The sequence below is a fragment of the Lutjanus erythropterus genome, chromosome 13, assembly GCF_056507025.1.
Source record: "Lutjanus erythropterus isolate fLutEry1 chromosome 13, fLutEry1.hap2, whole genome shotgun sequence".
Lineage (NCBI taxonomy): Eukaryota > Metazoa > Chordata > Actinopteri > Lutjaniformes > Lutjanidae > Lutjanus > Lutjanus erythropterus.
In genome coordinates, this window is record NC_139329.1 from 4,205,159 (window position 1) to 4,277,247 (window position 72,089).

The window sequence follows — 72,089 nt, forward strand, 5'->3', positions numbered from 1 at the left end:
AATTATTCATGTAATAAACAAACAAAATTTGTTGGTTATTTGCTGTTTTCAAAGTCGTTCTATTAAGCTGAGACGGATTCCATAATCTGTTCACGTTCAGAAGCTGCTGCTGCGACTCCAGCAGAAGGCTGGCACCGTGCGCAGCGCTTTGTTGGAAGCAGTCGGCCTAATGAATTTAATGATCGCTCGAAATTAAAAAAGCAAAATTCTAAAAAAGCTCTCACTCACTTGGTGTGAGATTTTGGAGAGATTCTTCTGGAATTTTGGCCGTCTTTCTGCAGTGAGGGGCGCGTTTCGCCGCAGCCAACTGTTGAAGGTAAATCCATCATATGCTGCCATCTCTGCCAGTATTTCACTCAGAAGTGTTTTGGATAAAGTATGAATCTAGTGTCCTTGAAGCTTTGGGCTTTTACTTGGAAATTAGTCTGATATTCCAAATGTCACAGCAAACCTCAGTCCAGCACATTTTATCCCTCATTGTTTAATCTTTTGAAGTATTTCCACACAGAGCTGGTGACAGACATCATGTTGTGTTTTGTCTAATTAAGATGGTAGAGCCACAAGTTACTATAACTGCATTTATGGTCACATGTGTTTGAATTCATGGCGCTTCGTGCTTTTTATTTAACACACAAGACGCGCACTACGCCTCATCATGTAAATTAATATGAATAATACATCATATGCTATGACTTTATTAGTGGTCCTTCCAAATGCCAATAAAATGTATTAGTCTGTGGTAATTTTACAACTGTTTTTTCTTGCTTTGCCTTTAGGATTAGGGGGGTCATTGCTTCCCCATCTTGAACTTTGTTCCATATATGATCAAAAAAGGCAAAATGTGCCACATTTCAGTAAACCCACAGCGAAACTTTTGTTTGTGATTTGAGAGAATACAATCACACTGGACAGCACCACTGATTATGTCATCATATCAGCAAGCAGTTGGCACCAATCACACAGTCTGTGATCTGGGGCTTTTATTTTGACGGGTCAGAACAGAAGGACTTTCTTTCTAATTGAGAGAACGTAGCTCCTGCACGCAAGGTCTGTGGATTATCTTAGGTAGGTATCTTAGGTCATGATTTTTGGAGAGAGCTTTTCAGCGGTGATCAGTGAGACAGAGACACTTTCTTGCGTCCACACAGCAGCCAGTCAGAAACATGTCGCTGAGTGAACACAAAGTACTAGTGACATATGTGAGATCAGCATGGATCACTCAGTGTGTCACTGTGTGCTCACTGTCCTGCAAAACCAGGTTTGTTTTAAGTATTTTAGTGGAGATTTATTTACTATTCATACTGCATGTAATGGATAGACTTCTGAGGTCTTAACATTGTTATAGACAAGGTTCCATGAAGAATCTTATCCAAAGAACCTTTTTTAGAGGAAAGAGTTCTCCAAGGATTGTTGAAATCCTTGAAGAACTTGAAGTACCATAAAATAAAATGGTTCTCAGTAGAACCCCTGAGTGGGTTCTAGATAAAATCCTTGGAATATAAAAATCTGTAGACCCCTCAGTGTGTTCTCAGTAAAATCCTTGGAATGTGAAAATGTTCTCTGTAGAACTCCCTTGGTGGGTTCTAGATAATAACCCTTGGACTATAAAAAGGTTCCCATAGAACCCCTTGAGTATGTTATAGATAAAACCCTCAAAAAAAAAAAACTTAAAAAAAAAGGTTCTCAGTAGAACGTCCTGGGTTGGTTCTGGATAAAACCCTTGGAATATCAAGTAGAACCTCCTGTGTGGGTTCTTGTTGGTACCCTTAGAAGATGGAAATGTTCTGGATAGAAAATTCAGAGAGGGTTCTCAGAAAGGGTTCTCTGTAGAAACTCCCATAGGTGGTTCTGAGTGGAACCTTCCACAGATGGTTCTACTGTTTTGGGTTCTAGCCAGTACTCTCTAAAAGAGTTCAGAGTGGAACCCATATAAAAGGTTCTAACAGGAACCAAAATGTGTCCTCCTTTGGGAACGAGTAAGAGTGTGCCTCCTCATCACTGCTGCAGTCACCTCTGTCATTATGATCCGCCTGCTGTAGTGCTGGTGTGTAACAGCTGCAGGAGACACAGAGGCAGGACGTTCTCTGTTTCTTTGTGCACTGATGCCACTGACACAAACACAGGACAGAGAGCTCTCCTACACACAAAACACGTATACACACACCCCCCACACACTCACTTGTTTCAGTTTCCTCCTCCTTCATTTGAGCTTCCTGCAGCTCTTAAGTCAGGCAGGCTGACAGTTGCTCAACAGTTACAACCCCAGCACACTGTTAAAACAGCAGTGCAGATCAAAATATATTTGTGGACGAGCTCGAAGAAGCAGATGAACAGCTGGAGACAGAGATCACCCACTTGACATGTGACACAAATGGTCTGTAATTGACTGAAAGATTGCTCTAACAATCAAACCTCTGAGCTGAGTTGTTAAAATGAGAAGGTACAACAGGCAGTGAAGAGAAATTGACTCAGTCTTCCTTGTTTTGCAACACGATGGCTGTCATGGAAACTTCAGGTCTCTCAATCAAGTTGACAGACTTTCCTTGATTAACAAACGTCAGCAAATCCAGCGCATGCATGGTGAAAAAAGAGTGTAATATCATATAACCATAACAAAGGTCTGTGCTATATACTCAGAGGGAGATTTTGAAGCTTTTCACCTGGTGTTGATGGTAAATGTAGTCAGTTAAAGCAATAACTCTCTCAGTACTGCTACACTAACTGAGAAAGTGAGTTACCTTGCATGCCATACCAGCAATGCCTGCATGTACCAGAATGCATTGCATGAAACCCCCATGTTGCCATATATCACCAACCTAGCCTATAGCGAGGATTTGTTGGCCAAAATATGTCATTAGGTGATGAAAATGCCCATCAAGCACTAGAAATTTAGTTCTAATGACATCACTGTGACATCACTGGATGCAGGAAGAACAACAGACATTGCAGCAGGAGAACTCAGCTTTCATGGTCATATAGTACACACTAAGGAATTTACTGTGTCAAGTGACTACATTTACCATCAACCAGAGGTGACAAAAGTAAAAGTCTTTACTCAAGTAGAGGTACAGATACAGGTTCTGACATGTACTCAAAGTATTACAGTAAAAAGTTGTCCTCTGAAGGACATTTCTACTGATTGTTTCTGTGTAAAGTTAACTGGACCTCACATTTTCTCTAAGCTCAAGTCTCCCTCTCTTCTGTTTTTACATATTTTACACTGCCATTTTTCGTGGTGTTACATCTTTTACATCATTTTGTCACCTCCTGATTGTCACCTCAATTATTTTGCTTTTGTCTTATTGTTTTCATCTTGTTATATTTTTTTTGTTGTTTTCGTCTTGCCACATATTTTTGTCTTGTTACATCTCTTATGCCATTTTCTTCTCAATACAGTTTTTTATTTTTTCATTTTGTTACATCTTTTACATTGTTTTTATCTTTTTATGTCTTTTACGTTGTTTTCATCTTCAACGTCATTTTCATCTTGTTACGTCTTTTATGCCGTTTTCATCTTGTAATATCTTTTATGTTGTTTTTTTCTCATGTCTATCAGGCATGATATGCACTGATGGATACAACAAGGAATCTTCTTCTCTATGTCTAGGTGTCCCATCCATTTAGGCTGAAATCATCTGAAAAAATGTTGGAAAGGTGGCACACAATGATGCAAGTATTTATTTTAATTCCCCTCAAATGCATTAAAACAAAAGTAACAAGCCCTTTTTTTAAAAAATGTAAGGAGTAGAGAGTACAGATATTTGTATTAAAATGTAGGGAGTAAATTAAAAAGTTGTCAGAAACATAAATTCTCAACTGAAGTACAGATACCTGAAAAATCTACTTAAGTACAGTCACAAAATATTTGCACTTATTTACTTCCCATGTTTGCCATTAACACTGACTGGACATCCACATGAAGAGTGCTAAATTTTCCCTTTAAATTGATAGGAAATTCTTTTTAATACTATTCTTTCTTTCTACACACGCACAAAGGTATCCATCTCTGTATTGGATATATGATCACACATAGGGACAATAAAAGTCCCATTATGTTTTGTTATCTAAATGCTTTTATTGTGAAGCAGCACAAATATGAACTGTTTTCATTCAGTTTTCATCAGCAGTAACTCACCACAACTAAGACAAGCTGAGAGCAAATATGAAACGATAAAATAATGCAGAGACCTGAAGGTACAAACTGTAAAAGAGGAGAGAAACTACATTTCAAAACAAAGATTTTGTTAGAAGATACTAAAACAGAGAGCTGAACATGAGGAGACTTTTAGATACGTCTTTCTCTCTGCTCTCCAAGTTCAGTGTCACAACGCTCACTTGTTCAAGGGGGAGAAGGGAGGCTCACCACGAGTTGGCCGTGGCCAGTGAGACATCACTGCAGCCCGCTTGGTGGCAGGTTGGGCTCACTTTGGCCCCACTCCAGAGTAGATCCATCTCAGGCGCCGCTCGAGGCACTTCAGCACGCTGAAAGTGATAATGAAAAAACCATTCGACGCGGTACGGTTTTGCTCGGCGCAGCCAAGAGCGCCGGTGGAAAAGGCCCAATAGGCCAATATCAGGCTGTGATTTCAACTTACCAGTATGTGTTTGTCTAGTTCAGACAAACACACACACACACCTGCACAGCTGTCTTGGTTTCACACATTCAGATGGTGCTAAAATCAGTCCAGCATGTGGTTGACAGTAAACAGATAATCATTTGCTCAGTTTTGGCTGATGTGTTGCAGAACACATTCATATATATACATTGCTCATTAGTGCCTAATGTACAGTTGTATTAATCATTAGCCTGGATGGTGTGTTGGGACAGAAGTGTGACAATAGGTTTAGTTTATAGCAATATCTAGTTGTGTGATGGAGTGTGTAGGGAATGTAATTCAGCATGTGACTCGAGCCTTCGTATCATTAAAAACAAACACGAAGCCCTCTGAGTTTATGAAAGTTGTTGCTCCACACAGTCTGCGCTCCTCTCTGAACATCCCTGCTGAAAGGCCGTCACTGTTCATTATATTCTGTTCTTTGCTCTGTATTATGTCCATCTGCAACTCCATGTCGAGGTCTCTCACCTGTTACTCCCCCATCACCTCAGCTCATAACCCAAAATCAACACAGTCAAGACTCCGCTTGTGACACTGCAGCCGCACAGAGTGGAGTCCAACATGTCACGTTTGTCCGGTCTCTCTGCTGAATTATATAGTGCCTTCCAGTGTATTCAGTTTGAGTTCAGTGTAGCCACTTTACCTTCAACATGAATATAAGAAGCCACAGTTGGGGGTGATCAGAACTTAAGTATTAAGAGTTTGTGTTACATGTACTCTGATTACAGTTTAATTCAAAAGTATTGATTAGGGCAACTTAAATATTCTGAGTAATTCCAGCTCAGAGTTTTCATTCATCCCTCTCACTGCAATAAGCAAACAGAACTGAATTAATTATTCATATATAGTATCAGTATAAATAGTAAGTATAAAAGCCTGTTATTTTATGTTCATTAAATTCAACAAATATATCTAGATAAATAAATCTTTTTTAAAATTTGTTAAAATGTTTGTGTTTCGGGGAGCTTTTAAGAGACTAAATTTTCCTCATTAATTGAAAATCCATCCATTCCATCCGTTGTCTGTAACTGCTTATCCTTGAAGGGTCATGGGGGGGGGGGGGGGGTTGCTGGAGTCTATCCCAGCTGACACTGGGCAAGAGGCAGGGTTCACCCTGGACAAGCTGCCAGTCCATCGCAGGAATAACACATAGAGACAGACAACCATTCACACTTCTGGACAATGTAGAGTCACATATTAACGCGATTAATGCATGTCTTTGGACTGTGAGGGGAAGCCAGAGTACCCAGAGAGAACCCACACAGACATGATGAGAACATGCAGACTCCACACAGAAAAGTCCTGCCCCAGCAGCCCCCAAGCCAGCTGAGGGATTCAAACTCGGGGCCTCCTTGCTGTGAGGCAGCAGTGCTAACCACTGTGCCACCATGCCGCCCTAACTGAAAACCATGAGTTTAATAAACACACATGCAAGCAAACACCACTGGCATTCAAGATTTTTAAGTTAGTAGAACCTCTAAACAAATGTATATATATAATCCAATATATATATATATCCAGAGAAACAATCTACTCATGACAGTGTCTGTGAGAGGAGATGCACAGTGTTGCACAGTCCCTCTGAGTGTTTGTTAAAACTGTCATGAAGCCACATTGTTTCTTATGAGTTTTGCAATATGCAACAATTTAGATTTATCAAGCATTTTGCTGCAAAAGTAATATTTTGTGGAAGACACAACAGCCCAACATGAGTATAATAGATCATGTCAATCTATTTTGTGTTCTGGAAATGAGTGACATTCATAAACAGTTCTAGAGTTGGAAAGAGATGGATGTGCTGATCATTAACTTGCTTGTCAGATGATTCATACAGAACCATTGTTAACACCGCCAGGCGTAAATCGGGAGCAGATCATGTAATCCAGTGGTTCCCAAACTTTTTTTTTTGGCATACCCCCCTTCAAAAACAGGTTTTGAAACTCTTTTTTTTAATGACTTTTATGCCTTTATGTTTTTATGGCCACAGCCAGTTCAGGTCAGCTCATTCTTGTGAACGCCATATGTCCAAAACAACTTGAGGGAATTTCTTCAAACTTGGCACAAATGTTCACTTGGACTCATAGACGAAGGGATTAGATTTTGGTCAGGGGTCAAAAGCCAAGGTCGCAGTGACCTCACCAAATTAATACATTTTTGACCATAAATGTGCTGATTATGACAAAATTACACACAAATATCTCATCAGATAAAATGGTGAGGTGATGACATTTTATATCCAAAAGGTCAGAGGTCAACTTCACTGTGACATCATAATGTTCAGCATGTTACTTTTAATCACTTTTATTAAATTCCTTCAGGTCAGTTACAGGTCAGTATAGTGGTACGTTCCATATTAAATTCCTTCACAGTCTTCACTACAGACATTATATGAGTGTGGACAGACATGACTATAAACTGTAACCTGACTGGTTGGTGGAGACAAACAACTGTGAGGCAGTAGTTCTATTTTTTGACTGTTCTGTTTTATACGACCATTGACTCTTCTTAACTGGCCACTAGGGGCCACAAGTGATCGACACCTGCTTCAGTTTGAAATCGTGTTTTAGCCAGAGACAACATATGTGAAGGTCATGTTAATGTTGGTGGAACTTTGCAAATCTCTGCTGGTTGCATCTGGAAGCTGTGGTGACACTGCAGCAGGTGCTTCATCATCTGTTGTCTGGTGGGGATCTATAGTCTGCTGAATGAACTCTTCTAGTTTTCCTATGGCACGGCACACCAGGCATGCACTTCTACCACCACACACTGCATTTTTCTAGCAGATTTTAGACATGCGTAAGAGTTAAAATATACTCCCGATTTTTCAGCACATTCACAAAGTCACACTGCATGTCAATGTTATGCTTGGCCCAAGCAACCAATCAAATCAGACAAGAGGTGGACTTTACTTCTCAATTACTGCCTTTCTGTTTTGATGGTGGTACACTGTAAAAACTAAAAAGCTGAGAAAACTCAAAATTTCAAGGCAGCAAACTGCGATACATTTTTGAGTTCACATTAATTAGTGTTTTACTGTTTTAGATGTTGTGTTTTAGTGTCTTGTGTTATACCATATTTGCTTTTGAACCTACAAGCAAGGATTTTAATAATTTATGTCTCTGTCTTTGTGCCTGTACGTGTTGTTTGAGTGACAGGGGGATGAGACAAAGGGGAGGCCTTTAGAGACTGTATGTCAGATGATCTGAAAATGGTTGAGACCAAGCGACCACACATGTGTCTGCATTCATGACCTGAGGAACGGGTGGGTTTGGTCGAGGTCAAAGGTTATCTGTCACTGGGACAACAGAATTGCTGGTCTGGTCTTTTCTCTCCTGTCTAGATGTTGGTCTGACTCGCTCTCCACTGGTCTGTTTGTCTGTCTTCATGCCCATCTGGCTGGACTGAGAGGGCACAGAGGCGAAAGTGTGTATGGCAGCAGGAAGTGTGTGTGTGTGTGTGTGTGTGTGTGTGTGTGTGAGAGAGAGCAAGTGTGTGTGTGCTCTTGGCAACTGTAAATAAGTGTGTGCACATTTCCATAGAGCTGAAAATATAATGCTGCATCAGACCCAACTGTCAGCTTTCTGTTGACATTGAGAGGAGAGGAGAGGAGAGGAGAGGAGAGGAGAGGAGAGGAGAGGAGAGGAGAGGAGAGGAGAGGAGGCAAGTGTTGTACAGTAGAACAGACACTGGTAAGGAGGACATAGGAGAGAACAAACACTACACACACACACAAACACACACACACGCATACTGTGTTTGCTATGCAGTGACCTGCTGCAGACAATTATATCTCCCTCGCTCTGCCACAATCAAATTACCGCTGGAGGACAAGGCCTCTGGACAGACCTGCTGCTGTGAGAGAAATGAACACGCATACACACACACACACACACACACACACACACACACACACACACACACACACACACACACACATCTCATCATACACAGATAGAGTACGCCCACACAGTCGTAGAGGCGATTGAGTTAACAGATTTCTAAAAAAGAAAATGTACTGGCAAGAAAATAAAAATAGCTTGATTATAAAACACCACCAACCCCCTTCTTTATGCAGCACTTGTTTTGGGTTACAAAGAAAAAAAAACTTTTTGTAGATAACAAACAGTTTAAACTAGAACAGGTCACTCAGTGGAGTGCAGACCTCCACCAGACAACAGATGGTGAAGCACCTACTGCAATGCCACCACAACTGCCAGATGCAACCAGCAGAGATTTGTGTAGGGTTTTTGTATTTCAGTTCTTTTTAAGATACATAGAATAGTGTGTTGGTATTGTAACTGAGTGTAGAATCACACCTGGGTACTCACAGGGACCTGGTGGGTGACCCGCAAAAACATTGTGTAATGGGCAAAAATGATATTAATATAAACTCATGGGTGCAAATGAATTAGTTGTGGGCAGGCAGCAGGTGTGAACAATAATATAACACACACAATACAGAAATCACTTCTGGAGAAATCACAAGTGAAAATGATTGTGCAGTATTTTTAACATTTATATTTGCTAACGTAGTATTATCAAGCCTGATTATCGCCAGGGTTTTATTGTGAAAGTCTACAGCAAAACCTTTGACTCCACATCCTGCCAAACAGATGATGAAGGCTCGCTGTCATGATGATGGCTGAAACTGATGACATAAAGCCAAAAATTAACCAGTGGAGGACACCAAATTGTGACAATAGATTGTCAAAGGCCAGGTCAGATGTTTGGGAGAATATTGGTGAGAAGAACACTTTCAGTGGCTTTGCTGCTTATAAAAAGTTTCAAAAAGTATTAGCTTTTCATAGCCTCAAGATAGGCTTGTCTTCACTGTGGAAACACATCGACAGCTGCAGGAGCACAGGCTGGACGCCACTTTAGAGCACAAGTGAGTGACAATTGAATAAACCTGTATGTTTTTAGTCACAGGTGTGGGTCAGGTTACAGGGCTTTATGTTCATGGTTCCGGACATTCACTCTGTGTAGATTTAACTTGGATATAGCTGCAGGTAATGGGTCAGTTCTGGTTCTCAGCTCTGTAGGCGGGGGCAGATTTGCAAACTGGACCCTGTGCAGGACTCTGACTGAGCGTCCGAGGTTCACCTAACTGTATAAACTTAATAAGAAAACAATGCACAAAGCGATAACGCCTTGATCCCGTCCTCCTCAAGCCTTCATGCACCAGAAGTGAAGCATTTTGCCCGGTTGATTTTGTTGACTTCCTTTGATTTTGTTGATTTATTCATTCTTCCTCGAGTTTTGTGCTTCTACCATGCTATGTAGTTAAATTTTTTTGCCTGTTTTTAACGATCCATATTTGCACAGGCTCTTTTATTCTGAAAATTGACCTGATTCTTTATGCAATTCTTGTGTCTGACTTGCACCTGTCAAAAATAGATTTGCTGTGTTTTCTCTGCAGAGCAGAGCGGAGAGCTGCCTCTGGGGCACACTGCCCATTGTCACGTGTTGTCTTGAAAGGCTGCAACCGGCTCCAGCTCCCGCGGTGCAGCCAGAATGATGATGTGATGCAGCCTGGTGGAATTGAGAAGTGAGTCCAAACTTTAAATATTGTTATTTTTTTAGGACAATTTTTTTCATTTATTTTGAATATTACAAGCAATCATGTGGCTTTATGACAATAAAATTGCTGTAGAAACTCCCAAAAGCTGAAATTCTAAATCATTTTTTGCATGTCCTAGTTGTTGTTGTCCCAGAAGTTGTGTCTAGTCAGCATGTTAATGTTTTGGAATAAAGCTGATTAGATCACCGCCAGAAACTGAATTTAATTCCAAGAAATAACAGCTATCATGTTCAATTTCTCATGTTTAATACAAATCAAATTTTATGAAAATTACTTCAGAATTAAGTGAATTACAGTTTATTTTTTGATGAAGTCTGCATCTGTCATTTGTTTACTTGTGGACCATAAACACTCTAATATGGCAGCTGCACAGACGCAGAGCAGAGATCAGAGCAAAGCAAACAAAACAGGGATTTATTCATCTTATATCGTGCCTAACATCAGTACATCATAACATGTCGGGTATAGAATTAATCTGCGGATGCTACAGTTCAACATGTCAGTTTTCGAGCCACAACAAAGGCCAAAATGTGGCCTGAAACAGGCTAGGTAAGCCTTGTTTTTAGCGAAGGAGTTGTTGATGACTGACAGCCTCTACAGGCTGGTCAAGAGGAGTGAGGAGTCAGCAGTCTGTATAAAACAGAGCAGTCAATAAAATAGGTTTCTCAAGATTTTTCAAACATTGTAAAACACTGCAACCACAGTGGTTCAGTACAATAGCTCCAAGCCTTTTGGTCACACACATGCCACCTACTGCAAAGAAGATAGATATGGTGTATTTAGCACCCTGGAAATATTGACATATATCAATAAAAATGAATGAAAGTGATCTAGGTCATACATTTTTGCTGGGACTTGGCTGAGAGACTTGATAGACAACACGTTGTACCCTGATCACTCAAAGATCACTCTGTTTCATAGCCTGTGTGACATATACAGGTGGTTGATAAAAAACAAAAAAAAATCAATAGAATTACTCCACCTTACAGCAATCATGCTCTTCTGAATGGAACATAGCTAAAGTCTACCAGCCATCGTGTTACGGCTGCACCACGTCATAGCTGAATGCAGCAAGTCTACACAATGCTTGTGATTCCAGCAGCAGCGGCTTGGCGCGTCCCAGAAGCGGCTTTCTGCTTCAAATACCCTCGGAGTCTATTTTTGACGGATGCTGCGTCAGTTAGCACAGAGCAGATCGAACAGGCAGGAAGTCAGACACAGAAATGGCAAAGAGAATCCGGTTAATTTTCAAATTAAAAGACCTCATGCAGACTCATGATCATAAAGACAGACAGAAAAGAAACTTTTTAAGCACACTGCCTGCTTATACATGGTAGAAGCACAAAGAGCAAAGAAAGATGACCTAATCAACAAAATCTGAGCAAGTAAACATAATCAGGTGGGCAAAACTCTCCAGTGCTGAAATGCCCCTGAAATGCTGCTGGTGGGGCTTGCAGCCGTGTTGAAGATGGATCAGAATTTTGGTGGAATCAACCATTTAGTCATTTATAGGTGAGGATGGTCTCTCTCTTTTTTCTTCCCCCATCAGTAGAAAGCAGGTATAAAGTGAACAGGTGTCAGTAATTTGGTATAATGCTTCTGACACAAGTGTTAGAGTCAAATTTTTCTAGGTTCATTGACATGAAAGAAAACATGATTACCGTTTTGCTTTTCTCTGCACTCCTCACAGAGCAAATATTTGACGTATTGGTCTTTTTGTCCGGGCGCTTTGAGGCTCCCAGATGCTTTGTGGGTTTTCTTCCACCTATGACAGGATAGAACCAGCTACTGTCACACCCAACGCTCATTTTCATTCCTGATGCCCCTCATCTGCCATTACTGTGTAGTCTGATGTCTGCTTAAGTAATATAAACAGGCCTATAAAATAGGCATTAACAATAGCCACACATGAGTAACAAAAATGTTCTGAATAACAATCAGTCATCAATGAAAGTAGCTACACAAAAAGGAGAAACATCATGTCACCCATTCTTGGGAATTCGGACAAATCATGTCCTACAAAAGAAAACTTTATACATTTTTAATACCAACACTCAACGCCAACGATATATATTTATTAAAGGATTTATATATATATATATATATATGAAGTATATGCAATTTCTCAAAGGTTTTGGTTTGCTTTATCTTTTAAAATTTCTAAACTTGCTCTGTGCCAGAAAACAGCTTTGTCCCAGACAAAAATTCACAACTTCAAGCAATTTAAAAATATGTAAAAAGCCATCAAAATCTAAAACTAACAATACCTACTGATAACCACTAGCACAGCCAGAAAAAAGACCATGGGCGCGCAACATCTACTTTTCACTAAATCAGTGTTAAAGTGGTACAACATTGGCAAAATACAGTGTCCTGTTTAATGTTAATCTTTAATGTCCAGTTGTAAAATGTGTAGTTTATACACCAAATTAATCTTTCTCATAAAAAAAAAAACCAAAACATTTTGTCAACTGAAATGTGTATTGTAGTTTACATCTACATTGCTCGGTGCCTTTTCCTCTCAGTTTTGCCGCTGGCAAGTTGTGAGTCCCCCAAGGCTAGCTATGGATGCCAGATCCAAAAAAAGAAAAGGCTCAGAGGAAAATAGAGAATTTAATAGCTGTGGCTCCAGATAGATTTTCTTTTTCTTTTCTCGCCAAAGATGGCTCTTTTGATAGTTTAGGTTACAGGCCCCTGATTTAGCTGCAGGCAGTGGATCATACTGCCCTGCTGTCTTCCATGATGGTTGCTGGAGTCACAGATCAACAGCCTGCTTCTATCAAAGTCAAATAATGTTTTTCTTTGACCAAAATAATTTAGAATTTATTTTGAAATTAATAAATATTATAAATAAATATGGTAGCCTAAGTTTTCAATATAACATTTTAGCTAGGCTATAACTAAAAATGTGTGTGTGCCAGCTACCTCTTTGGGTGGCAAGCCTGTGGAAATGCCATAGCTGATAACATGGATACTATATATACATATATATATATATATATATATATGTGTGTGTGTGTGTGTGTGTGTGTGTGTTATCATACTTATGTTTTTATGTTTTAAAATATTTTTTATCAAAATGTTGGCCCTTCAAAGTAGTGGTCAAGATTCTCATCCGACCTTTACAAAAACATGATTTAATCAGCATTAAAAAAAGGTTAGCTATACCCTAAGGACTCCTGTCTCACTTCCTGGTTTAAAAAAGGCGGGAATACTGCTCAAACACTGGTAAAAAATAAAATGGCGGGTCACTACCACTATGCTGTGAAATGAAAAAATGTTCACAGCTGATGTCACTTAATGAAATGTATGACAAATGTAATCAGTAGGAGGTTGTTCCGTTACAAGGTTCAATAGCCAAGATTTGAGATAATCTCTTAAAATAGCATGTTGCTCATTAGCTTATGGTTGCCTTTTTAGGGTGGATAAACACCCTTGTGGGAGAAATGCAAATAATGTATAAGAAATAAATATATCAATTCTAAATATATAGCTTTTCAAATAACTTTTAAAGGAAAAAAAAAACATAATACCTGTCTGGTAAAGATAAGGCTATAGCTCACAGCCTTTTAGTTTAACTTAAAATAAACACTAGAGACACATTGAAACAGCTAACAATTCTAGTGTAAAACAAAGAAGAAACAATTTAATAATTAGTAAACTTAGAGGCTAGTAACCACAAACTCGTAGGCTAGCTGTTTCCTTCTGTTTCTAGTCTTAATGCTAAGCTAAGTGCCTGTTAGCTGTAGCCTCATATTTATCATACATATATGAGAGTGGTGTCAAACCTCTCATCTAACTCTCGGGAGGTTAGAGCTCTTTCTCTTCTTTAACCAAGTAGTTTTAGTTGTCTAATCAAAACTATTTTACTGTTTAGTTAGGAGGATTTGCTGATTTGCTGACCTAAAATGGGGGAACAGTCAGAAAGACAGCCTCACAGAGAGAGACAACAACACAAAGAGGACCAGTTTACACCAGGCATTAACATTTGGCTTGGGTTATCACAGTGGACAGCTCTTAATACCCTGGTTGTGGTGTCTCCACATGTGTCTCTTGTGATTGGATCTCACTTACCTGCTCTATCCCTCTTTGTTTTAGCTGAACTTAGACAAAATGGTAGGACAGATGACACCATGTTGTTTACACAAAGAAAGAAACGACATTGACAGTGTTTCACAAAGTGTACAAAGTTTGCAACTCATAAAATTGTGTGATTTGTCAAAGTAAGTCTGAGGTCTTTCTCTATGGGCAACAAAAAAGTAGCCTACATTAGTTACTGTTTACTGTATTTGTGACATGTGACATGTTAACCATTGATAAAATGTTATCTTCCATCACAAATTTTGTGTAAAAAATCAGAGTAGCTGACAGGCTGGTACCCACAACACACCAACACAGTGGGTCCTGTTTGAGTGAGTTATAGTGCATGGCCTAAAGTGTGTTCAGGGTGTGCCTAACTCTACTTTTGTTATACTCAGCAACATTTTTCTTAATAAACACTGTATAGATGCCATAATCCCTTTCATTCATTACTTATGATGGCTGTGGCTGTATCTGCAGACACTCTGCCCTCTGTCTGTATTTAGTTATTTTTTGTCATTGTATTGTGGTGGGTACGCGGTTAGTATTTTATATCCTGATGTGTTTCTTTACTCTAGGTGTGTTTTGGGCATAACATGAATTAAACTAATCAGACGATCATCTTCCACTCCCTTTGAAAGCCAGCGGCGGCTGCATGTGGCACATTATTATTTACCTAATGGATTCAGCAAGTTGGAGAAGCAACAGGGACCCACCTGAAGTGATGCGGAGACTGCAGTTAAAACTGTTAATCTGGTGGTCAGGTCACAGAAATTAGCAATTTAAATAACAGCAGATGCATTGCAGGTTCATGAAATAGGGTGAAGCCCCTCCCCATTAAGAGAGAAGCTGTGCATATATACGTATGAGGCACAGCAGCATAACATCTTTGCATGCACATGGAAATGTTTAAATCACTGAAAGCAGCCTCTGTAATATTTAAAGAAAACACTCAGACATCAAAAATTGTGACTTGGGGCTGCAGCTAATGATAATTTCACTGTCGATTAATCTGTTGATCATTTTCTCAATTAATCAATTAATTTTGCCACAATCTTGACATTTATTTCACATTTATTTTCACTACTGGTTCATCTGTCAGTTATTTTCTTGATTTATTGATTAGATGTTTGGTCCATAAAATGGTAATAAAGCCTTAGTCAGTTTCCCAAAGTCCAAGATGACGTCCTCAAATGTCTTGTTTTGTCCACAACTCACAAGATATTCAGTTTACTGTCAGAGGAGTAAAGAAACCAGAAAATATTCACATTTAAGAAGCTGGAATCTTAGAATCTGGACAGTTTTTTAAAATTAAAAATTACACAAAACAACAAAAAAAGAAGACAATTCTTTTGATGGTCAATTAATAATCAATTAATTGATGCAGTTCTACTCTGACTATGTGTGAAATGTTTTGGATGTGTAAGAGAACACAGAACATTAACATTAGATCCTGGCTGATACTGTACATGTTAGGAGATTTAATCAACCAGTTATGTTAAGCTGCTGTTCCTCGTCCATAAATGCACATGGGGAGACACGTCACTCTATTTTACCTGCCTACCACTATCCACTATTCGTCAGAAATTTTTATGACCCACAGATTAACTGTAGTGTCCTACAGGCAGATTGTGTGTGTGTTGTGTCTGCCTTCCTCGCAGCACATTTCATTATCTGAATGTTGCACCCTTGGTGCAGTTGCTTTCTTCTGCCTCAAGAAAGCAACGTGCCAACGATTTGGGTTGGGTACTGAAATCCGGTGCCATGTTCCCATACAACCAAAACCTACTGGACCAAATCAGAGTGCAGATTACGGTGCCTTATTTCAGTGCCACTCATCAAAGCTGTCTATTTAAATAGTTGCCCTTCACTGCAGACATTTCAGACACATCACCAAATGTGCCTAGTTACCTGCAAGATATAACTGCACCATCCTAGATCCTCCTAAAAAATACTGTACAAAGGACACACTTGTAAGCAGAAGGATGGCTCTCAAGATGAGGAGCATCAATATGAAATACTAGATGAGATGTGTCATAACATGACTTTATAACTATGGTGCATCGGCATTTACTCAGGTTAGAAAATACAACTAACTTTGAAGCTGATTTTTTTTTTTTTTTTTACTTTTATTAGTATTGTAACCATAGTGCTAGTTCATTTGTTTAGTATGTATTTTTATTTATGTATTTAAGTATATTTTAACTGTTTATATATTCTTCAATTTCAAATTTGTTTAAATTCAGTTTGCGCTTAGCAATGCAGAATGCTGCTCTTTCATGTCAGCAACTGTCATTTTGTGCTTCCTTTTTAAAAAAAATGCCAGTTCAGACACTGTTTAGTCACCAGTATCAGAAAAATCCCAATACCCAACCCTACCAACAATGCACCAGACCACATCCCATTTATGTTGATTTTCTCATTTATTTGACTTATTTAACAAATTTTTAAGAAGGCAAAAATTATTAAGAATTGTGTGTAGCTGTTCCACAAAGTTTATTAGGCCTTTTTTGAGAGAGAGAGAGAGAGAGAGAGAGAGAGAGAGAGAGAGAGAGAGAGAGAGAGAGAGAGAGTCTGGAGGTTATCGAGGTTACTGGTAAAATCTGTTGAAACAGAGGGTGTGTTCACATCTGCTGCTGATCTGATCAGGTCACTTAAAATGTAAGTTAATGCTCGGTGTAAACAGGGCCAGAGAGAGACAGAGACAAAGTGCTGAAAGCTATCCTTGGAAAGTAAGACAACTTGAGTTTTTCCAAAGTAATTAAGAGTAAAAATGTCTGATATTTGTGCCAATACAGTATTTGGCAAATGGAAGTTGTAACTGTGTGACGAACTGAAGAGGAAAGCTAAGAAAAAAAGAGAATGTAGAAGAAAGGAAGTACCATTGAGACGGGTCTGAGTAGAGAGGAAGAGGACAGCAAGTTGAGAGATGGCAAACGGAGGGAAAATTGGAAAGAAGAGGAAGAAAAGTCAAGCAGAGGAAAGAGACATAAAGAGAGGAAATGAAGTCAGATGAAGGGTGAAAAGAAGGAAGAGCAGGAGGAAGGAGGGATCTGGAGGAAGAGGGGAGATGATGTTGATGTTTGCTTGTTATTCCAGCTCTAATTTTCCCCCTGGAGCTCATTAGAGTCTGGAGAGAAACGAACCACAAAATCTTAAAAACCAACAGAGTGGAGAGAGAGACACAGAGAGAGCATCCAAAGAAAATAAAAAATAAACAAATGGAAAAGGAGGAATGAAGAGAAAGTTCAGAGGGAGCAGGACAAAGGAAAGAAACATGGAACCCTAAGCAACTGACTTTAGAGAGACAAAGAGCAGGAAAAAAGAGGAATCAAAAGGTAAAGTGATACAGAGTTGAAGCGATTGAGTAGAGATCCACAGAGACATGGAGAAAGGAGGAGACACCACCCACCATTACACACATCAACACACCTGGGGCTGTGGATGTTTCTGCTTGCTTTCAGAAGTCCTGCCAGCTTCAACAAAATAAACTGCCACGCCAGGCTTAAAGTAGGTTTAATAAAAATAAAAGTACCATTTAAATTTTATTGATTTCATCAGAGCAAATAAATAAGAAAACAGTAGATAAATTGATTTGATTGATTGATAATAATAATAATAATAATAATTATATGAACTATAATTATAATAATAATAGTAATAATAATAAAAAATAAAAGTCCTTTTTAGCTGTAGGTTTTTTTCATATAAGTACTAGTCTCAGCTTTTTAGCCACAACTTGGTTTGACCCAAAACAAAAACAAGAAGCATGTTTTTAATCAGAAGAGCAGAACGGCAGCCTCAGATTTCCACACACAATCACTAGTAAGTTTCTCTTAGAATATTTTTTCTTTTATATAACACTGAAGTACGGAAATACAGATATTATAGTCATCAACCAGATTCAGTTTTCAGTATTAGTATTATCATTATTATCATCATAATACCAGTAGATTAGAAATGGTGGCTTAGATTTTGATATATTTATATATCCATTTGTATATATACTGTGTAAATCATATATGTATATATATATGTATATATATATACATATATATATATTATAGAGTTTGTGGTTGTAAGTTGGTTTCAGTGTCCAAAGTCCAACATTGAAGAAAAGCAAGGAAGGATCTGTGCTGGGAGGCAAACAAGTACAGCAGCAGATAAAGTACAGACACGAGGAAGGACAGGGAGATGGACCGCTGAGGAAAGGAAGAGAGGTGAGAGATGAGTGAGGTGCTAACAGAGGTATACAAAAAAAAGGAGAGAGAGAAATCTGCACTTGTGGGTAGTTGAACAGCATAGTCAAAGAGAGAAGAGGATCCTGGTGACGGACGGGTACAAATCTGAAAAACAGCAGCAGTGATGATGATGGAGGGAGAGAGACGGGCTGAGGGAGGGCAGGTGAAAGCGTGGACAAAGGATGGTTGGATAGGATGGAGGTTTGAATGTTCGAGTGGCTGCCAGAGATAATAAAAACACTAAAGGAGCACGGTTTAGCAATACTTTCTGGATGACTGTGTGACATATATCACTGCAGATATATTCAGTTGATTGGATACAGTCACAAGAGAGTCACGGTTAAGTATTGACTACATGACTGGAGACTGGATGAGGTTTTTCTTACATCTACAGTATTTTTTCAGTCTATCATAAATTACTGTTGTGAGAAACCGCCTGTCACCCTACATTTATATTCTACTAATCTGTTTTCCCAATTACATTTTGTACAGAAATGTAGTTGTTGCCTATATGATGCATAGAAAACATCACATGTGCCTACAAAGCACCACACAGCAGGGTTTGTAGTCTGGTCAGATTTAGCTAACAAAAACACCAACAGGGAAGCTGAATGCACAGTTCCTCTGGTATTTGCGTAGCTTTATAGGGAGTTTCAGGTCACTGTTTATCTGTCTGACATGCAGTGTTACTGCTTTCGTTCGCGCTTGCCGCTCTCACAGCATCATTTTAAGACGCAGAGGGCAGCTGTTTTCAGCAAAAAAAAAAAAACCTCTAATAACCCACTGGACACTACCTGCTCAGCTAAAGAGTCAAATATTTCCTGGTGGAGACCAAAATAGGACTTGCTTATATTTATACTTACATTTGACAGGTGGACAGGAACTCTTAGGTAATTGTATTTCTCTGTAACTGCTATATATGTAAATAAGCAAGTTGGTTGTGAACAGTCCAACTCACCAGCTTTAAACAAACAATATGTAATTTCTGGCGCTATGGGTCTTTCTCAAATCAAAAATATGACAAAAGACAAAGACTTCCCTCCTCACTCTCTGATGTATCCAGTACTGCAAAAGGCAACCAAATGAAACACGCTGTTACCTTGAATAGATTATGGATTTCTTTCTTTGAACATTGTTGGAAACAATGGGGACAATGGGACAATGTAGATACACAACTCAACAAAATATATAATATACGTCTAGTCATTTTAGACATTTTAATGCAGAATCACGACAAATTATGTTAAAGCGACAATATGTCAATGCTATGCTCACAACTTGTTTCAGCTGCTCCCAAGTGGCATGAAAAAGCTGTAAGTGCTGGTTTAACTAAGATCACTTCCTAACAGTCCACCTCATCAACTTTAAACAAACAATATGTCATTTGCAGTGGTATGGGTCTCTCTCACGTTAAACTTATACGTCGTGAACAGGGTGCAAAATTAACTTTTTTGATCGCTAGCCAAATGGCTACTGATTGCTGAAATTTTTACCACTCCCTCAATAGATTACAATCAGTTTTTGGCTGGTGAGGGATCCAAATCTACTAGCCACCTTTGTATTTTACCAGCATTTGGCTTGTGGTGCTAATTTTGGTTGCTGGTCGTGAAGCAGTGTAAGATCATGGGAATTGTCTTTGTTGTCAAACACCCATTACCAATGAAAATCGGACATAATTTATGCCGAAATCATGTCCATGGAAGAGGTAATATTTTGAAATTTTATTCATGCTCTCTTATGTCATGTTCTCCCTCACTCTCTGATGAATTCTATATCGCAACAGGCAACCAAATGAAGCATAGCATTACCCTGAATAAATCTGTTGGAAACATTTGGGATACTGTAGGTACACAGCTCAACAAAAAAAGCTGTAAGTGCTGGTTTAACCAAGATCACTTCCTAACTTTAAGGGTGCAGCAAGTGTTTCTGGGAAAAGACAGTTGATTGTTGAGTCTCATTCCTACTTAGACAAATACCAATACTTTAGATGGAGAGCTGAAAACCCAAAGCATCTGTATTTGATGACCTGGGAATGAGACTCAGCAATCGACCATCTAACTGACCTGTGACTGACCAAAGTCTCTGGTCACAGGCCAAGAGGAGGAGCAGACGATGAGTTTTCTCTCAAACCACTTCAATTTTCAGTATGGATTATGGAAGAATATACTGCCTACCTCAGCTTTAAACAAGTGTTGCAACAGCCTAAACATAACCATAAAAAAGTTAATTAACACTTTGTGCAGATAATGTAAGGTTACGTTCAGTATTAACATTGTGTGATGCATTTATTATGTTGATTAAAAAAACATTTCGGGCAGCATTACCTTTTTTCAAAATGTATTTGATGTTGCAGACAGTTAGTCTAAAACTTTCATTTGAAGGAGACACTTTGAAATATATTATTTGGTTTATTTGTTTCTTATTTGCAGATGTCATTTGCTTTATTTGTTGTGTCAGCCATTGTGTAAGATTTCCATTTTTAAGCATCCAGCTTTGTTACTGTCACAGGCGGGTGCTAGGGTTGACTGTCACAGACGAGGAGTAATGTTTGATGCTCATAGCAGGAGAGCATGTATTTAGCATTAGCTTGTTATACGAAATCCAGTCATCTGATTTGACGACAAGGAATAGGAGAAGACTGTGGTGTGGATGCAGGGGGAGAGAGCAGAGAGAAGGAGAAATGGGTGGGAGAGGAGGAGAGAAACAGATGTGTCTTTCACAAAGAAGTTTTTTAAAAGCCAATAATTAGCATGACTATAAAACACAGCTGTACAGGGAATGTAAATGGAGCATGTCTGGAGCACCTGATTTTGTGATCAGAGTTTAATGTTTCCCCTATAAAAATTATAGTTTGGCTTTGGGGTAGAAGCTGATCCAAAATCAGTGCAATTTATGTCAAGCATGGAAAAAAATCCAATAAATATGGCCACAGTGAATGGGAAATGTGAGGAGCAGTTCTTCAAGAAACATTCTTCAAAGCTTATGTTGATCGAGATTGATGAATTAATGATTGAATGAATGAATGTGGAGGAAGGGAGGGGGGTTTACACTCGGGCTTTAGAACACTCTGGAACATATAAATGATCAATTGCGTCTTTCAGCAGAGAATAAAAAAAGTTTTGGCTGTCCAAAGCTGCAGTCAAGCCACAGAGAAAACAGAGGGAGGAAAGGATGGATGAAAGGATGGATGAAAGGAGGAAGGGAAGTGAAGAAGCTGGCCATACACTGGCTTCATAATTCTTCTCGTATTTTACCCTCATATAATCGTTCTCTGTCATGCTCTTACATCTGTCTAACATCTCTCATCCTTCCTCTTCCCTTCTCCCTCTGCAGCGTCCCAGAGTCTGTTGTCACATCCCCTCTTCTTTCTTTTTCTTCTTTTCCATCTTCGTCTTATTTGCATCATATTCTCACTCCTATGCCCCTCTTCTTCCTCCATCTGCCTTTTCTCCACCACCATACTTTTCATCCTCCACCAGCTCCTCCTCCTTCGTTTCCACCCCATGCTCCTCCTCCTCCTCTTCCTCCTCCTCTTCCTCTACATGGGGAACACCAGGAAGCCGGAGAAGGTGGAGTATTTCCATCCTCCCATTAGGTTTCCTCGTTCCAGTTTGAGGTAGGCCCGGTCTCCCTTCTCCATCTGGATCAGAACACCATTGCTGGCCGCCTCGCGCGTCACGTCCTGGTCACCGGCAAACGCTGAAATCACCGGCCACCCATTGTGCATCAGGCTCACCTGCATGAGGCAGAAGAGGACAGACAGTTTACAGAATGAAAAGGGGTAGTAATGCAGATTGATAACAACTGGAAACAATGTCTGTACATTATCATCACTCCCAGCATTAGTTACAGCTAAGATACCTCTTCTGTTCTACTTTAATAGTCTGGTCCCAGTTTAGACCAAACTTTCATCTGAGAGATTTTTTTAATCTAAGGTTCAATATATAACAACCACTCCTCCTCCCTGTCAAACTAGATTCCACCGTTATGTACTGGAAAAAGCTGGGTCTTCAGACGTTCAGCAGTGTATATATTGCTGGAATCCTTACAGAATCCTAAAGCATATTTTTAGTCTAATTGCACTGAATCCTGAAGTTTACCCCCTTGTTGCAGTTCGTTTGAATTGGTGTGAACACCAGACTGGAACTCTGGTGCAGACCAAACAACTGCTCTCTTCAAGGTCTCAGATCACTCTGCAGCAGTTCATTTCTGGTGTGAACACCATTCAAGTGTAACAGTAGCATACCATTGCATGTGTCGTTTCATCGTTTTAAAAAAATCTCCTATCCCTGCTTTGGTGACTGGAGAACAAGCTGCATCTTTGCTACCAAAACTGGCAAACTGGCAGGGGACAAACCTGGACTGAATAAAGTGAGAACTGTCTGCATTATTAATAATTAATTAATATAGAGTGAAACAAAGTTCACTGAATAGACTAAACAAAAAGCTGAGAAAACTCATAACTTCAAGGCAGCTACCTTCACAAGACTTTTTAGTTCTGAATCAAACCCAAAATCATTTTGAAGTGTTGAGATAAACTAAATAAAGCTTTGCCAATCTAAAATATATTGTTGAGATTTACTTTCCTTGTTTAGATTTACTTAAACCTTTTAACTTTTTGTTTTTTTTTAAAAAAAAACAGCATTCTGCATTTCAAAATTGTTTACAGTGAGCTGTGAATGTTATTTGTCATTATTTGGGTGCTTGAAAATTGAACTAACTTAACTGAAATGATTAAATTATTAACAATTATTCACTTTTACTTCAATGAGTACTCAACAATTTTTGAAATATCTACATATTTTTTGCATTTTTAAAACTTAAGTTTATCTAAAGAAGAAAGTTATTTCAGTTATTTCCCCAGTTATTGTTATAATAATATGACTGACGGTAACTGTACTATGAGTATGTGTGAACTTTTCTCAGCTTGCCATAAAAAGTTTGGGAACCACTGCTCTAAAGTCTGATTTTATGTGCACATCAACACCAACATGAACAGTACATGATGAGCTCCATGATGAACAATATCTTGGTAGAAATTTGTTTGTGGTCTTGTTAACCACCAGCTGTATGACCAATAATCAAATGACATTTCAACCACATGTCCTGTGTTTACTATTTCTGAATCATTTGAGTTTTGTCTTTGTGAATACAAACAGGACCAGTTGGAAAAATGAAACAATGTACCATCTCCACATTGGTTTGATTCAGGAATCAGACCTGTAGGTCAACCCCCGAGGCAATGCATTCCAAAACTGAGCCCCACATTTCCAAATCTACCAAGAACAGTGTTGGATACCATTATGAAATATAACCACATCCAACAGGGTGTCATTTCCTATCTGTTTGGTGTCATTTCATGCCTTAGAAATATAACACTAGATAAAATGGAGGCAGACTGGGGAGTCAAAGGATTCGAAACACTGAAGTAGACCTGGGGCAGTACTCTAGATTAGTGTTCCCCAAACTTTTTCCTTGGAGACCCACTTTTTAAAAGTGACAAACCATCACAAACCACATCACAACAGGCCTTATCAATAAATTCTGGCCAGAGTTCATTTGAGCAGAAATAAAAGTTCCTGACCCTTTTTACTGCCACTTCCACCCCACCTTCTTTTATCTTGAATGTTCTTGAAAACAACTAATCTTATTGCTTAAATTTACTCTTATCAGGAAAAAAACATAGGACATTTTAACCTACTTAATGACATAAAATAAATCCATTTAGACAGAATTAACAGGCTTTCATTTTTTCTTTCTTTTTCATTTTTCCTCCTGTCAGTAAAATAATATGCACAATTTAAATGCTTTCTAAAAGGTGTACTGCAGATATAAATCTTAAATTTGCAGAATTTCTTCCATAGTCTTTTTTTTTGGTGACCCAGATAAAATCTCCTGTGACCCACCTGTGGTTCCCAACCCAGTCTTTGAGAATGACTGCTCTACATAGCCTGAATGGCACAGGTGCATGTGTATTTCTAAACCTAATACAGTTGAAAGTCCTATACAGTATCCATTTCTGTGACCAATGATACACTGCAAAGCCAGATTTGACTCACATGTTCTGGTACTGCTTTAAACTAGCAGGGGTCTACAGTGTTTGGCACCCTGTCTGAGTGTTTGATATTGATTTACAACCTAAAGCTGAGACAGCCATCTGTGGGGTACCAAGAATTGACATAACAATTTTTCTATTTTTTTTTTCCTTTGCTTTCTTTTTTTGTTTGTTTGTTTTTCTTCTCCCACATACCCTATTCAATATTATGTAAACTGGATGTATTTTTCTCTGTTCTGGTTCTGTAGAAAACTCAATTACCATGCTATGATGCACATAGTTGCTCTATGTGTTTACATGCAGCTTGTCTTATGGGTCCTATGATGTGCATGGAAAAAAGGGGGAAAAGGTGGAAAAGTGTAGCATCTTTTTGTTATATCTGCCCATTGCTATGCTAATCTCTTGTGAAAAGAATTATCAAATAAGAAAAGAAAAAGTGAGAAAAAACTGACACACTCTCCTGCACAAGCAGGGAAATGTAGGTATGACACACCCAAAGTACTCAATATCATGATGATGCTTTCATGTGGATTCAGGGAGTCAGGTTTTTTAGACGTTCTAGTTGAGATGCAAGATTTCAAAACTTCTTATGTGATTTCACAGAGAAATATATGCAGAAATACATGTGGTTATGATAATACAACAGAATATTATATTTGCATGGGGCAGCTCTGTGCTGTGCCGTCAGCACATTATCAGTACATATATCGTGTGTACTTCTTTTTTCTTTTTCAATCACCACATGGGGAAGTTTTTACAATGACTTAGAGAGGCATTCACACACACAAAGACACAACAGGCCCACACAGTGTCTGACTCAACAAATGTTTCAATGGGGAATAACATCTTCTTCTTACAAAGAGAAGTAGCTGTCAGAGACGCGTCCCCTTCCTTCCCAGGCCAGAAGACGTACACACCAGACAGCGGCTTTCATCACTTCTCTTTTGAGCAACAGCAGAAATACAAGTGCTGCCTGGGTTTGTTTCCCCCGTATGCTTCACTAAGAAATTGTTTTATGCTACCCTTGGCAGCGATGCAGCACTAAAACAAGCTGAAATGAATTTTGGAGAAATGTCTGTTTATGCGGGATCACACTTCATAAAAACCTGTGAGATTACAGCCTCCCTGTGAGCAAACTCACTGTACCTTGATAAGGAAAAAGACACAACACTGGGTTTGTGTTCGACAAGAGTATGACTACATGATGACTGTTCAGCATCAGGCAGGACGGCGAAAATATGCACCATTTGTGAGTCAGTTATGTCATCCTCCTTTGTAAATTGAGTCTCCTATGTCAGTTTATTTTAAGATATCATAAAAGATGATTTAAGAGTGGCAAACAGCAAAAACTACTCATGATGAGATCACTGATCTGACAAAAGAATACGTGATTCAGATTTCCAAACAATGGATATCACATATTAGTGTGTCAGTTTTTCAGAGTTATATTTCAGCAGCATCATTTCTATACTGCACACAAAAGTAGTAAATAAAATACTTTTTGAGAAAAAAGAAATAGTAAATAAAATAATGAATAAAATAATGAATAATGAACATCCTTCACATATAAAATTTAACTTTGAATTTCGAGTTTGAGTTTTGACCCTTAAAGGCTGCTGTAGCTGGTCAGTGTGAAGTGTTAAAGTCAGACTAACAGAGTAATTCATATGAAGTCAGTTGCCTTTGTTTGTTTCAGTTGCCTTAAAGTTTAATCATACATGTTGTGTTTACTGTTCCGTTTGTTAGGCAGTTCCAGTTTTTTTAAGATTATAATACCACAATTAAAATGCTAATTTTAATTTGCGCATTAATGGGATTTACAATTTTTTTGTCAGCATCAAGCTAATAGACTAAGTGCTGGTTAATTATATGTATAAAAGAATCAATTCAGCAATTAAAACATCAATTCAGGAATTGTCAAAAAAAAAAAAAAAAAAATCATGATACTTTTTTTTTCTCCCGGCCCTAAAATATAGATCTAAATTATTGATCTAAAAATATCTTTATATTATCTATTGCCTATTTAACAAGTCCTCCAAAATTAAATGATAAAATACATTGTTTATCCATGGGTCACTGATTTCATGGTCATGTTAAATAAAATGTTAACTTGCAGTTGGAAATAAGACATGGACAGTATTTGAATGATCAAAAAAATCACTAACTATATAAATTTAGGTCTCAAAATCATGAGAAACTGAGCAGTTATCTCTGCTCTGAAACGCTGGGGGTGTGTCCGCTCTGCTGTCACAATGTCAAACACCACTAAGACCTGAAAACAACCTGAAACATGGACGGTCAATCTATCAGCTTTATTGGACATGTCCAGATATATTTGATCCACCAGAACCAGAGGACGGTGACAGGATAATGATTGTATTTCTTCTGTGTCAGGTTGTTGGAAGTGAAGTGAGCTCAAGTGAACTGCTGGGCTGATTTGGACTGAAGGGGTGGGAAGGGTGAGTGGAGGTGGAGGCAGTGTTTATATGGCATTGGGGGACCACGGCTCCGGCACGTCACAGAGCCATATTTCAGGTTTGCCCCAAAAATCATGAACACAGAAATCATGAACAATAGTCTTAACGCCACAGTTCAATTTTACATAGTTCTCTGTCTTTTCACATGTTCTCAGGAACTATTTTTAACATGTATAATGTGTTAAGAAGAAAAAAAAAACTTCCTTTACAAGATTTTTAACAAATCCATCCACACTCACCTCCTCCCTATGCAGACTTAATACTAAAAACAATACGTTACCTGACTTCCCACTTTGCTCTGGTCATAATTACTACAGCGTCCAGGGCTTTGTCACTTTAACATAAACAGATGTGTTTTTGCTGAAACAACAAGTGCTGCTCTTGGGATGACAGTCTCATTGTATTCGTATTGGTTTTGATTGCTTGCATGGATGGATTGCAATAGGCAGTATTGTGTCCACTACCTGTAATCCTTCCAGTTTACTGTTTAAACATATACAGGTGGGCCATGTATGCCAGAATTAATATTAGGGATGGCACAGCAAACAACCTCCATCTCCCCTACAAAGATATAACCATTAAAAAAAACTCTGAAAATGTACCTTACCAACGCCCACCTTAAACATTCTCAGAGAACTGCCTCAAAACAAAGTGTTTTCTAACACTTCTCATCATATTTTCTTGGTTCAGTAGTGTGTTTTTTTATCGTTTTATAAAAGACAACAAGTAAACTGTGATTTTCGCAGCCCACACACAGTGTATGCGAGCAATGCATTTGTTTCTTTACATTATTTACACAGCATGCAGGGTTTTCAAGATTCATCATCTGACAGAAAGTCTCACCTGAACTCTAAATACATCAAAAATATTTCTGTGCACCCTGGAAGTAAGTAATTGTAAAAGTGTTGCTAACTGATGGAACACAGACATAAACATCCCATAATTATACACTTATCCACCTCATTCTACATGATGGTCAGGAGAGAGAGGATGTGCGTGTGCATGTGTGTGTGCAGCAGATGGAGAGCCTGTCAGAGTCAAGAGCTCTCTTGGCCAGGTACTCCTCTTAATAGCAAGCTGAATGCAGCGACTCAGACTGTGTGTGTGTGTGAGTGTGTGCGTGAATGTGTGTGTTGCCCTGAACAGCCAGCCAGTAACTGTGATGAAAACACTTCGACTGTACTTAAACTATTTTTTTAAATTATCAGGTTGGAAACAGCACAGGTCATGGCAAAATTCAAATTTCACAATGTTGAAAATTTAGTTTGGTAAAGCCGCAACAATTTGAATAAAAGAGACTGTGTGGTATTTTTTTTATAGTAATGTATACTTACGTTTTAGGGCTGACCAGAATGCTTTGAAGCTTCTACCGTTGCTATGGCAATCAACATCTTAATCAGCGTTTCAATGCTGGGGGATTTTTGGGAGATTTTTTTTTTTGAAGAGGAGAAGGAGACATTGTGTTGGCTGCACTGAAAAGAGGCAAAGTACTGATAAAACCTGAGAAATGGAGCTCCTCTATGGCATTTAATTAGTCTCAAAACTAAAACAGGCACATTCAATTGAAACAAGCACATAGAACGAGGGGGACAATGGATCACATAACTTACAAAATATCTATTTCACTTATTCCATTATTTAATGTATCAGAAATGTTATCAAATTTTTGCAGTTAGCGTGATTTTGTGCCCTGTCCTCTTCCAGGTCTCCATGGTGGAGAGGAAGTTATATGTCGGGTCCTGAAGGCAACACCTGAGGTCTCCATGACGGAGAGTGGGTCATATGGCTCAGGTCCTACAGGCAACACTTGAGTTTTGTTCCCTTTTTTTCCCTGTTAAAAGGTTTTTGGGGGACTTTTTCTTACTCTTTAGAGGTTCTACAGGACAGGGGGTGTCACACACTGTATAGATTGTAAAGCCCCCCAAGGGGAATTGTGATTTGTGATTTTGAGCTACATTCATAAAATTTCATTGATTAATTGATCGATTGTTGTTGGATCACGGATCAGATCATTTTTCAGATCAGCAAAAAAGAAGGGACTGTTTGAAATAGTCTTGGCTCTGATGTAGCAGCCTCTCTGTCTGAGGTCGTCACCATAGTAATGGCATTATAATAATAGGCTAATAAAGATAATACACTGTGTAATAATACAACTACACACATATGCAAACAAACTAGAACTAACAGACAGCATCACCCCAACATCCATATAGCCCAAAAAATGCACCCAAGAGTACTGCACAGTGCCCTAAATCCATGTAGTTACACAAAAGTCCTATACAGAAAATTTTGCACAAATGCCCTACACCAAAATATTGCACATTTCCCTTCCCTCACCCTCATACCCATACAAATAGTTTGATTGATCGGGGGACTACCAAATATTTATACCTGTTCAGCTTACAGGTTGGTAACCTGTTTGGGTCAGTACTGATTTTAAGACCCCGCTCCCCCACAGTCTCCTCAAATATTTCCTGGAGATATTTCCTTGATGACAGCACGCTCATCAGCAAGTTACATCCTACGTGATTTCACTCAATGGAGGCAAAATTGATGGCTTTTAAATCCATCACTTGTCCTGTTTTGTTGGGACTCTGCAGCCCACAGAGCTGCACTTCACAGTAAAACACAGCGCATCTGTCTCTGCACTGAGACTTATTAGTTGTTACTTTAAAAAGTAACATCAGAAGCAAAAACTGCTGCACTATGATGGTTACATTTAATCCACGGTTCACGTACATGCTGAACCATGGGGGGGAGGGGCTCTGTACAGCTCAAGGACCAACTGCTTTCTGTTGTACCACTTCACAGAAGAGTATTTGTGAGTGGAAGAGCATCCTTGTGAAGGAACACTCCTGCTCCCCATGCACAAATGTGGTTCCGCGAGCTGGACCCTTCCTAGACGACTTTGGAGACTTTGGAGGCAAAGATGGAATGGACCGTGGTTGATGTGTCCACTTCTGCCCTTGTCTCCAAAAGCTTAAAGAAAGTATGACTGCTTTAAAGCATTGAAGATTTGTGGCTGATTTCTTACTGAAGTTTCAAAGCCCCCAAAACAGTGTTCAAGACAGCCCTCCTACATTTACGTACAGTATTTTGGTTTATGTACAGTAGCAATTGGAGACTAACACAGAGGAGGTCAAGGAGGTGTCACTCAGTATGAGATGAGAGAACATTGTTCTGGCTGTCTGACCTGAACTTGGCTCCTGCTGAACACATCTTTTACTGTGGGGAAAAGAATTCTCCTCCTGGTCTATGTTTATTCAACTCAAACTTCTCACTTTGACAGTTTCTTACTCCCTCTTCTGATCCATATTGGTCCTCTCTCTCTGCAGTCAAGAGCAGGCTGCAGTCTTTAAAACAGTGACAGAACAACTACTCGTGGACGAGGAGAGGTCACCCAAGTCACCAAGTTTCAAACTGTAGCAACCGTATTGTAAATGTAAAGAACTATACTGAAGGAATATCTTCACTGAACATGACAGTGTGTGGAAAATCTCATTGATGAAGCAGCTGTCATGTGAAATTCTGTAATTTTTTGTTATATCATCTGTTTAAATGTATTGCTGGGATGGCCATTGTTGTCATTTTTGCGCATGCATTTCTCTGGACAGTTCAACCAATAATGATAGCACTACGACCAGCAATACCACCATGTGTCTAGTTACACCAGCAGAGCACACTGGTTTTACTGGAACTGCAGTAATTAGCAGTAAAAACACCATGTCTATCTTGATCAGAGTCTATGCTAGGATTTTGGTGGCTAATGTAGCTGTTAATAATCCAGAATCTGGCCATACAAAACAACTAGTAGGCATATGTTTTAAATAGCTGCATAATAACAGAAGTGTAGTAAGTACTGGAGCGCACCTATGATGTACGCATGCACACATAAATTGTGTCACCCACTGTTACTATGGTGGCAAATCTTGATACATCACTCAGCTGTAAAAGACCCCACAATCAAATGTTAGATTGATTTAGTTGCAAGTCTGCATCACACTTTTCTCATCAATTCAATGTCAGTATGACAACAAAGCATTCCACTCATTTTTATTGGCTCTTTTATCTCATCCAAAATGTGAGGCGCCCAGGCCACATTAACAGCACAAAACACTTACTGCTAAAAGAAAACACCTCGTAAAACACTACTCTTCCCTCTCGCAACTGTTCCGTCTGATTGGGGCCATATGATTTAGAGCTGATTCAATCTTCAAGCCCTTTAAAAAAGAGATAATGCAAACTGAGAATATTATAGAAAAAGATGTCAGAGTGCTGTTCTTGTACGCTCTGGCAGCACAACACCAATTATGTCAACACTGAATAGAAAATAAGTAAGAGATAATCAACAAGTAGTTTGCAAACCTACAAGTTGATTATCCCCCTTATACCATGGTCATTTGTCAGATTTTTACATGAAAGTTTTGGACTCAAAATCGAAAGTTATGAAGCAAGAGCTTACTGTTGTCATGACAAGGAATAATTCTAGTCCCCTTTACAACTAAACTCAGCTGGCTTGCCGCAGTTGATCACACGTAACATATATGAGCGATGTTGCAGTGGCGCACTTGAGATTCCTCCCTCTGTAGATTAGTAAATGAGGTGTTAGGTGAGTTGTTTATTCATAACTAACCTAATTTGCTTAAATCAGTCTTGTTTCTATATACTTAGGCGAAAGTTTACTTATTTGTTACTCCTAAAAGTTCTCTTTTTTCCTAGCAAACCCCATCCTTTTTAAGGATATTCCTATAAAAAGGCCACTGTGGTTCATATAAAAGATGCTGCTTCTTCTCAACAATTTTAATTAGCCTCTCGTCCTCTCTTTTGACTGCTTTGATGAAAGGAGACAGAAACATCAAGGATGTCACATCAATGTTTACCAGATAAAATAGGTCGGAGGTGTGTGAAACTTTGCTGAAATAGAGCTAGGGTGAGTGATTTTTCAAGCAAGTGACACATCGCTCATCCTGTTGGCTGACGCACGGAGCAGGTTAGGACGTCCTCATTTAGGAAAACTAAAGCAATCAGCTGTTCACTCGCTCACTCAGTCGCATCGCTTTGACAGTTGTATAATAAAAAGTAGTCAAAAGTAATTCACTTGGACTTTTCTAATGTTATTTTTATTTTTAGGTTTTTTATATGGTCTATAATGGCCGTTGATTTTTTATCTGCCAGAGAACTACACATGATGTCTGCAAAAAGCTGGCAAATGCCGGTTAACATAAACCCTGATCTTGATTGATTACAAACTGTTTATGAGAATCTTCAATCAGTGAAGGAGATGAGCACAAATCAACTCAACTCAAATGTAGAAACACAACATTTGGATATCGTCCTGCAGCCAACTCAGAATTTTGTCAGTTGAATCAGATTTGGCTGTTCAATTTGAAGATTCAACAAGTCATTTCCTTTTTTCATCTCAGCACCACATTAAATTCCAATGTTTAACCAGTAAGATTCACATTTTGAAGCCTTGCTGCATCATCTTCGATGTGAAAACATCAGATTTACACACAGACAAAATAAAAGTGTGCGTTCTTCTCTCAGGGCACTGCAAAGTGTGCAGCGCAGGTGATGCGCTGTAGTGGCTGACAGCATTATCACCTGCCTTCTGTTTTTATCATCCATCTCTGCTTCCATCACATCAGTTTTGTGGTTTGTGGTCATTTTGAGAGTTTGTAAAGTTTACAGCCTGCCTTGCTGTTGCAGTGCTCTGTATGCCCTAGGTAAAAGACAGATTCCAACATAAATGTAAAATAAATGACATTCACCTCTTTCTTGCAACAAATCATGCAGAAAGACTGAAAGGAGGCCAGTCTAAAAATATCATGTACTTCCTCCCCTACCCAAAATGTCAATCTGAGCCCAATATTCTTCAATTACAGAGGAAGGCTAAAAAGAAGATTGTATGTGGGGAGGTGCAACCAAAAGCTTCATGTTAGTCTCATTAACCTCCAGATCATCATGTGAGATTGACATGAAAGGAGGAGGGTAGAGACGAGGGAAACAGGAAAAACACTACAATAGATAGATAGATAGATAGATAGATAGATAGATAGATAGATAGATAGATAGATAGATAGATAGATAGATAGATAGGAGAGACAATGAAAAGTGGAACAAGAGGGAGAGAAAGGCAGACAGAGGAGGGAGACGGGGAGGAGGGAAGGGGAGACATGGTTCCTGTCCAGTGTGCATGTAATGCTTCCAAACAGAGACAGAGATGGCAGACAAAGAAAAGCCAGCATCACTACATCACTCTGTTACCCTCTGATACACACACACACACACACACACACACACACAAATCATGCAGACAAAATCCAGCCTTCTACCCAACCATCCCGCCAAGTCACTCATGTGGAACTCACACTTACAAAGCTAAAAAAAAATCCCTCCGTACACACACACACGCACACACGCACAAACACACACACACACACACACACACACACACACACACAATCTCTGTTCTTTCAGTCAATTATTTAAACAAGTTCCCCTGTTGTCTTGCTTATTTAAGCGTCTGTCAGACCTGGAATGTGTAACATTGCTGGACTCATCTATCAGTTAAAATAATGGCTTTTTGGCTTCCACACAGAGGTTTCTGTGGTGGAGGACTGCCACACTGATGCTGTTTAAACAAGATGGAACTGTTAACAGACAGCCACTGTGCTCGTGTGGTTTTTGGCTTTTGGCATGTGAAGCAAGTCAGGGCTTTATGTATTATATAAAAGACAAAAGATTGTTTTCTGCAGTATCCCACTTTGCTTTTAACTATGCAGTGTTGCTCAGAGTTCTCTTAATGCTATACATTTTTGATCATTTAGTTTTATTTAGCTTTGATTTTAGAAGAGCTACAGAGTTGAGACATGTCTGATAGCAATATAATTTCTTGAATTTGCCAAAAAAATTACTAGTGCTTGAGCAGTATGCCCACCTTTTTTCCACCAGGAAGTGAGACAGGGGTCATTAAAGTGTAGCTAACCCTTTTTATGCCTGATTAAATCATGTTTTTATAGAAATCTAACAGAGTTGACAAAAATCTGGGACACAAATTTAAAGGACATTTTCATATATATATATATACAGTAGCAGATTTTGAAGGCTTTTAACACATTTTTTTAAATTGTTAGATGTTGTGAATTCTTGTCTGGGACAAGAGCACAAGTTTTCTTGCACAGAGCAAGTTTAGAAATTAATAAAATTAAGGAAGACCAAAACATTTCATAAATTACATATTTCTCATATATATAAATCGTTAAAAAATAAATTTTCATTTATTATTATTATTATTCATTTTTCCCACTGACCACCTCAGTGTCGCTCATGCTGCCTTGTTTTGTTGGTGTGCACCGGCCTCAGAAACGTTTCTCCCCCATCATCTCTGAGAAAGAGACAGCAGCTTCAGCATGAGCTGAACGTAGAACAACAAACACGGGCAGCACGAGTGAGCAGAAGGCAGCCAGTGGGTCAGAGGAGAGGAGAACGCACAATCACCTTGATCCCCTGTGCCCCCTGATGGGTGCTTTGTGTGTACCGATTACTAATCCATAATCTTATGTGTTTTTAATGTGACAGCTTGTATTCATTACTACGTTTTCTAGAAAACTGCCAGAATGAATTTTAAGGCAAAAGACATTATTTCCAAACATGACATCAAAATGTAAAATTGGCAGAGCATTTACAGAAAACAGTGTCAGGTAGGACTCAGATCCCTCTCTGTGTGTCTCTCTCTTTCTCACTCTCTCTTGCAGACACACACGCACACACACACACACACACACACACACACACACACACACACACACACACACACACAGCCACATTGGGTCAGTGTGTGGTGGCTGCCAGTGATGTATAGCTCTAATAAAGCTGTGACAGTGGCTTTGAAAGGATGAGACTGTGGTCAGCACACACACAAATACACACAAACACACACCTGTAAAAAAAAAAAAGAACATGTTTTGGTTGTGCCTGTGTGTGGCTGTCTGCCACCCCCTCACCCAAACACACCCACACACTCACGCACACGCTGTCAACTACACCCTTACAATTACCAGCCATAAATATAAAAGCATGATAATAGGGCTGCACATCGTGTCAGGCCTCAATCGATCTGCATTCATTAATGCATAAGCACCAATTAACTGGCTGAGTAACGGAGGGAGAGCCAGAATAACAGAGAGAAGGAGAGAGAGAGAATGGAGAGGACACATAAAAAGAGGTAAAGCGGTGAAATGGCAGGAGAAGGTTGGAGAAAGAAACACTGTCTCTGGATATGTAAATAGAAGTTGTCTGACGTCTTCGTGCAGCACTTAATGCCAACCACATGATGACATCCTGTTATTGCATCATCAATTCCTGTCCAGTCCACTGTCTTGACATGACAATGATACTCCTCTGTTTTTTTGTCCCAGCTGTTTTCTCTTTTTGGCTTATTCTCTTTCTCCACATCTAATTTTTTCCTGTTTCTTTATCATTTCTCTTTTATTTTCTCTCCCTTCTCTCATCTATAACTTCCCCCTTTGCTTTCTGCACTTCTTGTCTCTTTTTTCTCTGCCATCTCTGTCTTAGACTGATGCAGATGGACATGGTGAACAATATGTCCATAATGGTGTGTCTGTCTGGGCCTGTGACACCCTGTCTTTAAAATGGCCGAGTTTCCTATAATGGAAGTTTTCTGAAGTTTGTAACAAAGTTACTCCAGGGTCATTCAGGAGACGGGTACACAGAAAAAAAAGCAAACAGGGGAAAATCAAGACTTACATCACTGGATATAAGACAGGGTGCATAGATTAGATCTAAGTAGTCTTATTCCATATGGAGACACCCGTGTCAAAGTGACATGGGCCTCATCTAACAAAAACTCACTATGTTTGTACAGATTGTGGACCTCTACAGCCTCATCTCTTATAGCACTGTCAGCACTTCCTTTTGTTGTGTCAAAATAAACCTTTACTGCTTCCTTAAAGGGCTAGTTTGGATTATTTGAAGTGGGCTTGTATGAGGTACTTATCAACAGTCAGTGCATTATCTGCAGTAGATGGACGTCGACACACCCCCAGTTTGAAGAAGCAGCAGAAGTACTGGTGTTGGGAGCTAACCTGACACAGCAGATAGCTTGTTACACAGAACCATCTGGGAAGTCATCCTTAGAAACTGTTTGGAAAAGGGCAGGCACTTTCAAAAAATACTTGGCACATAGTTGGATGAACCATCTGTCAATCATGTCTAATATAAGCTTACTTCAACCAATCAGATCAAACTCTTGCCAGGAGAATAGTGAAAACATCCTTACATTCAGTATGAACATTTTTGCAATTAGCTAGGAACATGAATAAACAATGTTTCCACATTATATTCATAGAAAACATATTTTGGTTGGCATTATATTTGTCGCATAATATATTTCATACTGTTGCGAATTAGTTGTATGTAATTTAGATAGAAAATGTATGTATGGAATTTCCAGGAGACAGGGCTGACCCTGAAGCTTTGCACAGTAGTAGTTGCAGCTAGTTGGAGAATGAGATTAGTACAGTAGTATACAGCAGTACAGTATTTTCAGGATGTTTCTGCTGGTATAGTTTTACTGCTGTCTTGGGGATCAAAATTTGAATTTTCTTCTGTACAGTTGTGTTTGGGTCCAGAAACTCAATAGTAGACTAATAGTAAAGCACTTGTCAATGTGCATATTCATTCAATCTGATCATTTCTCTCAAATAAACACAATGCTGTTTCTTTCTGCTCCTTCTTATTCTTTCTCATGGAAGAGCAATTTTAAAAACTGTAATGGTGAATCATTTTTGTTTCTTTATTGTCCCAGGCTAAATAAAGTTTGTATGAATTGAAATATATTGACATGGTAGTATGTATGTATGCACATGCATGTGTATAGTACCCTCCCACTACCCAGCATCGAAGGGCTCCCCTCAAAGCCATGGCGTGATTTGAACCCTGGCAGTGGTAGACCAGAGAGTGTTATTTGGCTTATATAACAGCAGTTTCTTGTCGGTGAAGGATGTCTGACAACAAAGAAAAGCGATGAAAATATACTGAATAAACTTAAACAGATTTTTTAGGTGCTTAAAATACATTTTGCTGCTGACCCTGTCCACAGCAGTAGATTGCTTAGCTTCCTACACCAGTACTCCTGCTGCTTCTCCAAACTGGGGGCATGCCAACTACATACAAGTACAAGTACCTCATACAACCCCACGTCAAAAAAGTCTGGAATGTCCTTTTAATATTAAACCATTTATTAATTGCAGGATCTTTACTCATCAGCATTAGTGTACTGCAGCAAATGAACACAGCAAAAAGAGTAGGGTTCCTGCTGAAACAATGCTGTTTCACCGACAGGACTGCTGCCAAATTGTGATCAATAAAGCAATATTACGCACAGAGGATTATCGTGGTGCTCCTTCTTATTGAATGCTGTGGAAACTGTGTAAATCTGGTGAAGCTGATTCAAAATCTTAATGACCTGCAGACAGTCACCTGCTGCCAGCAGTTTCAAGGAGGAAACTAGTTTCCAGTAACATGTTTTGCATTTTGGGGAAAAATCTTTTCCTGCTGAACAGACTCTCTCATTATTTTGAATCTAGAACATCTGTGCTGGCCAGGAGACTTTATGTAGGTCAACTCTGTGTGTTTATTTTGCCGGTTTTAACTAGCTTTTTGATTTCCAGATGTCGAATCTTTGTTGATGCACATTTTTAGCAGATATTGTGCTTATTTAGAGTCAGTGCTTTCTAGAAATACAATCCAGAAATGAATTAATCACCCTGCTTGTATTTTTTCACAGACGTTTTAGTTCTGAGACTTTAATTTGGAAGATTTATTTTGAAAGTATGTGTTACAGCTTCCTGTCGCTCCACTCTGTGCAATACTTACTGTTTTTTTGTGGTACAGCATTGTTTACATAGCACAATAACTTGACTCTCTCTCAGTTGTTCATGATGTAGCTCTGTTTTGTTGATGTTAAGTGTGTTTATTGTAACGCTATGATGTTGGCAAAAACTCATTTTACTAATTTTTAACCTCACCAAGTGTAATGCTAACTGACTAGCCCAGCTAGCTCTCTGTGTTACTGTGAACTCACAGTTAAATGTGGTCACTGCAACAGTTGTCAAGTATTAAAAGAGCAACCAAAAAGTATGCTGATCTCATTTTAGTCCTTAAATGTGTTCAGTAAATAAAGGCAGAAAATGGAGAAAAATGTCAAGCGGGGTTTCCCAAACTCAAGGTCCTCAAATGTCATATTTGGTCCACAACCCAAAGATATTCAGTTTACTGTCAGAGAGGAATAAAGAAAGCAGAAAATATTCACGTTTTAAGAAGCTAAAATCAGAGAATTTGACTTGTTTTCATTAAAAAACGATCAACCGGTTATTGATTATCAAAATAGAGGCTGATAAATGTAATAGTCGGTTAATAATAGATTAATTGTTGGAGCTCCAAGTATTTTATATTTGTAGTTAGTTTCATTAGTTTGTCGAGCTGTTCCTTCCTTTGTTGAGTGCATTTTATTTATTGATTGACTGATTGATTTAAAGACAAAAAATGTTGAAATTTTCACCCAGTGTATGTAGAATACCATGGTAGAATACCATTCTTTATTTTCAAATTGTTCAAATTCACTCAATGAAAGTTTAGGGAAAAAAAGAAGAAAGTGGCATCTGAACACAAACTGCTCATATAACTCAGATCAGACTGTCAACCTAGTGCTGACAAAATATGGATCAAAGTTATGTTACTACATTGCTTATTTCTCACTTAATGTTTTCAGAATCACGTTGTAGTGCACACTAAAACATGATTAAAACATACAAGAACAAAAGTGAGCAGGCAGCCGCCATTTTGGGTCCAGTTTCAAACAAAGCCTCCCGAAACTCAGATCAAAGTGTCAAACTAAGCAGTGCTTAGGATGCCATTACTCCACTATTTCTTTCCATGGCAAAAAGTTGTATTTTGACATCTAGTGAGGCTGGGTGTTGTGAATTGCACCTTTCAGCACCTTTGAGTGTGTTCAAAATGGTCTAATGTGAGGGTTTAATCCAGTTTAAAAAGATGGGAGGCAACTTGAAGGGAAAAAAGACGTAATGACGTTCACCTTTATCAAAGTGTCATTTTCTGCTATATTACAATAATGACAATAGGACTGTCCATCAACAAGCCATTTTGTCATCTGGTTTTGTTTTTTGTAGAAACTGAATTGGATGTGAATTTGCTGTTCTCTTGGCCTTCTCCACACTTGCACTGGTCATCAGTGATTTATTGTTTAAGTGTGTATACAAAGTGCACTGTCATTTGGATGGATTTTTAGAAATCTAATTTAGTAAGCAGCCCATCTCCTGTTCTGTTGTTCTCTGTTTAAAGGGCTATGAAAAGACTGCAACTGTAGCTTAAAGTTAGGAAGAATATTTGCTTTGTTCCTGTGTAAACACAGAATTAGATGTTACTGTGCAGGAGGTGTGTTGTTCTAAACTGTAGTAATTCTGGTGAGTTTCAAAGGAAGCAGTCTGTGAGCGAGTAATTAAAACCAAGCAGAAATTATGCAAAGAGATAACAGCAGCCAGAGCAAAGGACCGGAGTTTACTCAGCTATTTAGGCTACATTATAGACCGGGACACAAAAACACATCTCACAAACATCAAATTGTCATATCTCCACCAGTCTTCATCGATATTGCCTCAGGGAGCAACATCATTAATTTGAGGAGAGCAGTGGGCATTCGCCTTCACCCATCATGTTTCTTCTTTAGTGAAAGCAAAACACGCAACTATGAATCAGTTGTGAAATGTCAAACCACACCAAAAGAGAAAAATTAATTAAGATAAGTCAGTTGAGAACTTCAGTGAGAGCAGATGGTCCTATGATTTTTAATAGCATTTACATCAAATACCAAAAAACCTAGATCAATCAATTATTTGATACTAAAGAAAATAAGCTTATCATGAGATAAAATAAAAGACTTCATATTACTCTTTCAGCTTCATAAAATCAATCAAATAGATCTGCCTTAGTTTTATCACTGCTGTATAACTTATGAAAGACCAGGGCTGAAGTAATACCATAATGCTTAAACAAGTCGTGTCAGTCCTTCATGTTGTGGACTCACAAACTGCTCTCTGCCCTCTGCAGCTCTAACACAAGTTTCCCTTTATAAACACACACAATTCTCAAAATTTTCAAAAATCAAAAATACATTTCATTCTGGTCTGTAGTGCTATTTATCTATCTAGATAGTCGGCACTTGTGGTGCACATAGCACTAAAAGGCACTAAAAGAAAAATTCAGCAGCAGTTTTTTTTCTTTCCAGAAATCTTGACCTGCTACCTGTGACCTACTCAAGATAATCCACAGACCTTGTTCTGAGCTGGAACTACTTTCTTTATACCATAGAGAAAAGTAGTTCCTACATGAACCTGACAAATGTGCGCTCATGTTTTTAAGTTTTTTATGGTATTTGTGTGCCTTTTTGTTAATTTTAGCCCTGGCGCAGGTGCTGCTTTTATTTTAGCAGTTGACTGCAAGCATGTAGTATTTTTTTCGTTTTTTAGTTTAGTAGTTGTCAGGCCAGTCATTGAAGTTGTTGTTTTTACTTCTAACACTGGCACTTGTTCTGTCTGCACATAATTGCCTCTTGAGTAAAACACCCACCAGCCACTCTAAATGTATAGACAGAAGGCAGATATCGTGTATCCACCACTAGAGCTGCAACATTTAATTGACTGTAAAATTAATCACCAACTATTTTGATTATAGTTTATAGATTTCTACTATTATAGGTTTGTGTCATTTTTTAAAGAAAAGTGTCCAAATTCTCATATTTCACCTTCTTAAATGTGAGTATTTTCTGGTTTCTGTACTCCTCTCTGACAGTAAACTGAATGTCTTTGAGTTGTGGACAAAACGAGACATCTGAGGATGTCATCTTGGGTTTTGAGAAACATTGATCAACATTTTCAACATTTTATGGACCAAACAATCAAAATTAAAAAATAATTGTGAGTGGGCTGAGGATGACATAGGTTGAAATTGCAGCTACTTTGACAGTCACTAATTGGGCAGCCTGAACAACTAAAGTCCATGTTCCCTAGACCCAAAATCCACAACTGTTGTTTTTAGGTGCACTACTAACCAGACAGGATATGGCAAACCTTATACCCTGCACTGGTGGAAATATAATAAGAAATACTTTTAACAGCAGCAGGTTTCCTCTAGTTTCCAGAAGCAATAAAACATTCACATTTTGAAGAAGAGGAACCACATCTTCTGTAGATATAAAGGACTCATTTTAAGGTAACAAAAGGACAATGATTCAGAGGATTATCCGCTAAGGAAACATCTATTTCTTAGTATTATATTCCATTTCTGCCATATTTTGAAAATAGAGCACTGTAAGTCTTACTCTTACACTAATTCAAAAAAGGCCAATCAGAACTGAAGACACAATCTGATGAAATGTGATTTTTATAAATCTTTCTCCTCTACATATCACTGATTGACAAGGTCTCTTCAGTAAAACTGCACATGTTCGGCAGATGTTCTTGCTCTGCCATACCAAGCCAACTACACACTGGGAGTGGACATATGGAGATATGGATGGATGATTTGTGTGACTAACAAACTGAAAGATGCTTTAATGCTTCATACACTTAATGCACATTTTTGAAGGAGGATGTCTGCATGTTAATGCACTGCTAAGCTTTCGAAAAGGCTGGATTCAGCACCATGTTTTTACTTTCATTCCAAAAACTGAAATTAGGTTCCCTCTGACTTCTAGAAGCAATAAAATATTCACATTTTTGTAATTATTGATCTAAGAATGCAGATAAATTCGAAGTGATTAAGTAAAAACATTGCTTCAGGCCTAAAGAGCAGTTGGCAAGAAATGTAAATGTTCTTTCTTTTGGACCATGTCTACAGTTCTAATGACTCACTTTTATGAGGTTTTTGTAATAATCTTGTTCAATTTGAAAACAATGAATATTCAAAGAATACTTTCTCTCACACCTCCTCTCTTTCACACATGAGCGCAAACCAGCGCAACTTTCTATAATGTTCTGCCAAACTGAAAGAGACGGAGCACAGGTTGATTGGATAAAAATGAAACCAAGCATCTGGCTTGCAGACTCTGTGTTATTGTGCGCATGTGTTGTATGTGTGTGTATGTGTGTGTGTGCAGACAGTGATATAAACTGTAAAAACAAAAGACGGAAGGCTTCATCTCAGTTACCACTCAACCATACAAGACACAAACAATGCACAAGCACACTCTCCATCGTATAAATGCATCCATAATTTATATTCATACGATATTGGAATAAATATGCTTTAACAAGTATATTTAGTATTTTTCTTTGCCTTTTCATCCTTCACTTAGGAAGGGATCAGATCCTTCCACTTCTGACTGGATGGATGATGTTAATGGACGAGTCACCACTACAGTCACCACCATAATTCCCCTCTAACTAAATCCATTAAAGTGTCACATCAGACAAGACGAGCAGTCGCATAATATGAGCTGAAAGGTGGGCTTTTATATTTTTGGAATATTATTTTTAAAAGGAACCAAAAGGAATTCTTAATGACGTTGGCTGACCATCAATGAATATCACTTAAATGATGAATTGTATATATGTTCACCACATTTTAATTTCCATAGGTGGTGAATCCAGATTACAATATGTGATGTTACACTCGTGCTTCTGCGTATTAATTTAATTAAGGTTTCATTGAGGACTTTATGCTTAAAGCATCTTCTTGAATGCATTCTCATGGCCAACATGGCCTGCCTCTATTATCCTTCAGGCTCAAAAAGGACAACAACACGCTAACCTAAATCTAAAACTATAATTTTTTTCAAAATTGCAGTTATGTGAGTTGTGCTGTAACTAGTGTTGTAGTACTCAAGAGCACCTTCTGAAGCCCCATGTCTTGTCTAAGAATTGACTGCATTTTTATTTGGTCACAGACAAAGACAACTCTGGACTTTATTTCATGACCACAACTGCAGGGATATCACTAAACTACCTGTGAATTGTCTGATTTATTTAACATCATTGCTGTGATTTAATGTAAACCTTCTTGCTTCAAACACAACCAGTAACTAGATTCATTTCTACTTTAAAATTGTAGTTAGAGTTAATAGCTGTCACCCCTTCCAGCCCCACTTTAAACTAGGGCTGTGCAATATATTGATATTATATTAATATTGTGATATGAGACAAGACATCATCTTAGATTTTGGATATACTTATATGGTGATAAGTGTTTTTTCCTAGTTTTAAAGGCTGCATTACAATAAAGTGATGTCATTTGAATTAATTCTAGCTGTTCTGTTATGTTAGTCATTTTGTCCACATTACTTATGACTATTATAAAATCTAAATTTGTTAATATTTTGTGAAAGCAGCAATATGTATCACTACAATATGCATGCAATATTGATTTCAGGGTATTTGGTCAAAAAATTTGTGATATCTGATTTTGTCCATATCACCAAGCCCTACTTCAAACACACTCTAAGAGAGTGAACATGGCAATGTGGCTGTCTGGGAGACAAATCTTCTGTAATAAAATTCCACCCTTAAGACCCAAGGGTTCATCTGCAAAACAGCATCCAAAAGAAAACACACAGCTGTGTGTAAATTCTGCAATGCAACACTTAGTGAGACAGCTGGAACTATATCAAGCTTTTATCAGCACTTAGAAAGGAAGCATGCAGAAAGGTAAGCTCAGTGTAAACAATGCTAGTAGAGCTGCAACGATGATTCAAATAACAGATCACTAATCAATGATTATTATAATTAATTACCAACTATTTTGATAATTGATTTATCGGTTTGAGTCTTTTTTTTATGCCAAAAAAGTCAAAATTCCCTGATTTCAGCTTCTTAAATGTTAATTCTGTCTAGTTTCTTTACTCCTCTCTGAAAGCAAACTGAACATCTTTGGGTTGTGGACAAAATAAGACATTGGCAGACATCATCTTGAGTTTTGGGAGACACTGATCAACAATCCCAACAAGATCAAACTATTAATCCCTTAATCAAAAAAATAATTGGCAGATTAATCAAATATGAAAATATTAATCAGTTGCAGCCTTAGATGCTAGCAAAGCTAGCTAGCTGTAATGTTTTTGCTTATGATAAACAATGATGAGACACTATGTAATGTCAGCTTTGACAGAAACGCTACACACGGCGGTACCATTTCCTCACTTGGGTGAGAGAGCTAAAAATGTGACAGAACTGTCTCGACTCGGCGTTTTGTCTTGCAGTAGACACTCTAGTCTTGGTCCTGACTTGGTCTCTTTGTCAGTTGTTTTGACAACAGCAACAGCTGTAACTTTACATGTGCTCTTAATGCTGCATTCCAGACATCTCTGAACTTGAGCATTTCCAGCCTGCTTTAGAAAAAGTACGATGAGATACAACTTGAAGTTGGAATTCCAACTTATAAACTCATGGCAAATCCATCTACCCTGATTTCATGAAAAAACATCCGTCTGATGGCACATAATAATGTCATCAGCCACAGAAGTGAACACTGTAAATGGTACACCATCAAGTAAAAGGACACGTAAATTATATTTGTCTGTATTGAATTAAAATAATACACATTATCATATTGTCAAACCTGTTCAACACGTAAATTAATGACAAAATAAGTCACTAATCTTATTAGATAGCTGTTCATGGTTTCCTTCACTATTTCATTTATGTATGCAAGGAGGCCGCACTGCTGAGAGTTCAATTGTGTGTTCATTCGCCAAAGAAATTTGTCACGGTAAGCCATGTTTTTCGCACCTGGAACACTCGGAGGTCAGAAGAAATTTCAGCTGGGAAATTCTGACCTCAAACTTTGACTGGAATACAGCATAAAACTAAATATCAAATACTGAGTTAAAATACAAGGGACTATAGGAAAACAATTACTGGCTAAGAGTTTATGTTAAGCAGGTATGTTTACCGCATAAACCATTTTAATTCAGCATCTACCTGATAGTTGTTTTTATCTAACTAATTAGCGCAAAACTCAAAGTATGTGTGAGGCTGATTAGAATGTTATTCATTTTGCAGGTATTTGGTCATAAAAGAAGTAAAGGACAAATTGAAATTTTGATGCTGGATGAAAGAATCACCAAAGTGATAATTCATCCTGAGGAGTATGTGAATGTGTGCACCAAATTTCATGCCAAACCATTCAACAGCTGTTGTAACATTTCACCACATTTCACAGGCTTGCCAACCCTCCCTATTTCCCCAGGAGAATTTATTGCCCTTTCCTTGTTTCCTCCCAGGATCACAGTTCTCCTGTACGTCTCCTGATTCTCACACCTTTTTTTCTCCTTTTCATCATCACAACCTGTCTCTGACACTGTACAGAGTGTATAAGCCTTGTACAACTCTAAACGACTCCCTAAAAAGAATACGTTTCTTAAGGAAAGTTTTAAATGCATTTTGTAAAATCTGCTACATCAGTTTTCTTTTGGGGATAATAACCTGACACACCAGTGGGTTTGTTACACGCAACTATCTGCAAAGTCTTCCTTAGAAACTGTTTGGAAAAGGGCAGGCACTTTCAAAACAACACTTGGCAGGTGATTGGATGAACCTATCACATCTAGCTTCAACCAATCAGATCAAACTCTTGACAAAGCCAGTTGGTAGAAGAGCGAAAACATCCTTTCCATTAAGAAAAGCTTTCAAAAGTTTTCAATAAAAAATTACTCTCCAGTTCTGATATAACTGATGCTCTCACAGTATCTATGCTAACCTCTTCAGGAGTTGCCATTGTTTGTTCAAGAGAAGTTGCTTCTATGGACGCTTCTCACTATCATCACACCTAAAACCACACCTGTAGCAGGTGGATTATCACGTTATCTTGCAAACCCAGCTGCCTCACAGCATAGGGGGAAAAACTAAATGAATGAAAGAAAACTGAATCAATATTAGTTTGTCAGAGATTTACACAAGTTTAGGAAAGACTGACAAATATGTCTGTATTTTTTTCCTGAGAATTGAAACAAAATATCAAAATCCTCCAAATATTTTGAAGAATCAGTGTTGGTAAGTCTGCATATATCAGCTGGAGCTAAAAACCAGTGTTGACATATTTCAGTCTGGACCAAAGTGGTGGATTGACTGACTAGTGTTGTCATCCCAAGAGCCATGCTGTTGACTATCCTGCTCTACCTCAGTACAGCAGAGCTGCTCATACCCGCCACTGCAACAAGCTCCCAAACAAGCACCTAAAATACATCGTCTGTGTGTGTGAGGTCTGACAACTCCCAAAATATATCGTCTCTTTGGCCAGTCGCAGACAAGCCAACTCCATTATTCTGTCTTTTCCTCCCGCTTTCTCCTTCCACCATTTCAAAGGCAAAAAAGCACAGGAACAGATAAGGTGTTTATTTATGAGGCTTTGACTTGCCTCTCATTTCCCTGCGTCTCCACTGTAGAAAATGAACATTGTCTAAGCCAGCAGCAGACAACTAGTGTACTTCTATTTTTTCTTTGTCACGGCACAATTCATGCTGCTCATTTTGTTCACACTTCTTCATGCGCAACACATCAACGCACTGCTGGCCACTCAGTTCCCTCAGACACAGCAGTGGTACACTGGGAGTGCAATGACACATCTTGGTATTTCTTACATTCTCACTTTACACTTAGGTCTTAAACACCATATTAGTATTGTAGAAGTGGTCACAGATAGATGCCCACGTTTCTATATGAATGATGGAAATCTTTTGTCGCTGGAGATATAATGGAGATGACCATTATATTTTTTGAAGTCATGCAGAAAATAACAGATGGTAAACTAGATTAGAAATTAATCTACAGACCACTAAAAAAAATTATCACTTAGTAGAACAGATCATTTACAGGATCTCACTGTCATGCCAGAGTCTGAGAGACAGTCCACCCCATGATCAAAAATACATATTTTTCCCCTGGCATGTAGTGCTGTTTATCCATCTAGATTTTTTTTGGTGTGAGTTGTAGAGTTTTGGAGATATCAGCCAAGCGATGTCTGCCTTCTCTCCAACATAATGGGACTAAATGGCACTCAGCACAGACCTTGTTGTGAGCAGCTTTATATAGGAACTACTTTCTTTCTATAGAGGAATCTACCAGAACTACTTTCTCTCTACGTTCTACTGCTCACAACAAGGAGTGTGAATTATCTTGAGTATCCAGGTAATGATTTGATCATTTGTGGTGAACTGTCCCTTTCTGTCTATCAAAACATATAATAATTTCTAATGATCTTTTTCATAAAAAACAGAACTGCTTTATTTTGAATTTAACCCCTTTATTTCTAAACCGACGCAGGTAATAGACTTAATAGAGTTTTGTTTTTTTGGTTTTTTTTTAAGCGCTACACTGGCGGGCTGATCTGTCCTTATTATGAACAATTTCCTCAGCATCTGCACTCATTTTCTCTCTGCACACTGTTTCTGTTGTTGTGTTACATGTTGATGGTGCAGCCAGATAACACACCAGTTAAATGTTTGCATGTCACTCCTAGTGCGATCCATCATCAAGGGAAAGGACAGGCTGTTTGTGAGCCAGGGCGTATTTGTTAATGTGCTTTCATAACAGTTTGCATTTAAACTATTCAACATTCTTTTGAACAATTTTCTTTTTGCTATGGATAACGTGTCTATTGCTGACATATATCACTACTGTTTTATTGCCCAGGCCAAAATCAGTCACTTTATCACACATTATCAAATGACCCTCGTCTCAATCTTTAATTTTCTTTGCAGCATTAGTTGTTTGCCTTTTTATGTAGCAAATTCATGAATTCTGTCCTCTAGACCTCACAAAAAAAATCAGCTCATTCCCATCGTCAGGGTAATTCCATATCCTTATCCTCACCCTTATTGTTATTGCTACCATTAGTAGTAGTTAGAATATTTGGGGCAAATTTACATCCTCCTTCATTCTCCCCTGCTCTGCTGCATCTGCTGTGCTAAACAAAAGAGGTTCAGATTGCTCTGTGCCACCATCTTGACCACCAGGCAAGGTCATTCATGGAGAATGGAGTCACATTTATGTCTTTCCAGATTGTGCAAATGAGAGTTGAGCCTTTACTCGCAGTGTTGAGGAGGCTGTGTTGTGTGTATGGTATCTATGGTTCTAAGAATTATATTTCAACCTCAGGTGTATTATCAGGCATTACCACAGCTCCTTTTTTTTCCTCAGATGACCCAATCAGGAGGCAGATACACACCTCAATAAACCAGGTTATTTGCCCAGTTAGCTAAGTATGACCTAATAGGCATTAGGCTTCCATGGATTTTAAAGTTTTTTAATACAAAAAATATGTGCACAATTTTAATATTAAATCAATTTCTTAAAAAAAAAACAGTCATATTATAATGTGCATAATAAATAAATTGTAAAAAGCTATCAAAATATAAAAATAAAAGCAAAGTGATAAAATAACAAAACCAAATGAATATAAATAATAAAATATCTTAAGTCTCACAGAACTTTTTCTAATCCTATCCATAATCTACACACATTTTTAATACATTCACACTTTTCTACTCATTATTTCAGGCTGCTGCCACAATAGTATAGATATATTAGAAGGTGAATGGGGTTAATCTCATGTTATTCCATTGTGTAATGAGTTTGAGATCAGAGAACCCACATGCATGCCCACACAGCCTCTGACTGGCCAACAAGTCTGGAGGACAACCTTTGATTAGTCAACAGACTCAAACAAAGGCATCATGGGATTGCTAACAACACTGCTAACAACAGCAAATATGGTTTTCAACACATATTTATCATTATGGAAAGGAAGGAATTAATTTACACTGAACTCAACCAGGCATTCACACACTTTTTTTTTCAGGTAACAAAGAGATCAGTGTTATTGTCACATTTCTGCCATTCAACAAAAACATAATCATTAGTGGTTCTAGAACTTGAAATCTGATATTTTTTTTCTCACATTAACTTTAACTGTCACTTGAATTCATATGAAGAGCAATTTCACACCAGTCAACTTCTGTTTTTTTCTCAGCTTTCAGAAAATGATACATTTTTACAACATTTCTAACCAGTCAGTATAATATAATAATAATAATAATAATAATAATAATAATAATAATAATAGTTTAATGGTTTAACACAGTAGAAACAATTTATCTGTCAGACTGACGTAAAGATACATAATATAAGGGCAGTGTTATTAAGTTGAATCATAGTAATATTCATATTATCAAATCATTATGATCAATAAAAGCACTGTGCACTCTCAGAACAATCAGACTTTGCATTGTGTGTGTATAAATGTGTGTGTTCCCAACATAAAGGCCCACTATTTTTGCGTTTAACTGGTGTTTTGCAGTCTGTAGTGCAAAGCTGCGTGGGGAATCAGACTATATTAAATAAACTGTTTGATGATATTTAAGGATGCCTAGAAGGGATGTGGCTTTTTCTGAGGTTTCATCTCAGGGCTTGTATACACGTATCAATCTTTAAAAAGTGTTTTCAAAACAGAATTGGACAACACTTTAATGAAGTGGTGCTACTGTATATAAGCACTTTGTATATGAGCACTTTCTGACTAATAACAGACTGGCCTCATATAACAGTCATTGTGGATTATATAAATTATGTTATATTGTAAAAATAAATAAATAAATAAAGTTTGCAAATACACTAATGGTATGCCTGCAGAATACACAGGACATGTCACAATAAGCATCTGCCTGCTTATTTCATTAAATTCATTTCTGGGTCTTTATGTTTTTTGTATGTTGTGAAAAATATATCCAACAAAAACAATTATCTATGCTCCATTTTATGAGCATAGACATTCTGCCATCAGAATGATAACTGGTGACGAGCAGAACTAATTAGGCAGCTAATAACAAACTACAGCAGCAACAGTGGATCACTGACTCTGGTTTCTTGTTCTCCACCGCCCACATGTTGATAAGTCTATTTTAAGTTCTGCTTAAAAATGCTCTGATTATTTATTTCCCCTTTAAACCACTAGTTTATGTACATTATAAAATTTAATTAGATAAATCAGAAGCCCTGTGATGCAATAATTATAAAACACCTAACAACAAAACTGATGAAAAACACACATTTGGATTCCAGCATGCCATAATTCTATAAAACTAAAATGACATTGGACCATTTTGTATTACTAACAGTCTTTTCACTCTACAGTTAACAAGGATAGAATTTGCTGTTCTGAATTAATGGCATGCTATTTGAAAATGCAGCATGTTTCATTTTCCTCTGGAGTGGAATATCTCACTGAAACATGGGATGACCCTGGTGACCCAGGTCAGTGAATAAAAACGTGCATGTGGGAAATCAAAGTACAAACATGGGCTGGTAGTGAAAGAGTTGGAATGTTTCCGCGTTGAGTCAGATGCAGCTACTCTGAGTTAAAATGTAAAATAAGTTCTTATAGCCCAAAGAGCAGTGCGTCAAAGGTAAAATCTTTTATTATCAGAGTGGTGTGCTATCAACAGCTTGAAGCAATGCCTCAAGGTTTTCTTCTCTCAATAGGAAAAATGAAAGACTTAATACACACACAGCAGGAGGCATTGTAAATGTGTTCCTTGTGTAGCTTTCACCCCCACAGAGCTGCTGTGACCCGAGGCTTCATGAATGCCATTTCTGAATGCTCAAAAATACTGTTGTAAAACACCACTTATTAGACTGCACAGTACAAAATCACAATAAGCAGCACTATAATATTCCATTCTATGCTTTACAGCCTCTGTCCAAGAAAGTTTTTATTTCAATTATCTTTTCTGAATTTCAGATCCACTGTTCTGTGGAAGGCCATTTTTGAAAATAATGCCAAGCTCAACTTAACACTGAAAGGCTTATTGGTAATAATAGGAATGCTAACTTAATTTTTACTTTGTTTAAAGGGATAGCTCGGATTATTTGAAGTGGGGTTGTACAAGATACTCATCCATAATCAGTGTTTTACCTGCATGGTGGCCGACATGCCCCCAGTTTGGAGATGCAGCAGAAGTACTGGTATTGGAAGCTAAACAATGTACTGCTGTGGACAGGGTCAGTAGAAAATATATCTTCTATATCTATATATATCTATACCTAAAAAATCATTAGCACTTAAGTGCACGCTATATCTAGAATATTTTCACCACTTTGCCTTGTTGTCAGACATGTTCTTGTGCTAGAAAACTGCTGTTATATAAGCTAAATATCACTCTTTCCAGTGCAATCGAACTCCATTGGCAAAATCAGTCATTTTACCTTGCAGATCACCGTGGCACTGAGCATGTTCTGATGCCACCCAGGGATGTAGATCATGATCTGTTATGTAAAAGAAGGGAAGCTTTCTGGATATTCATGTTCAAACCCTGACTCCAAAGAGGCTCGATGATGAATGTCTACTTAATGTAATGTTAGAAATTGTCTGATGTAAAAATATATATTTTATATCTTCTCTACAAAGGCTAGTCATATGGAAGGCTTGATTTATTAGATATATACCCACTCCAGTTGGTGCATTCTGGAGTTGGGTATCCAATAAAATATCTTGAATTAAGTTTTCTTTTTCTGCAACAGCCTTGATTAAATGTTTATACTTGACATTTAAAAAAAAAAGATTTTCACCCATTTTTCATTGTATTTGTTGAAAAATATGTTTGGACTTAACAAGTCATTAGACTTTCTTCTTAGCCTTTAAATTTTCCTCCTACTATTTAATTGATATGGGTGTGAACCTACCTATTGACACTGATTGTGTTTATCCTGATATGCATGTCTGATGACCATTTAATTGATGTTTTTGGGATAGATAAGATATGTTGACACTTGCTTTTTTCATTTTTTTGACTTGTGGGATATATAAGATAAAATGCATATTTAAGATTTCTTGTGATTTTGTGAGGGTTTTTTTTTTCAGCTCTGTTGTCTGGCTGATGACATATTAATCAGTTTCATGTGCTGATCAATCTCATGTTTGTATATATGTGGAAATGTTTGGGTGCTGCCAGTAAACCTGAGGAAGGTCATTAAGACTGGAACGCCAATATTTAACAAATATATCAGCAGAGAGTGAGACAGTGTGCCTTTGAGTTGAATCTTCCTCCGATGCACCTGTCACACATTCAGGTGTGCTGAGATCTTTTTCAACCTTGCAGATCACAGAAATTGCTGGTCATTGCTGCCTCAGTTGGTTAGTTTGTCTGTGTTACTGTGTGACTTGGGTGAATCAAAACTAAGCTTTAAAAACACTCAAGTCACATAACAAACTAACCAATCGAAGCAGCAGGAGACTAGCATCTCCCATGTTCTGCAAGGTAAAATTACTGTTTTCGCTAATAGAGTCTGTTTGGTTTGGAGAGAGTGATATTTGGCTCCAATTGGAAAAGGCTGTCTGATGGTAAGGTGAAAATATTCTAAATATAAAGTACAATTAAACTCTAGGTAATACAGTGAGTATGGGTAAGTACCTCATACAACCCCACTTAATCTGAACTATCCCTTTAACCCCAGTCTAATACCTTAAATTAGTTCCAATATACAGCACTGTGGTCTTCAACACACAGTGAAAAAGAAATTTGTGATTTAACAGCTAGAGTGTGTCACATTGTTGAGTATTGATATCCTACCAGCACCTCCTCTGTTTGCCTTTCTGATCTGCAAGCTCTCTGTTCCAAGCTGCAGGTACAAGATGTTCGCTGAGGGAGATGGAATTCGTTTGTTTCTATTTCATTTCAAATAGTGAGCAGTGGCACGTGTGGGAAATGTAAAAGGTTGCACATGAATGAAAGTGTTTGATATGTATACGGTAAGTGATTTTAATAAATAATGTAAGTAAGCTCTCCATTAGTGGGCGCATAGGCACGGCGGATGGACAGCGTTTTGGGTGGAGTTGAGGAGTTCTCTTCAGATCAGAGAATCTACTGTATTCATTTGCAATACTTGTTTTTAATTGCAATGCAAAAAACAAAGAGAGACAGGTTTGTGTCGGCTTCTTGACTCCAACATCACTTCTCTCACCCCTCACAGAGAGATAGACAGATCCATTCACAGGAAGGGACTGATGAGAGATGGAACAAACTGTTTATCCTTCTCTTTGTTCATCTACCCAGCATCCACTGATCAATAGTTACTCATGATGTCTGGCTTTCTTCCTATCTCTCGCTTTGCTGCCTGAACCTTCTCTTTCTCTTTACTTCCTGTCCATCTTTTCTTCTTTTGACTTTTTCTTTCCTCTTCTTTTTCTTTACCTCTCTTGTCCCTCCCTTATTTTGAGTTCCTCCATTTTTTCCATTCCCCATTTCCTCTTTGCTTTCTTTTTCTCCTTCTGTTTTTACCTGGTCCCTCTTGCTGTTTTGCATTTACTGTCATCCTTTCCTCTCTTTCCCATCCCCTTCATCCCATCCGCCCTCCTTTCCCTGCTGTCTCTCATCTCTTGCATGCACCACAGTAGCTGCCTCTAAGGCAATCAAACAGTGGGAGTTTTCAACACAGCAGATGTGCAGGATGGATGGGAGGATGAGTGGAAGAGGTTGAAGGTGAGCAGAGCGCAGGCTGGACACTCGGGGGAGAGAGGACAACCTACACCTGTCTGTTTCATGTCAGAAACGTGACAGAACACAGCTTTGTCTAACTTCATTCAAACTAAGGCCCATCCGATACTGGATGTTTGTAACTGCTGCTGATAACTTGGGTTGAAACAATTACTGGTTTCATGATAAACCACAATAAAATTCTCAATAATTATTTTTACTGTTAAAATTTTAATTAACATTAAAATTGTATTAACAGTAAATACAGTTTGGCATCAACCAAAGTTAGCAGCAGTCTCCCAGACACAGGCGCAGCAGCAACGTGGGTTTGTTTTGCATCAATAAAACATCACAAAGAACATGATGCCATTTCAGATTGTTTAGGTTTTCAATATCAAACATGGTGAAATGATTTCAGGGTATTTGTCAGTACTTTCTAAGCCTTTTCATCACATTTTAACAATACCACAATAATCATTTTGATCATTTTAGTCACTATAATTCTGATATGAAATTTTCATACAGTTGATATTAATAATTTTGGGGTGTAAAAAAGTTCCTATATCAGCCAATATTGTAGTGATCTCTCAGTTGTGCTTACCAAACACTTGTGACAAAGATATGTAATGGAGGCAAATAGACTTTTTTTCCCCAAAATGACATAAGGTCACTGGAACTTTCACGTCTTTCTAATAATTATAAATTGAAGTATACATTTTTAAAAAACTAACAAAAACAATATGTTGGACAACATATACACCAATACTGATATAGAGTGATATTGCAGTGATAGGCCAATATTAGCCGTTAATATCGGCTGACTGATACATCTGTCTGGCTCTAATTTAAGCCTAAAATTCAACTAAAATTCAGTTTTGAAATGTTATTATTTAAAATTGTTTGGGACATTAGAGGATTTAACCTAACGGGACTTTTCCTGTAAGTGAGGCCATTATCATAGTGACTGTTTTAGTCCCTTTACGACTAACATTTCTTAGCAATACTGTAGTTTAATACTGAGAAAACAGTAAATGTATATAGCACAAATAACAGTGCTAATGCTGATGTGACAGCCATTATCACCATTGTGTTCTGCATGGTATGGCAGACTTAATTACCTCCCTTCCATGATTCAAGTGTTTGCCATCCACGGCCTATTTGCGCTCAGTCACACAAAGATGACTGGGAGTATGCGGCGAGCTTGACGTAGCTTTGCCCCCCCTTCGCATATCGCCCGCCTTCCTCGTTGTTATTGTTGCTACTGCTGCTGCCATGCTAATTAATTCAAGACTCCAATAATAAAGTATAAGTAGCAAAACATAATGCCAAAGCCCCGGGGAGCCAACAGCATAATTACACAACAATTTAATTTGCAAGAGATACGTTGTAATTAACGCTGTGTGGCTTGTAAAGCGCCGTCACGTGCATGTTAAATGCTGGAAATGGGCTTAAAAGACTGCTCAAGTGATTCTTATCGCTTGACACATCAAAAAGAATAATATTGGAGACTGCATCTAAGGCGTGGTGAAAAGGAGTTGTTAGTAGGATGAAAGGAGAGTGTGATGGGGCATACTGCAGGCAGTGTGTGTGAGGGAGTGTGTGAGAAACAAATAAGTGGAAAACATGTTATCTCTACAGAAAACCCTTGTGAGAATGTGTGTGCGCGCGTGTGTAGGAGTGTTTGTGTGTAAGAGGGAAAATTAAAAATGCCTGTGTCTGTTTGCTCTGTTCAAAACGCGCTTAATGTTTTAATCTTCTAAATAATCAAAAATCTGAGTCAGCCTGCTGCCTCTTCTCATGAGCAGAGACAGAGAGGAGGGAGCGTCGCTGTCCGTGGTGCTGAAGGGAAAGCTGAAGGGAAAGCTGCTGGAGCCACGCGCCCCTCCTCATGCTCTCCACAGCACCCCGTCCTCCTGCCGGCAGCACGCGCTTCATTTGGCTCAGTCCTCCCTGCATGTATTGATTAATTATGATTGGGCCTGCGGGTGGCGAGTGACTAGCTTTCATCTGTTAACGCCCGCCTCCGTCGTTGTCTCCTGGGAATGACATCTCAAACATCTACAAACTGACTTGCAGTGCGGGTGGTATTCAACTTTTATAAAGGGGGAAAAAAAACAGCGTGGGAGTCCGCGTACGCAAAGACACATAAAAGAACACACACACACATAAAAGACAAGCACATGAAAACGTGCTACCTGTATAGTTTGGCGGTTGTAGACTTTCACTACGTGGAAGTTAAAACTGTAAATCCCTTTGCGCGGCGCGATGAAATTACTTCTCTCTTCGTCAAAATTCCTTCCAACGTTTACTAGCACCTGAAAGAAAGAAAGACAGAAAAAAAAATGATAAAATTGCTTTATTCCACTTATGTCTTCTTCAGTGTTTGCACTCAGAAGTTAGATCACATGGGTGCATAAAACATTTATTATCAGGACATCACAAACAAACAGAGCCTTTGGTTGCTAATGTTAGATTTGAAACTAAGAACTGTCTGATTTTAGGGCTCTTATAAGTACAATAGTGAATGAATGAGTTGGTATCTGTCACTGTATTTATGTTGACTTGTTAGTATATATCTTATATGTTTTTATTGTGGTTGTTGTCTGTAACCTTTTTGGTGTTGCTGTTTTGATCAGTTCTCCCTTGAAAAAGAGATCTCAACAGGATTTGCTTGGCTAACTATGGGTTAAATAAAATTAATATAAAAAGCCTGCATCTTATTAAAAGATGATGTCAAATGTTTTCTTTTAACAAACTCCAAACAGACATACAGTATGCCCTGGAATTTTATCATCCTTTATTTTATACTGACTAATTTCTAGGAGAGAATAAAATGTATTTGAGTCACATTTTTTTCTCAGAATCATTTCTAGGATAGCCTCTTGAAATTCATATCACACTTATTTTTCTGATAGACGACTCTAAAGGGCCCTTCTGGCCCCCCGGACCACACACTCACATGCACTGATGTAGAGGAAAAGCTCTGCTTTTATCTCGGCTTTCTTTTCCCTGTCAGAACTTCCAAACTTTATGCGGAATGAAAGGGAACTTAATCAATCTTTTAGAATGAAATTTTCAATTATGCATCTCCGCAGCCAAATGTCTGATTTTATGGAAGGAGGCGAACTGTGGCGTGTAATTGAACGGCAGTTTGAGGGGGAATTAACCTTTATCGGCAGGCGGGTAGGACTTCGCCCTCGCGACCTGCCGTTACTAAATTATTTGGCGAGATGTCAGGTCTCATACCGGATATTGTCACTTGGAAAAAAAAAGTTGGAATATTCAAAAGGCGTTGCCTACCAGGTTATACTTACCCGACCACTCTGGAAATGTATCAGCCTACCTATAAAACGAATCAGATTCATCTCCGCTCCATTTTCACTTATCTCGAGCTGCTCTCTGCTGTCCACGAGACCATTACCTGAGGTGCACGAGACGCATATATACAGCCATTAATCCCATATCCCTTTTCTTTTTTAAATGGAGTTTTTCACACAATGTCCTCATAGACTAACTTCAACCACACGACTCGTTCCGTGTTTCGAGGTTTTTATTTTCCGTTTTTTTTTGTTGTTTTTTTTTTTTTTTTTAAAGCTGTATGAATAAGACCAAATGAAGCAGTCCTCGCGGGGTCATAATGGCTTATGGCGCAGAGAAATAACGTATTTTGCTTCTGGTGTTTCTATTAAATACGTGACATTTTACTCTTCCATCCACTGATACTTCAAGTTTTCTTCACTCTCTGGGCTACATGACAACTGTCATACGGACGCCACACAAAACACACGAAAACACACACACCATTTGAAACTTCATATGTGCGCTTATTCATCACTCTTCCATCAGGTGGTGTTCATTTGAAATAAAACATGTAAAACTGACCAAAAACAATTATAAACTTACTTTTATTGTTATTTTTATCGTACAATAGAATGATTGAATATTTTTTTCTCCCTACCCGGTCGAAGTAGATGACCATGGTCCGGTTGCTCATCTCGGAGGGCTCATGGTTGGTGTTCCGGACTGCGGAGAACGCCACCTTGGCGCTGCCCGAGCGCACCGAGATCCCGAGCGCCGTGCCCGTGGGGTCCGAGGTCGGGTTGGAGTCGCACACCACGAGGCACTTCCCCTCCAGGACGATTGGTTCCGTCTCGTTCTGAGCGCGGGCCGGGCTCGCCGCGAGCCACACGGCACTCAGCAGGCAAAACGCCAACATACCGGACCGGAACGACGAACTGAACTTCTTCGGTCGTCTTCACGCCTCAAACGGTGGGTCTATTCCCCTTTAAAAAAGTAAGTTTCCCGGCGTTCCCCCGGTGAACCGTGCAGAGGCTTGTTTTACAACTAGACGCCACTCCGTTTCCTTGGATCTAACGAGCCGACAGCAAACACTTCTTTCTCCCTCGCGGAGTCTCTTGGAGGGAAAATCAGACGGTTTATTTTTAGGCTTCTCTCGTTTTTTTCCCCAAAATCACTTTATTAGCCCCGTTATCTCCGCCAGTTTCCACCTGTTCTCTCCTCTTCTTCTTCTCTTTTCTCACTTCTTCGGCAGCTTCTCTGTCACTTGGAAACACAATAAGCGGGAGTCGCGCGCGGTGCGGAGGGGCCCTGGACGAGTGACGCGGCAGCAGAACTCATAGCGCGCGGGGGGAGCTCCGTCTGCTCTCTCTCTCGCGCGCGCTTGAATTATTGATATGTGAGATATGAGAGTTTCAAACACAAAAGGCTCGCGAGGAGGGGACGCGGCGCGCGAGCGCAAGATGCTCCCGCCCTGGTCCTAATCTTTTTTTTTTTTTTTTTTTTTTTTTTTACAGACACCTCCCTCCCTCCCTCTCCTCCTCCCGGTAACGGAGACCCATCATCGGATTAGCGCGTGCGCGTCTTCGATATTTTCCAATCACTGCGTGCTGACCGCCCCCTCCCCCTCCCCACCCCACCACTTTATACCTCTCTCACTCTCTCTCTCCTTCCTTGCTTTCCCCCTCCTCTTGTGTCTTACATCTATCTATCTATCTATCTATCTATCTATCTATCTATCTATCTATCTATCTATCTATCTATCTATCTGTCTGTCTGTATTCTTTTTTCAAAAGTCTGTTTTCCTTCAGCTCACACACTCTTGCTGTCTTTCCTTTTACTCTCTCACTCATCTACACTCTTAGAAATAAAGGTGCTAACTAGAACCATAGAGGGTTCTTTGACTTTTCCTGCAGGAGAGCCATTTGTGGTTCCTCTTAGAGTGGTGGAACCATTTCAGAGTCCTTCCTAGAACCAAACATAAAGGGTTATTCCTAGAACCATCTGTGAAAGGTTTACCCAGAACGCCCCTATGAGATGTTCCACAGAGGACTCTTCTATGGTTTAATGATTATATCCAGAACCAGTGGCGGCTGGTCAATAGAGGACGCCAGGGCGCCACCCCACCTCTTCCCATATCCTAAAACCTCAGTGCAGAAGACTTAATTACCTATACACTGTAGATTTCTTTAAATGAGCAACGTCAGTATTGTGCAGTTAGTGAGTAAAGTGTATAATCTGGACTAAACTGTTGTTAAAAATGTTTTAAGATGTCCAAAGTTACTGATAGGTCTTGTGTTTCCTGCTTGGAATGCAATTTTTTCATCCATTTACTCTCACTATAAGTTGTACATGCACAGTCTGATCCTCTTAATACAAAAGATAGGATCAGCATTCATCTGAATGCTGCTGGTTTATACATCGTCAACCTCTGGGTGGCAGCAGAGAGCGAGAGGCTCAATGTACATCGATAATTACTACAGTACCGAGTGAGATCTCAGACGTGTTGATAGTTGGAAGAGTTTAGCGCATTAGAATGGAGTCATGAAATCCACGAAGTCACTTTAAACAACGTGTTTTGAGAGAAGAACAAAGAAAAGCTGAGAGTCAAAGAACCTGATCAGCCGACATCAACAATCAGAGAAAGATAAACTCTCTGTGGAGAACATAGTAACAGTGGAACTCAGCCTCAGTCTGAGACCAGGTGATCTTCAGACAGGTGAGCTGTGTTATAAAACATGGTCATTTAGTCCTGCAAGTACAAATAAATGTCCTTTTTTCATATTAAAATACACTGGTGCGATACCTTACAATGTTTGTCTGATTTTCCCTATAGCCCCCCTGGAGAAAAAATCACCAGTCCAGAACCCTCTAGTTCTGTCCAGAACCTTTCCACCTTCTAAGGGTCCTAACAAGAACCCACCCAGGGGGTTCTAGTGAGAACTTTTTTATATTACAGTGTTTTATCTAGAACTGATTCACAAAGTGAAAGTATGGCAGGCCATAAGGCCCTGCAGGTGGGTCTTCAAAGGTCATGAAAAATAAATAAGACATTATGAATTTTTTTTGAGTTTGAAATGACCATACAATAGTTGTAATTAATTTTTTAAAAAGAATCAGAACTACCAGCCATGGGATTTAAATTCTTGTTGTTGCTGTTGTTCTTTATTTTATCTGATCTAGTTTTATTTTCCAAGGGTTTTTTTTCTGGAACACTTTCAGGGGGTTCTACCGAGAACCTTTTTATATTCCAAGCATTTTATCTAGAGCACACTCGGGGTTCTCCTGAGAACCGTTTTATATTCCAAGGGTTTTATATAGAACAAACCCAGGGGGTTCTACTGAGAACCTATTTATATTATTGTTCAAAGAACCCTTCACTCCCCGTTGATCAAACAGTTCCTCGAGAATTTGAACAATCCTTGAGCGTTGCGTGGATGAAAAGGTTCTTCATCTTTACAAAGAACCCATGACAAGTTCTTCAGAAACAGATGGGTTTTGGTATAACCTCAGCCCTTCAGGAAGAACCCTTTTGCAACCCTCATTTCTTAGAGTGTACCCAAACACACAGAGCGTTCTGAGCAGCTCACAGGTGAAGCACAGAGAGCAGCAGCAGTCCTTATGAAGGAAGAACCGAGTGGAACAGTTCACACCAGGATGTGTTTAGCTCATCATCATCACTAGAGCTGCAATGATTAATCGCTTAATCAATTATTAAATTGATCACCAACTATTTTGATAATTGATTAATCAGTTTGAGCATTTTTTTAAAGAAGAAAAAGTCAAGATTCTCTGATTGTGGACTGTGGACAAAACAAGACATTTGAGGACGTCACTTTGGACTTTGGGAAACACTGATCAACATTTTTCGCCATTTTTTTGACATTTTATAGACCTAGAATGAATCGATTAATCAAGAAAATAATCAGCAGTGAATCAATGATGAAAATAATCAACATTTTTCTAACCAGCATCCTCACCATTAAAGCAAAGGTTTTTCTGTTAAACTCCTCTGCACCCAGCAAGAAGTCATGTGTAGAAATGTGTGGCTAAACACCTCCTGAAGCTAGGTAAAATCTCAAATCTAAACGAGGGATTTAATTAAAGTTGCAAACGAGTGCAAGACACGGTTTTAGGATAATGATTTAAAAAAAAAAAAAAACCCAAATTTCAGAGAAAATGAGGCATCTTTGATAACATGGCAGCCGTAAAAGACACCATGGGAAGGTGCAGCAATGCAGAAAGTGTGCCAAATGAGCACCGCAGGGAGCCAAACCAACAGGGAAACACACAACAGGTATTATTTACAGACAGTTATTCTGATTTACAATGAAAAAAGTTACATTTGATGCAATAGAAGGCAGGATATCTGGACTTTAAGTTTCTTGGGTCAAGCTCCAAAAACACTGTATCCTGTTCTTCCCATAATGCAACTCGATCACATCTTTTAGCAGCTTCAGCACCATTGTTTTTCTACACTTCTCATTTGGCCTTCAATGGAAAATTTTGATTATGAAGCCCAAAGTGAGTTTCCTGAAATGATATAACTTGAGTTATTTTCTCAGACTTAAGAAGCTCCCTGCAGAGCCAAAATGGATATTATGCAACTGTTTTCACACGCACTGTTGTACACTCTGTTAATAGCAAATTGACTTTGAACATGTAAAGTCAGAAGTTTCAGCAGCTTCATGTAAGCCAAGAATGATCCCTTTTTCTAAAATTAAAGGGATAGTTTGGATTATTTGAAGTGAGGTTAGCACTGGTGTAGGAAGCTAAGCATTGTACTGCTGTGGACAGGGTCGGCAGCAAAATGTATTTCACACACCTAAAAAACATCAATATCAGTTGAACAGAAATGGGCAGCATTTCAATTAAATATATTTAAAATATATATTTAATTAATTTGTATTATTTTGTGATTTGTATTTTGCTGGGCAGAAAAACCTCTTAAATAAGACAAATTTTTGTCCCCAGGTTTAAACCTAAAAAATAAACTGTGCAAGTTAGCTTCTTCACAATCTTTGGCTAAATGTAAGTGAATCATGTGACATATTATTTCATTTATGTTCCTTTTGACCAGCAGCTTTAGTGTTTGGTGAAAATTTAACCCACATATAAAGGCATGCAATCAAAATATGATCAGATCTGCAGCTAAGACAAGCTTAACAAATGACACAAAAATACAACAGAAGAAAAGATCAACTAGCAAACACGTGCTCTGGAAAAATATACTTTCTGCATTAGATAGAAACCATCCAGCATCTTGGAAAAATTGGGAAGTTAGCAGAGCACTTCTCAATGTAGGGCCCCGAGGAACACTACATGATGCACTGCAGCCCAAAAAGACTTTTTCCCCATAAGCTTACATTGTGAGCAAGACGAGTATTTTGAGTATCACAAGAAAATGTCAGGATTAGATCCACTTGACCCAATAACATTTGGAAAGTCTAGAAGAGCCACACAATTAAAACATTTTATTCCCATCCAGGTTAGCGGAGGGCTAAACCTGAAGTTAGCAGCTCAGCCAGCGGGGGTTTTTAGTGCACTTGGGTCACACAATGTTCAGTTACTTCATGGGCTGCTGAGCAGCTTCCATAGGAATGAACGGAGGCCCGCCTCCGACGCTGTCTCTAGTTCTCCTTTATACATACATAGTGTTTTCGCACAAGTTACATCAACTAGCTGCTAGCAAGGAAGCACACCGTTACCCATACTTGCCATCCCGCCCAGTTTTCCAAGTACTCACATTTTTCATTGCCTTCTCTCGCATTCCTCCCAAGATCACAAATTTCACCAGTATTTCTCCTGATTCATGACTCATTTTCACATCTTTTTTCCTTTTCATTATCACAATCTGACACTCTGCAGCGTGTGTAAGCCCTACAACTCTAAAAGTGTGCTGTTTACACCTGGACAACAACACCCTATTCACACCATTCAGCATTTTTTCCTGAAAATTAAAAGTAATATTAAAATTATTTAACAGAAAAATGCTGTAGCAATGTAATTATTGTGTCATGTTCATTGTTTAAAAATCACCAAAAACACAGGAAACAAAGTCTCTGAAACTTTCTGGGTTTTGAAATCCTCCCTATTATGGAGGTCTCAAAGTTGGCAGACACGCCATTACCTTATACAGATTTCTCATGGTTTGACCATTGCTGGAAACATTTGGGCTAATGTAAGTACACAACTCAATAAAATATATAACACAGACCTAGTGCTTTTAGACATTTTAATACAGAAATATTAGATATTATAGCTTTTAACTTGATATTGATTTTTTCAGGTGACTAAAATACCATTTGCTGTTGACCTTGTCCACAGCAGTGCATTACTTAGCTTCCTTGTCCAAACTGGGGACGTGCCAACCACCATAGTCTAGGTAATATGTTGACTATGAATAAGTACCTCATAGAGCCCCACTTCAAATCATCCAAACTGTGCCTTTAAGATCAGTGAAGAAGTGCGAGGAAAGTCTGATGTTATTGACCATCTGTTTTCAGATATCATCCCGGCTTTTAATGATCTCATAGACCAGAAGTAGGCTAAAAAAATATAATAAGTTTGATAAAGTAAATCTTGATTTTACAGTGATGTGCCTGGGCCTTTCACTGGACCTTAAAAAAGTCAATGGACAAACAGAAAGTTTTAATTTGTGCCTGTCCTTCTTTTTTACAGCCATACTGCCATTTCCTATTTCCTCCTTTTCTTGATCTGTATAACCGTTTCTTTATTTTTCACTGTTCCTTCCCTTCTCTCTCCCCCCTCCCTCCTTCTCCCCGTTTCTCCCCCGTTCTGTCCCCTCCCTCTGTCTCTGTACAGGATCTTTCTCTCAGGGCTTTCGTCTTTGTCTTTTCTCTGTTTCTCCTCCTCCCTCCCCTCCGTCGCTCCTGCAGTTTTCCTCCCTGTCTCTCCGCCGATGTTTCTCTCTCCCAGGGGTTTCCTCCAGCCTCTAATACAAGCTGACGCTGAATGACAGGCCAAAAGGACTGCTCTCAGATGCAGGTTGCAGGGGACGAGCCACATCTACTCTCTGTATCTCTCTCTTACACATATACACCCACACACACTATCCCTCTCTCTGTCATACACTCAAATATAGATGTTGCCACACACTCAAATCTCCATTTCCTCTCTCTTTCTCCTGACTACATTGCTCTTTTGCCAACTACCATATTTCTGTGTGTGTGTGTGTGTGTGTGTGTGTGTGTGTGTGTGTGTGTGTGTGTGTGTGTGTGAGTGTGTGTGTGTGTGTGTGTGTGAGCTGTCACTGGCACACAGGAGGAACAGAGCTCATTGTTTCTCAGGGTGACACCAGCCTGACTGCAGTTTAACTGGACTGACAGACAGGAACAAGCTGCCGCCACACACCTACTTTGCCCATGTGTGTCTGCATGTGTGTGTGTGTGTTTGCGTGCATCCATCAGTGTGTGTGCATCTGCGTGTGTCGGTTTGCATTCAACGGAGATTAAAGGGCGATCATGGATATCATATTCATCGCCTCTGGACCGTGAGGCCTGTCTTCTTTCCTGACTGCCTGTCTGTCCACCTGCCAGCCTAATTACCTGTCTGTCTCTCGTGTCCGTCTGTCTGTCTGCCTGCTGGCCGATGATGCTCTGTAGCCTCAGACTCTGAGGCTGCGCAGTGCTGCAATGACATTTAGGAAGTGAGATCACCAAAGTTCATCTTTTGGGGGGTAAAGAAGGACAGAAAGAAAATAATCAAATCAAAGCTAATGTGTGGAAAAGACACATTCCTCTAATCATAATTATGCAGATAGCATTAGGGAATACACAATAATCAACAGCCAGTGTAATGTGAAGAAAATATGGCTCTAGTTAGTTAGCATATTGTCTGGACAGAGTCCTATTGTCGTCAGTGGACTAAAATGTGCTGTTTGGAAGCTAATTAGGTGTGAATGCTGAAAGGAACAAGTATCACTTTTATATTTGCAGGCCTATTTTAGTCTTAATACTGTACATAGAAGCAGAATACATGTGACATTATATTTCTTTTACTTTCCTAGTAGGCTATTAAATACACTTATTACTTCTGTACAAAAGCAAAATAGATGTAGGTGCATGTAGGGTCATTTCTTCAGTGTAATTGTCAAATTAGTTTTGATAGTACTGTACGGCGTCTGTAGCAAAACAAGCCCATTAGCAAGAAAAATGGCTTATTATGTGTTGCATTCTATGTATTCATGTATTCTGCATGTCCCGTGTTGTCATTTCCTATGAGCGGTGCAAACTGGAACTGGAACAGAGTAATGACATAATTCACAAACAGGTTTTGCAGATCACTTACTAAAATTGCACCTTTCTTAAATAACTAAATCCCCGACTAAAATCAGTTATTTTAATTGATAACAAAAAGAGTAACAAGCTTCTGGATTATTTTGAAAGATTTTTTTTCCCCTAATACCTCAACTTTAACATGTTTGCAATACTTCTGTACTTTTTTCCCCATTCTTCCTCCCATTTAATTACTCAATTTTATATATTATTTTGTTTTTGTTTGCTTTTTATTTTACTTAATTATATGTATTTTCCTTTATTATGTTCATATTATGTTTTACATGAGTATTCATTATAATTCACTTATATGTGCTACATGTTATCAACCAGTTTGTAATTTTGGTATTGACAGTAAAATAAAATAACAAAAAAAAAAGACATAACTAAATTACATTCAGTCCCTCCAGGGCCTTTTTCGGGACTTTTGCAGCCTAAAATGCCTGATTTCACACTTTTCCAAAAAAAAATTCCAATGCATATTGTGATGCTTTTAGGCAAAATAAAGTGTATATATATATATTTATGCCCCTCCTGTCTCTCTTCTTTCCGCACTCCTCTCCATACGTTCATGAGGTAACTTTAAATTACATTTCTCCTCCAATCAGCAGTCAACATGGACAGAGAGACTCATTAGCGTGCAGTGAACAGCAGAGCCAGTCAACTCTCCCATGGTTTGCTGAAGGTTGAGAAGCAAGAGTGAAGATAAATCCATCGTTTAATCCCAAAATACTAGAAAATAAAATCTGAGCTCTCCTCTCACTGGTAAATGGGACTGTGACTCCTTTGTGGGTCGCTGCTGCAGACAGGTTGAGAAGCAGGAGTGAAGGTAAATCCACTTTTTAATCTGAAAAAGTTTGAAACATAAACCATGAGCTCACCCTCCTGCCTCGGTTCTCTTCTCCAAAGCTCCCCAGCTCTCAGCAGCTGTCTGTTAGCTGTGTCCCTCAGCTACACATCACATTGATGCAAATTTTTCACTCAGGTTGAATACATTCTACTCTCATGACTATGCTAATGATGTGAATTTGAGTGAGTGAATCTTTACATTAACTTTGTATATAATCTAATCACAAGAAAATGTGTATTTACTTTCTATGTGAACACAGTTACACTCATGAATCTACTGTGACGCAAATGTAAAATGGGTGTGGCTAAACTATGGGGGTGGGGTTAATTCATACCAATGGAAAAGAAACTGCTGAATACATTGATGTCTTTCACAAGAGTCTACAACAAACGGCTCATGAGTTTGGCAGTGCTATGTGAATCCAATTAGAAGTTATGCACCTTCTTGCAATAGGCAGACATGCACCTTCACACACGCACACACACACACTTAAAAATCAAATGAATGAAATAAAATAAAAGTAGCCATGACCTGAGAAAAAAAATTGGCATGAATATTTGAATTATGTACAATCAAAAAACAAAAACAATGGAGCAGCAGTCCTTTTGTACAATAAAATAAAAATACTAGCATAAAATACTTAATCATGTAATATTACAGTAGTTATTTTCACATTTGAAATGTGTGTCTGTGGCAATGAGGTGGTGCCAAATGACCTGAGCTAGTCCCCACTCCCCCGTGATAATAAATTAGTAATGCTAACGAGCAATCGTCATTACAGTTTAAAAGAGCAAAAACTAAGCTGAATCCAATTGTGTTGTGTTTGTCACTTATCGTTATTACAGCAAGTGGACTTTAAAGTTAGAAACAGGAGTTTATTAGCCGTACTGTTTCATTCAGCAGGAGAGGGTGGATTACGTTACATCAGGTAAGACACTATGATTTGCCTTGACAACCTTAACTTGTTAATCGCAATCAGCTGTGAAATCAGTGCCAATAGGGTCTGTATCCCACAGCGGTTCTCAGTTCTGGGTTCCGGCTCTTAAATAATACATACAAATAGAAATATATCACACCTCCCACTGTGATTTTCCAATTAAACATTACTAAATATGTCTGGCTGTGGTGCTGTCATTGTCTGGCTCACATCATCTTCACCTACAAGAAAAAAGTGAGCACACAAAGCTGTCTTGGCCAAAAACACTGAGACAAATGTCCTCTGTAAAGTGTCAAACTGTAGGCTGTAAGTCTCACTGATCTGGACATACTGTTTTTTGTTTCTTCTTTTTGGACAGCCAGATAACAACTGCTGCCTCATTGCCTGAAGGCTGCAGTTGAGTTTCTCTGTGGGAGCAACTTTAATAAATTAATAATATGCTACCATTATATACTGATATTATTTATTTATTATTTGCTATTGAACTTGATACATCATTGTGAAAGATATTGCAAGTGTACTTTTAAACAGTGTACTTTACCCTTTGGTTCCACCTTCTACACATACTGCTATATGACAACAAAATGACCAAGCATTGTGGTCATTTTGCTAACATGGGGTGGTACACCATCTCACATTGCTTCCAACACCAACTATAAACTCAGGGACTGAATGTAATGCAGGTAATGTTAAAATGCATGGAAAGTGTCTTAGTTCCAAAAATGGTTCCTGGTACATTTTGCTGAAATTTACAAGTAATTCTACCAAATATTTTCTGACATATTTTCCAGCAAGTGACCTCCTTAATCCCTCATTACAAGATGCTGCATATTGATATTTCATACACCGTTTTAAGTATCCAGTGGGCGAGTGGCCAATACATCCAACAAAGGCCTACATTTAGCGAGAGTGCAGGGGCAGATGGGTTGTGTAGTTGAATGTGTTAATCTAGTCCTGACTCATTGATCCTTTATCTGATTGAGGTTTCTGAAAGTTAGGATCTATGGTCCCGACCATGGTTCTGAAATATCAGCATAGGAACCTACATGCTGAAAAAGGCAAATTAGCACCTTGGGTGTAAATGTTCCACAAAAACAAGTTCCACCTCAGCACTTTTTGCAGCAGAAGCACCGTCGCTGCATCCTGAGCTTAGCTTCACCCGAGACATTTGTGATTGGTTTAAAGAAATGCAAACAAGGCAGGGCGTGTCCCCTATAGCAGAATGTGCATGTGTGGAGTCGGACTGGCTGTGCGAGACTAATGGTCCCCTTACACTTTATAAGCCCCACGAACCAACATACAAATGACACCACCCCCCCAACTTCCACCCTCCCTAACAGTCAGTTACGAACGTACCTTCAGCGACTCTCTCGGTCCAAATCAGCTCACTTCAGTTCCAACAACTCGACACAGAAGAAAAAAAACATAATGTCCTGTCACCGTCATCTGGCTCTGGTGGCTCAAACATGTCTGGACATGTCCAACAAAGCTGTCAGAAAACTGCTCAGACAGAATTTTAGTGATTTTTTTTATCATTCCAATGTGGCTGGGTGATTAATGACATGCGTTTGTGTGGGGACAAACTCAGAACACACATTTATTGTTGCTTTACATCAGTTTTGATTGAGATCATCATTGCAGGTAATAGGCCCAACTTCACTTATTTGTAAAGCGTTTTTGTATCACTGTTATTTCAGAAGTGTTACATATTTTCCCAGAGTGTAAAAATCTCAACCGAAAATACACTGCGTTAACACTGGAAATGGACCACAGTTTGTTATTAAAGGTATGAAGTAAATTCTAGACAAGGTGTGGAGTGAATGTGTGAATAAAACTTTATGAGACACACAAAATACATGCATACGCATACTGAAACACACACACACACACACACACACACACACACACACACACACACACACACACACACACACACCCACACACACACACACAAACATGCACACACTGTGATTTTTCATGAGTTAAAAAGAACATCTCAGAGGAGAAATCTCAGGTCCCACAGTTTTCTGCAAAACAACACGCCCACACATGCTTGCATGCACACACACGCACACACACATTCACACAAAGCAGAGACAGAGGCAGTCTTCCAGAACAAAACGTAACACACACACACACACTCAAACACAGCGAGGCAGGTAAACACAGAGGGATCAGGGTTAACCAGGCATCAGTGGGATGCGCTGTCTGGTGATCAGTGGCCTGCCTCCTGAGACCGTGCTGTACTGTACGTGTGTGTGTGCGTGTGTGTAGGTGGGTTCATGTGAGCATGCGTTCTCATTGCGTCACACCATTGCCTGAGGTACAGTACTGTTTCCCCCTCTGTCTCAAAGAGATGGAAGCGGGAAGAAAACAGCTAACACCCTCTGCTTTCTGCCTGCCCTCTGTTTGGTTCATTGCGGAGCTTCATCTCAGCTTTCCGCCCGCTTGTACGTGCCATACATCTCTGAGAAACACAAAGAGAGAGGCAAAGAGGCAGAGGATGCAGTTGACCACTGGGACATTACGCAGCGAGCTTTTTAGGAGCTATCGACAGAGCAGACATGGAGGCAGCCAGCAGAATGCTGTCTGGTCCCAATTATTCCACAGGCCGGTGCACACTCTCCTGTTTGCATGCACCGGACTGGCTCTCAATCTCAGCGTGCTCTGCCTAATCAAAGAGGAGGCTGGGAGAGTCGTGTGAGGCAGCAAGGGCAAAGTCACAAATGTTACATTCTTAAATCTTTAAATATTTAACAGAGCCAGCGGCAGCTAGATTATTCATGTCCTGAACTCAGGTAATCTTAACTTCTATCTGGATCAAGCCAGGCAGGGAACACGCCATAAACAACTGAATAAGGCTACAGTGTATTTATGGTAGGAGGTAGGTGTAGGTGTTTAGGATTTCAAAGCCTGGAGTGCCTGCAGCACAGCTCTGAACAGATCATGGATGGAAAATATCTTGGTAATTATACCATCATTAACATCAGAATAATCAACAAAGCTCAATGTTCAGATAAAACAGGTCTACAATCCAATGAGTGATCTTCAAGAATGTAGTCACAGTGTCATAGTTGAGCTTTTCAGAGTATCCTGGGTCTCTTTTTCACATATTAAGCTTTTGAGAAACCTGGTCCTAGAGCATGTCAGGCTGTTTTGTTACAACTGTGACATTTACAACCTGTGTGAAACACATTCTAGGCCAGTAAACTGTTCATCACGATTTCAGGATTTTTTTGGGCGGTCCTGCGATGACACAATGATGCACCAGAGCCAATGTCCCGCAGCACTACATATAAGCCCCCACCTTTGCCAACGTTCAGTTACGAATGTACCTTTTCCAAATCAGTCTAGCACTTCAGTTCAGCTCGCTTCAGTTCCAACAACTTGACACAGAAGAAATAAAAACACCATCTTGTCTCTGTCCTCTGGCTCTGGTGGCTCAAACTTGTCTGGACATGTCCAATAAAGCTGTTAGAAGGAGTGTCCGTGTTTCAGATTGTTTTAAGTGGTGGTGTTTGACACTGAGACAGTGGAGTGGACACACCCCCACCGTTTCATGAGTTTGAGATCTAATTTTATATACTTAGTGATTTTTTGAATCATTCAAATTTGGCAGGGTGGTTAATAACACATGTTTATGTGGTGTGACAAACTCAACCTTACGTAGACTTTAAAATGATTAGTTGATTGAAGAGTATCATGGTCATTTGCTTGGAGGAATAACTGGAGCATTAAATGAGTGTTATATGGCAGAAATATTACGTAGTTTGTGTAGACAGAAAGGGCTGAAAATTACAATGTGCAACATCAATTTCCAGTCTGATTGCATCCAATTAATGTTAGCCTGAAGGACTAGAAAGATTACTGTTGTTTGGCAACACGGCAAGCTGCTTCCATGTATTTGTAGACTGTATCCATGCTCTTTATCCTGTTATTGGAGTCTGTTGTTCCTCTATAAGAGATAGTTCTCCCAAAAAATTAAAATTCAGCCATTATCTACTCACCCTCATGTTGATTGGTTTAATTTTTTAGTCCACAAAACGCTGCTTTTTTTTTTTTTTAATGCCAGCAACATGCCTGCATGTGTGTGTTTGTGTGTGTGTGTGTGTGTGTGTGTGTGTGGCTGTGACCAGCACCATTGAATGTGTGACATGTGTGACATTACCATCTTTGGCACTGTCTATCTAACATTGATCAGCTGATCAGTTGATCGCTTGATGCATCTTTAATGCACACATGCAACAAATGCAGCCATAATAATCCACACTTGTACATCTATAGATTTGCGCTAGCAATCCTTTTTCTGATCATAGCTTCTTTCAAATTGTTCTGATGGTATTTAGAGTTTTTTTCTTGTGGAAAAATAAGAATCCATGTGAGTACTGATACGCTCTGTGTGTTTGGCTAATTGTGCAATTATACAACAGTATAAGAAAAAGAAGAAAAAAAATCTCTTTAGATCATGAACAAAGATAAATACCAGCCTATCTGCAATAAACTGTTTTCTCTACAGTCCTACTCAAATTATCTGTTGTCTGAACTCAGAATTTCATCGATTGTAATCTTGCTGTGGTCTCACACCTGCTGCTGACCTCTTGCAGTGTGATTGTTTGCTCCTGTGTTTCCTGATGTATCAGCATTGTGAAGCTCTGATGCATCAGGCTGGTACAAATTTAATAGGTTATACAGTTGTCCTGGCGTAAGATTAATTAACATACGCTCTGGCTATTTATAGGCCTATTTTTGAAGTGCTGCCATTAAGTGAATTATGGTCTGTCAGTGCATGCAGCACCTCTGTTGAAATAATCTAATCAGATATGTAAAGTGTAGCCTATAATCTCATTTTGTAAACCTGATTACATTTTGTTGACAGGACATTGGTGGATCTGATGGTTGCTGGGCGTGACAGTTGAGTGCACTGCAAGGTTGTCACGTCCTGTATAAAATAGTCCTCTACATGCTGAGTAATTTTCACCACCATTGAACCAATGAAACAACAAGACACATCTGCTTACTTGTATAACCAAGATCTGTTTTCAAAATAAAAGTATTTCCTGCAATTGAAAATTTACTACTCATTTTTGAGACTTGAGTC

General features: G+C 38.8%; 1 protein-coding gene across 1 annotated transcript; it reads right to left on the reverse strand.

Moving 5' to 3' along the window:
- Nucleotides 1–20,254: 20,254 nt before the first annotated feature.
- cbln1 (cerebellin 1 precursor) lies at nt 20,255–58,536 on the reverse strand. The gene is made up of 3 exons (XM_084733948.1): nt 57,569–58,536; nt 55,806–55,925; nt 20,255–22,254 (listed from the first exon to the last, which is right to left on the reverse strand). The coding sequence occupies exons 1-3, from the start codon at nt 57,824–57,826 to the stop codon at nt 22,057–22,059; spliced, it is 576 nt and encodes a 191-aa protein (XP_084590074.1). The 5' UTR covers nt 57,827–58,536; the 3' UTR covers nt 20,255–22,056.
- Nucleotides 58,537–72,089: the final 13,553 nt, after the last annotated feature.

Coding starts and splice junctions, on each gene's coding strand:
- cbln1 (XM_084733948.1), bottom strand. CDS start 57,826: ATGTTGGCGTTTTGCCTGCTGAGTGCCGTGTGGCTCGCGGCGAGCCCG. Junction 55,926..57,568: donor TGGTCATCTACTTCGACCGG/GTAGGGAGAAAA, acceptor TCTTTCTTTCAG/GTGCTAGTAAACGTTGGAAG. Junction 22,255..55,805: donor ACAACCGCCAAACTATACAG/GTAGCACGTTTT, acceptor TGCCTCATGCAG/GTGAGCCTGATGCACAATGG.